Source organism: Hirsutella rhossiliensis, assembly GCF_020360975.1.
Source record: "Hirsutella rhossiliensis strain HR02 chromosome Unknown scaffold00025, whole genome shotgun sequence".
In the NCBI taxonomy this organism is placed as follows: domain Eukaryota; kingdom Fungi; phylum Ascomycota; class Sordariomycetes; order Hypocreales; family Ophiocordycipitaceae; genus Hirsutella; species Hirsutella rhossiliensis.
The window spans coordinates 1-69,622 of NW_025408691.1; the positions used below are offsets into that span (position 1 = coordinate 1).

Genomic DNA, 69,622 nt, shown 5'->3' on the forward strand with positions numbered 1-69,622 from the left:
GCCTTGAGGAACGAAAGGACTTCGTGCGCGGAAAAAGGCCCCAGACTGCTTCACCCCACATCCTCCGCCTCTGATTGGCTGATTTATTTCCTCTTTCGGAATAAAAGATCCGTGTGATTGGTCGCCGACCCTTCCGTCCCTCCCTCATCATTGGTCGCTGCCGCCTTCTCTTGCCCCTCTCATGCCTTGCCCTGTTTCCCCCCCGTTTATACTCCTGTTTACCCCCTTGCCAATGCCAATGCCAACCTTTCCTTTCGTCCGCCGGTTTTCTTATTGTGTCTAAAACTTGCGTCTTTTGTCTTTGCCCTTTTCGTTCATGCCTCTGCGGGTTCTTCCTTCAAGTCTAAAGTCGCCCCTCGTTGATCGCTGCTGCCCAGTGCCCTTGTCTTCTTGCCCGCCGGCGCCCTCATCGTCTTCTCCCCTCGTCTCACCTGACAACTCTCCTTGACTCTTCAGCGTCGCCATCCGACCGACGCAAAGCTTCCTCGACAGTCCTCTCGCTTAGCACCTCCAGCCTGGCCTGCGCGGCGGTCATCTCTTCGGGGACTCGGTTGCCCAAAGTCTCTCTCCGCACCTTGGACACGAGCGTGATGCCGTCTGGCGTTCGACAGCGCGATAGCTGCACATATAAGCTGTACGGGTCGCATTGCGAGGCACGGCCCTTCCATCGACTTTCGTCGTCCGTGTCCCCCAGGCTCCAGGGCCACGCGCTCTGGCGTTCTGCCCTGCACCTTGTAGTCCGTGCAGGCCAGGCTGCTGCGCACGGCAATCCCTTCCGGCTGACGTCGTTCTGCTGCCACGGCCGCTTTCGTTGGCAGTGTATCCTGACGCTCATCGGCGTTAACAAGATCGTGCCCGGCGGCATCCCGACGAAGTGGAGGTCCTTTGTCGTCGCCGATTCCAGTAATATCCGCCGGCGGCCTGAAGTGGATCGTCATGTCGGACGAGATTCGATGCCCTGGGGACGCCTTGTCGACAATGACCTCCACCGCCGAGTAGCCGGCGCCGTTCACCAGCTTCAGCCCCTGATGGGTGTTGTGGTTCACGACGACCGGCATCCCGGCCACGAACATGAAGACGGCCGGCACGGGGATCGCGCTATCGTCGCCTTGATTGAGTACCATGATCGCTTCTTCCTCGGTCGGCAGCTCCTCATTCCACTTGTGCTCGAGATGAAGATGCGCATCGTCGACCGCTGCTGGACCCGGAACGCCAAGCTTGCCTCCATGTTTAGGTTCCACCGATTCCTGTTCAGCGGCGTCACCACGGTGATGCCAGTCTCCCAAGGATCCGCCTGCCCTCGCGGTAGCACCTGAGTTGAGGAGGTCCAGATCCGTGCGGTCCTGCACCCTGCCGGATCCGCTTCAGCAGCCCCTGCAATTCCGGATCACCGGCGGCGCGCATTTGCTCGTTCAACATGACGACCGTCGAATCTTCCACAGCGCGTGCGCTTTGTCGTGCTGGTGCCGCTGCTCGGCCTTGAACGAGTTGTCTACGTCCCACGAGATGGCCGCGCTCGGCAGGACGATCGACCTCTCTGGACCGGCGGAACTGCTGAAAGTCTCCGCAGAAGAGGACGATGGGGATCCCCCGAAATCTTTCTGCGATCCGCGAAGCCGACAGAGTCGCTCGTTTATGGCGTGCAGCGTCCGCGCTCGAGCATGCTCACCTCGTCGATGACAAGCACGTCCTTCTCCTGCCAGTCCATCCGAGACTGGCCGTGGATGAACCGCTCCGCCCGTTTTGTCAGCCGCACCCCGTCAAGGTCCTTGGCTGTGTTCGCGCCGCCCGCCCCTTGGTCTTTAGTGAACCCGCAGGCGGAGGATCGTGATGCCGTTGATCTGCGCCGCGGCAGTCCCTGACGTCGCCGTGATCAGCAGACGATTCGAAAGGCTCTTCCCACTGAACAGCTCGACGAGTGCCCCAATGATCCGCGACTTGCCGGTGCCCCTCGCCGCCGACGAACTGGCAGAGCTGGCCGGCATCGCCCCTATTCGTTTGTCGCATCAAATCGAGCTGGCGGCATATTATTAGGAAAGCGATCGACTGCCTCTTGTTCAGCGTTAGCCGTGTTGACAACTCCTTGCCCGCCGCGAAGAAGGAGGTCGATGGGCCAAGCTGGACGCGCATTCCCGCTTCTGCGTCGCTAGCCGTCTCGTCGGAGTCGGCTGTCGTCATTTCGACGTCGTCCTCCCGAAGCCGGTCATCACCCTCCGCAACGCAGCTCGGCGATCGCTTTCCCGGACTGCGACTGTGGTTTGTACGCCTTGGATCATTCTCTCCTTTCCCTCGACGCACTTATCTGCTGCGACTTGATAGCCTTGACCTGATCCTGCGGCGGTAGTGCGGCCCCGGAAAATACCCGCCCTGGCATGCTTATGCACCTCAACCCTTGTTCGGGAATCGCGATGGCCTCGAGCTCGGCCGTTGAGCAGAGCGCCGATTGCTGGAATCGACAGAGCTGCCGCATCATTGCCATGAGCTCCGGCGACTTGGCCGTCACCTGATTCGTGCCCACTGCGCCTCGGACGACGTCGATCAGGCGCGTTGCGTCTCCGATGTTGTTGGACCGATACGTCGCTGCAAATTCTGCGCCCGCCTCGCCTGTCTCGCCCTCCTCGACGTGGGCGACCGTGGAATCGCCATCGCCGGATGAGGCCGCCCATTGCTTGGCGTCGCGCTTTGCGTCTTCGGCTGATCGTCGAAGCAGCTGCACGTTGTCGACGAGACATGATATTCTCGGGCCAGCGCCTCTCGCGCCCGCTCCCAGATGCTATTGATCTCACCTGTTTCTTCGCACAGAAAGGACTCCCGGCACAAATAGCGCAAGATGCTGCACGGCTGCCCTTTAAGGGGAGGGGAGGTTAGCCACTCTGATGATGCCTGCCGGCAGGGCGGTTGCTATACACCTCCGGTGGCACTCATCGTCGTCGTTGTGGCCGAAGTCCTTGCTCAGGTAGCCATCGAGGCAGACGGTAGCATGCTTGCCCGGCCGCCTGAGCACCTGGACCCAGCGTCTCCTGGCGCCCATCCATCCTCGAAGGGCACTCCCCAGGCCGCACAGCTCTCATCCTTACTGGTGCGTTTTAGTCTAACGACCGATATGTAGTCGTATAAGCATAGCCTCGCAGGAGCTCTCCCGGTGCTGGTACGCCTCAACGTGGGAGATCCTCAGGCCTGCTTCTTCGACAACGACCGACTCATCCAGAGTATCATCTATGGCCGCCGCGCCACTTGCTCGTCGGAGATACGGCCACCGTCGAAAGACTTCCAGTACAGCAGAGATGTGTTCAGGTACGCCCAGGCGCTGCTGTTGGTGAACTCGGCCGGATATCCAAGAAGATGAGCGACGACCTCGACCTGAGATAGCGGACGCTCCGTGAACACACGATTCGCCACCCTCATCAAGAACTGTCGCGTCCTGTTCCCCTGGCGGCGTCATCGCCAACAGCACCTCCACCGTCGTCCTGTCCTCCGTTGGCCGTGCCGTCACCCGTTGAGGCGGCCAGGAGATCGGCCGCGGCCGCCACACGCTTCCACACCGGGTCCTCCACCTTCGTCGCGTAGTTCGTGACATAATACATAAGGGCCATGGTCTTGCGCTGCGTCGCAATGAAGGAAATGTCGTGGTTGTGCCGGAGCCCAACAGCGATAGCCTTGTTCCATCGATTGACCATGCTGTGAGTCCTCCGGATCTGCAACACCCGTCTGCCGTGATGGCGGTCTTGTCGACCAACCTCCATGGAGACTTAAACCGGCATAGATTCCCTTTCCGCGCTCCTTTGCCCAAGGAATACTTGACACAGGTCGGGCTATGCGTGAACCTGTGTAGCGCCGGCACAGAAGTTGGCCTCCTCGTCAAATGCGGCCGAAAACTGCTCGGTGTTGTCCAGCAGGGAGGAAATATCGGACGTCACAGATCGCTCCGCTTGCACGGCGCAGAACCCTTCCTGATCCAGATCCTATCTTGCACGTCAGCCTGGCCCCGTTTGTCCATCGGACGAGCAATTCAGGTTCTCAGTGACACGTCTTAGCTATTCTTACCTCGGAGAAGACACTATCGACGTATCGTATGATTCGCTCGCGATACGCCGCCTGATCCTCCCGTGGATGTCGGCAAGCATCGAGCTGAGATGCGCGTTTCCGTGCAACCAGAGCAAGCCGTGAACATGAAGCGCCCTCGTTCGTTGGTCTCCACAGCGCCATAGTACTTGCCGATGCGCCTGAATACCGACTCTTCTCCGACCTTCACGTAATGATCGAAGAACAGCTTCATCTCCCGGTGGAAGAATACGGCGGCGCTCATCGGATCGGACATGGCCAGCCTTGTCCGCTTGTACGCACTCCCAAGGCCTTCTAGGAACTCCTCGGCCGCGCCGGGATCGCGTGTCCGATATGCCGCCAGTCGCAGCTTCACCGGGTTCGTAATGTCGTTTGGGTTGATGGTGAACCAGATGGCCGGAACGCCGTAGCCAACGATGAGCGACTGGATTTTCCGCCGCATATTGAGCCGAACCTCTCGACATGGGTTGCCGGTGGCCGTACAGCGATAGGCTCCTGAGAAGCTCCTTCACGCCCTCATCGGTCGTCTTGCCCGAGCTCTCCAACTCGACCTCGCCGCCGCTAACCTTTGCGCGGTCATCGAGCGGGCAACGCGCTCGACCTTGCCGAAGTCCTTCCTCGCCACACTCAGCATGCTGACGCGGCGGTTCCTCGACCGCACCCCATGTTGAAGACGAGAAATGCAAATATGTGTGCAACGCAAACCGGCCACCATGGCGCCGGAGCACGATGTCGGCCCAAATCGGAGGTTCAAGCTTCGGGATACGATGTCTCCGCTGCCGCCCCTGCCTCAGCAGCTCTACCGGTGCCTCGCGTTGGTAAGGGCCTTCCTGCCTCGGCTATGGCCTCTTCGGCCAGCCTTGGTCCCCAACGCCAAATGGGAACAGGGTCGGGAACGTTCTGGCGAAGAAGGACGTCTCAAAGGAGTCGGCAAACTCATCCCCGCGAGACTCGAATGTATGGCTCACTGCCATCGTCGCCACGCCCTCGACCCCACCGAGGATCCGACCCACGTTCCCGGCGCGCGGCCGTCGTCGGCACCTGCGCCAACAGCGTCACAGGCAAACCGCAGCTTCTCGACATCCGCCACGTCTGGCGGTCCGTCCAGCCCAAACATGCCGGAAGACGTCACCTCGTTGATTGGTCGAACGTTCTGATCGGGGCTAGCACCAACTCCATCACGACCCGCGCCTTCTTCGTTGGGCCCGTGCCCTTCAGCCTCGCCTCCCGTTTCCTGCCTTTGGTTGAGCAGAGCGAAGAGTTCCTCGATCTCCACCGACCCTCGTCGTCCATGGCGCGCTCCGTGGGCGGCACAACGCGCCGTCCGCGTTTTCTCCCATGCGGACGGCTCGTTCCGCTCCATGCGATCATACACCAAGGCCGGCACCCTGTCTATCGGGTCTCCCCAACTCTCCATCTCCGCCACGTCGATCTCGATCTCGGCGTAGTGGGGGTTGCTCCTCTTCAGCCAAACAAGAGCCCTCTCGACGACCCGCCGCCTCACCGACAAGAGACTCGACAGGTCGCTCGGTGCCGGCTTCTCCACGCCCTGCCACGAAACGTGGATCTCGTCCAGTGCTTGCAAAGGGTGCGGGAGCACCTGGTCGCCAGCTCCTGCACGTTGTTGGGAACACTGTGATGTGGCCCTTGACGTGCCTCGATACCTCACGGCCTGCCTCTGCCCGCCCGGAATGCTATATCTCGTGACAAACCCATAGCAGGAGTTGAGCGAGACGAGCTCTTCGACCAGCGTGAGTCCCTTGAGCTCGTCAGGAACATGTGCTCACAGCCAAGGCGAGTGTGAAGATGGACCGCCGGCGACAGACTCCGCGCGCCAGGCATCGGGCACACTCCGCACACACCGACACGGGCTCGCCTTCGGGAAAGCAGCTCCGGCATGAAAATGGTGAGCGGCCGCCCTCTGGCACGCAGCTTGACAGCCATTGATCCCATCTGATCTCCTCAGCTCTTTTCTCGTACGCTTGCGGTAGCACATCATGCAGGTCCGTATCGGCAACGTGCTCGCATCGTGGAACGCCTGATAAAAATCCGCACCGTCGACACCTTCCTGTCGTGCGGTATTGGCGTACACCACGTCTGATCGTTAGACAGCCTCCTTCATGGCGAAGTCTTCTCCAAAAACGCAGCACACTCGCCAGGTCTTCGGCCCGCAGCTCCTGACTCCTCTGCCTTCCGATTCCACCGAATCTGTTTTCTCGGGCGCTCGTCCGACCAGGAAGACGTTTTCTCTCTCCCGCCTCCGCCGCCTCCGGGGCCGCCTCCGATCCATGATTTCTTCTCTCCGTGGCTGATTCGCTTCTTCGCAAGCCGTCGGATGCGGCAGCTTTGGCGACGACTGCCCGACTACGTGCGCATCCCCGACACGCCATCCGGCCCTTTGCACTGACAGGCACCGGGCCGTGCTGGCGAACGTTTTCCACGCCGAACCTTGACCTCAGTCCTTGCCCTTTCCAGCACTCTCCTCGTTCTTGCTGCCGATCAAACTGCACGGGCTCCCAGCCGCCACCCGCGATGAGCCGCCCACCTCCTTTGCTGCAGCCTCCGCCCGCTCAGCGAAGCGTCCGCTGGCTCTGCCGCGGCGTCGCCCACCCCACAGGAGACGGCCCCGGATGCTGCGCCGTACCTGCTGCGTTGAGACACCCCTGCGGCCTGGTACTCCCTTTACCCGCCAACTCCGTCCCCGACGGCGCTTGGGCAAACCAGACGCAATCGCTGCTGCTAATTGCCCGTTTTCTTGTTGTCGAATACCGGTTCCTAGGCTGGATGGATCGAAGCTTCGGTACCTCCTTCGAATGAACACTGGGACATCGCCCGCCGCCGCCGTAACACGTTGCTCCTCATCTTCAGGATCTCCTCCTGAGGCAGAAAGTGCCGATGAGGAGCGGACGATCAGAGTCCGCTACCCCATATCTCCACGTTCCCTAGGCAACAGGGGCCTCGGAAGCTGACCCGGTGACTGATGTTGCGCGGAACTTCCGCTGCTAACCATATTATGGAACTTCCGTGCTCTGTTTGACCGCAAACCGCCTCGCGGCGGTCTTCTCGGCAACGACCTCGCAATTGCTTCTGCGTGCTGTCTCCATGCGGTGTCTTCAACCACAGGTTTCTAGGCTGAATCGGCCGGAACGTTGATGCCGCATTCGCCCGTGATTCGTATCTTCGTAACCGTCCCAGGCTCTCCCCGTGCTCTGCGGCCCTCTCAGAAGCTGCCACCACATCTACACCGGCTCCTGTCGCACCATCTCCGAGCCCCGAACCCGACCCGCTCACGTTCTCACCCTCTTCTCCATCCCCGACTGACAACGAACAGGCTTCAGGGTGAGCAACCGCCTCGCTTAACTTCACTGCAGGACTGTCCGCCATGCTGCTGCCTCTCGACGTCGACTGCCGTAAATTGGCAACAGGCTATAAAGCTTTGGCTCGGAGCACCTCCACTTGGACAGTCTCGCTTGTTGACGACGCTATCTCCCGAATGGGAAGCTCCCTAACCATCACTTCCTCATGGCCGTGGCGTTTCTTCCTTATAGCTTCCTATAAAATGCTTCCCTATGGTACCGAGGCGATGCAATACTACCCTCTATATTCCCGTTACCATGCCTATCTATGTGCGTCCACCGTCCCGGCCTCGCCTGGTCTCCACGTGCGACCTGCTACCCGGCTTTGCCAAAAGCGACCCTTCCATCGCCGTGCTCTCTTTGCGCACTCCAGCGAATCCCTGGCCACTGCCGACCTCCGGCACATGGAGATGGCCGCGACAACCGCCTGCCGCACACTTCAAACCATACTCTTCAGCCCTTCCAACACCATCCTACCAACCTTGCGCATCAGTTCACCATCAATACCCGCCAATCCGCCTCGTCGAGCAACAGCCACAAGGCTGCCGGCGATAACATGTCCATGACGTCCTCATGCAGCCGGACTACCTTCTAGATTTGCTCCTCGCCAGCACCAATGTCGCATCAACGGCCTTAATGCTAAAGCGATAGCCAGGACCCCCTGCCTGTCCTCTTGTAGTCGCTAGCCACCGGAGTCTCGACTTGCAAACCCTCTTGAAAGTTCTCGTGACCAACTCGCATCCTCCTCCTCAGGTCGACCCATATATCCGACTTCACCGTGTCCCAATAGTAGACTCGACACGGTCGGCACCCGCCTCGCTCAGCCGCACGCAATGCCCATCCAACTACCGACGACCGTCAAAAGGGAGTCCTGCAATACTACCATAACCTCTTTCTTTCCTTCACTCTCATTCGTTATTGCCCCCTTTGCTATCTACTCCATGCAACGATGACACCGAAGGGGACTACTGGACTTTCTTTCTCCGCAGTCTTACCCACACTAACCTTACCGTTCGCCGACCTCCAACTTCTCGCAACATAGCCATCACCCCTACTCAACTTCCAACCCCGGCTCCTACTTCACTCACGACCACAGAACCAGATGGTCGAGACTGCTCGAGAACCTCGCCAGCTCATTCCCGCATACCCCCGCTTCTGATCTATCACCTAGGTAGCATTCACTGACTCTCAAGTCTCCCCGACCCGAGCCACGAGCTCTTTCGAGCAGCAAGAAAACCTGCTTTATAGGATGCCTACCTCTCTCTGCCTAACCCCTCCTTTACACTTCCACGGTGACCACATCTGCCATGTTCTCACGATGTCGGCCTCCCAGCTCAACGTCGATACCTCGTCCTCCCGCGGCAACCTCTGACAGCCAGAAAATGCTGGCGCCGACATGTCCATGATGGCCTTTGTCCAGCCCGGCTGCCCGTCTAGGTTCGCCTACCAGAATGAGCATCGTGTCAAAGGGCTCAACGCAGAAACCCTAGCGAGGGTCTTCCTTCCAACGCCCTCATGGCTGTCGACTCCAGAGTATGCAGCAATCCGGTCAGATCCTGACAATCCATCGACCTGCATCTTCTTGAGCCTTAATATTTCCATATACAACCAACAGATAATCCCTCGGAATGGACCGAGCAGTGGTTCTTATGGTCGGCCGTGTTCATCCCTTTGCCCTGACGGGAAATCGAGCGACGTGATAGCTTGAGTCGGAGGATGACAACATTACAGAATACACCATCCCGGCTCTCATCGTCCGCGACCACAGCTACCAGCCGTAGGTGTATGCTCCAGACCTCCGTCACCACTACCATCTCTGACGATGGCCACAGAGTCATCCTCGCACCTCGGCTCGGCGGATGCCTTCCCAGCGATACAACCCATTGTCTCCTTCACGGGACCTGTCATCGGTTCCGGCCGCGACCTTCTGCATGGAAACTCGGCTGCGGCCCTTGACGACACCCAGCTGAGCTGTTGCGGCTTTGTCCAGCTCTCGACCTTTATCTGTCCTGGGATTCCGGGCAAAACACCCTTCAAGGGCTTTCATCCCTTTCAACTTTTCGTCATCTTCCCCATTCACGCCAATCCTTGAACCTCCCTATGCAAGAAGATGACCGAGAGGCGCGATAGCCAGTTCCAGCCGAACGCTCTCTCACCTGCACGGGCAAAATCGCCGGCTTACTGATCACCAGATCATGACACATGCCCCGGCCTTCGAGCAAGACTATATCTTCATCGTCGTCCCCGATACATGGACTTTCCTTGACAGGGCCATGTCCAACCAGGCTTCTGCGACACAGCTACTGCCGACGACACCCAAGGGCTCAGTCGGCAACCCTCGGACTATAGCGATGCGTTGGCCAGGTTTACCTCTACCAAAAACGCAATGCCGCCCCAAGCGGCGCCTCCCACGCCGCCTGCATCTAGGTCAGTCGATCCCCTTATGATGACATCAAAGCGGTCATTGCCCGATCCCGACCAAACCCCAACCAAGAGACCGCGACTTTCTCCAGAAATTTCCACCATAGTCGCCGCCTGTGATAGTCGAGGCCCCGCCAAATCCGACACTTCCTCCCTTCTGTCCCACGAAGACCCCGGAGACTCAGAGACGGACACCGAGCCAGTCAATCACCCAGCCACATCCGCCTCTGGCCCTATCAGACCTCCGGCGTCAATCTCTTCCCGACCCCACCGCGCCCGACATCCGCCCAAGAATATTCTGTAAAGCAACGAACGAAACAACACAACATGACAAGGAACATGTTTCATCATCCTCAAACTCAAGTGCGAAAGGCCCTAATGGGATATTTCCTTCTCCTCTTGCTCTCCTTTTCACAAAGACAATCCAGTCAAAACTTCTCCAATATACTCCTTATTCTGTTTATATCCACCACTTATAGCACCTGTAAATCCTCAGAGCCTTCCACTCGCCCACACATGCATTACCCACCCAACTCTCTTCACCCCTGCCGCCTCTCCACGCCCTTTGCGCCTTTGCAAAGCAAAATCTCCCTTGCAGCCTAGGCTGCCTCTCTGACGCTCTGTCTCGATTTCACTCACGATAATGCTCTACGTCTCTCGCCGGATCTCCATCTCATATCTCTTATCTCACTCTTCTTCCTGTCTTCCTCTCACTTCCCTGTCTCCTATCTCCTGTCGCCAACTCTCTCCTCTCCTGACTTTCTCCTGTCGCCATCGCCAACTTTCGTTCCGAAAGGCCTCTTTGCGCGAGCCGCGGCTGAGCCTTCCCTCGTACATTAATCAGAATAAGTGCCTTGAGGAACGAAAGGCCTTCTAACGTGCCCCGCTGACCCCGCCTCTCCCCAAAAGTTCTCCGCCCCTTGATTGGTCCCTTGTGATTGGTCCTCCTTGCCTCCCTCCTCGTTGGTCGCTGCCCTTCCCCGGCTTCTGTTGCCTTTTCGCGTGCCTTATCCCACCACTAGGCGCCTCCCACCCTGTCTGCCGCCTGCCGACTCTTCCCGCCTGCCGAACTCTTCATCGCGTCACCCAGCGCGGCCGCCTTCACTCTTCAGCATCACCGTCCAGCCAGCGCAACGCCTCCTCAACGGTCCTCTCGCTCAGTACCGAGCCTGGCCTGTGCGGCAGTCATCTCCTCGGGGACCCGGTTGCCCACCAAGTCTGTCCCACCTTGGACACGAGCATGATGCCGTCTAGAGTTCGGCAGCGCGATAGCTGCACGTACAGGCCGTACGGGTCGCACTGCGAGGGCACCACCGTTCCATCCATTCGTCGTCCGTGTCCTCGCAGCTCGAGGGCCACGCGCTCCAGCGTTTTGCCCTGCACCTTGTAGTCCGTGCACGCGAACGCTGCTGCGCACGGCAAACCTTCGGCTGACGTCGTTGCGTTGCCACGGCCTTTTCGCTGGCACTGTATCTTAACGGTCATGGTGTCAACAAGATCGTGCCCGGCGGCATCCCGACGAAGTGGAGATATCTCGTCGTCTCCGATTCGAGAATGATCCCGCCGGCGGCCGAAGTGGATCGTCATATCGGCCGAGATCCGATGCCCCGGGTACGCCTTGTCGACAATGACCTCCAGGAGGACACGCAGAGAACCGAGGCTTCATTGGTACCCAAGATCACCTTTGCAAATACCAAGAAAACGGCCAGCTAGGCATTGAGGGGCCTCATCATGGAGACGCCGGCTGAGGCCGTGATCATGGTGGGGCGAAGCGCGTCGCCTGCGTCGACACCCGCGAAAAGATCGACACGCGTCGTGAGGCTGCACCGTTCGAGAAGCCGCGCGACAGCCCGACGATCTGGCGGAGAAGACAACACGCGCAACTAGGCTTGCAACGCGCATTGCCTCGGACGATGTCGCCATCAGTGACGCGACTGAGCGGCGCAGTTGCCAGCAGCAGTGGCGCGAACGAAGGCCGAGCCATGCCCAGAAAGTTCTCGAACTCTTGAGCGAGTCACGTCAAGAAACGCAAAGCTCAGCCGAGCGATAGATGCGCAAAACGAGATCATATCCAAGCAACAGCAGATGATCCAGGAAATGGATCAACGGAAAGAGATGAGAGATGAGCTTCGTCACATCCGAGCGCAGTTAGAGACCCTGGCTACGCCTGCATCTTCTCTGCAGAGCAGTCCGCAGATGTCGTATGCGAGCGCTGCAGGGTCATCGCCGACGATCCAGACAATGAACCGGGGCACCGTACCAGCAGCTAAATCGGCACGAACAGCCGTCAGCGATAGTCTCTACTGTACGGTGGACATCACGAGTCGAAGAAGCGGTGCCAGACGCAGATCGGCAACATCCGAAAGGCCAGAGAGCGACATGAGAAAGAGTCAGAGGCAGGAGACTTGGAATGCGCAGCGGTCGTGACAGACGCTGAAACCCCGACCGGATCAAAATTTTGCAGAGACCAAACCGAGTTGAAGCAGGTCAAGAAGCAGCGCAGAAGACGGTAACTTCGGGAGCCAGGGTACTGAGAGATCAGCTTTACCCTGTCAAAGTCGACAACACCAAGCGTACTGCAGTGCTGACGCCGAAGGCAACGTTCTGCCGGGCGCAGCTGAGGCGCTCGGAGCCGAGAATTACGTCACGATTGCCAAGATCACCTGGCTTAGCAACAGAGAGAAAGCCAGCGTACGGGTCATGGTGATCTATGTCACTAAAGAGAGTGACGCGCAAAGACTTCTGGACGGCGTGTGGTTCGATGTTGCGGAGAGTCCGCCTGCACCAATGTTTTTGAACGCCGCGTAGGACCGATTCAGTGCTTCAACTGTCAAGAGATGGGACACAAGGCGTTTTCATGCAAGAAGCCGCAAAGATGTGGCAGATGCGCGAAAGCAGAACATCACCACAGAGAATGCAAGGAGACAGTGCCAAAGCGTGCCCTGCGGTGGACCACACGAATCGTACAGCCGGAACTGTCGGGCGCGGAACCCTGGGGATGAGACGCAGGCAGCGTCTGGCCCTTCGGACTAAGCAGCGGAAGTGAGAATCCACTTAGGATCGATTATGGCACTAACCTTCAACAATACTAACACACAGGTATTCGACTTCGATTTCGACAGACCGCGCTTCAGCTGCTGAAGGTAGGACGCTGAACACTTGAGAAATTGGCCTTCAAGCAGCCTGTCACGGAGAGAGTAGCGGCGAGGTTGGTGTAGCGTATGCTGACCCGTGGGGCTTAAGGTGTTACGCATTAATGTATTGAAATGTCAGTAGCTTTTACGTCTAGGCCCTATAGGAAATCTCCGGTGAAATACACATACATACATACAATGACCTCCACCGCCGAGTAGCTCGCGCCGTTCACTAGCTTCAGCCCTGGTGGGTGTTGTGGTTCACGACGATGGGCATCCCGGCCACGAACATGAAGACGGCCGGCACCGGGATCGCGCTATCGTCGCCCTGGTTGAGTATCATGATCGCCTCTTCCTCCGTCGGCAGCTCCTCCTTCCACTTGTGCTCGGAGATGAAAATGCGCATCGTCGACCGCTGCTGGACCCGGAACGCCAGGCTCGCCTCCATGTTCAGGTTCCACCGATTCCTATTGAGCGGCGTCACCACGGTGATGCCCGTCTCCCAAGGATCCGCCTTCCTCCCGGTAGCACCTTGAGTTGAGGAGGTTTAGATCCGTCCGATCCTGCACGCCTAGACGGATCCGCTTCAGCAGCCTCTGCAGCTCCGGGTCGCCGGCGGCGCGCATCTGCTCGTCCAGCATGACGACCGTCGTGAACCTCTTCCACAGTGCGTGCGCTTTGTCGTGCTGGTGACGCTGCTCGGCCTTGAACGAGTTGTCTACGTCCCACGAGATGGCCGCGCTAGGCAGGACGATCGACCTCTTGACCGGCCGGAACTGCTGAAAATCTCCGCAGAAGAGGACGATGGGGATCCCCCCGAAATCTTGCCGCGATCCGCGAAGCCGGCGAAGCCGCTCGTTCACGGCGTGCAGCGTCCGCGCCCCGAGCATGCTCACCTCGTCGATGACGAGCACATCCTTCTCCTGCCAATCCATTCGAGACTGGCCGTGGATGAACCGCTCCGCCTGTTTCGGCAGCCGCACCCCGTCAAGGTCTTTGACCATGTTCGCGCCCCGCCCCTTGGTCTTTAGTGAACCCGCAGGCGGAGTGGATCGTGATGCCGTTGATCCGCGCCGCCGCAGTCCCCGACGTCGCCGTGATCAGCAGACGATTCGAAAGGCTCTTTTACTGAACAGCTCGACGAGTGCCTCGATGATTCGCGACTTGCCGGTACCGCCTCGCCACCAACGAACTGGCGCAGCTGGCAGGCATCGCCCCGTCGGTCTGCTGCATCAAATCGAGCTGGCGGCATATTATCAGAAAAGCGATGGACTGCCTCTTGTTCAGCGTCAGCCGTGTTGCCAACACCTTGCCCGCCGCGAGGGAGGAGGTTGATGGGCCAAACTGAACGTCCATTCCCGCCCCTGCGTCGATAGCGGTCTCGTCGGAGTCGGCCATCGTCATTTCGACCTCGTCCTCCCGAAACCGGTCATCACCTTCGCAACGCTGCGCGGCGATCGCTTTCCCAGGCGGCGGGCGTGCTTTGTATCCCTTGGATCATCCTCTCCTCTCCTTCGAGGCACTTACCTGCTGCGACTTGATAGCCTTGACCTGATCCTGCGGCGGTAGTGCGGCCCCGGAAAATACCCGCCCTGGCATGCTTAACCGCCTCTCCTCGTTCGATCAGCGCCGTGGCCTCGAGCTCGGCCGTCGAGCGCAGCGCCGATTGCTGAAACCGACAGAGCTGCTGTATCATTGCCATGAGCTCCGGCGACTTGGCCGTCACCTGATTCGCTCCCACTGCACCTCGGACGACGTCGATGAGCCGCGTTGCGTCTCCGATGCTGTTGGGCTGATATGTCGCTGCAGACTCCGCGCCCGCCTCGCCTGCTCCACCCTCCTCGACGTGTGCGACCGTCGGGTCGCCATCGCCGGACGAGGCTGCCCATTGCTTGGCGTCGCGTTTTGCGTCTTCGGCGGATCGTCGAAGCAGCTGCACGTTGTCGACGAGACGTGATATTCTCGGGGCCATAGCGTCTCGAGCCCGCGCCCAGATGCTGTTGATCTCACCTGTTCCTTCGCCCAGGAAGGACTCCACGGCACGAACAGCGCAAGATGCTGCACGGCTGCCCTTCAGGGGTGGGTTAGCCTCCGATAATGCCCGCTGACAGAGCAGTTGCCATACACACCTCCGGTAGCACGACTCGTCATCGTAGGTGAAGTCCTTGCTCAGGTAGCCGTCGAGGCAGGCGGTAGCGTGCTTGCCCGGCCGCCTGAGCACCTGAACCCAGCGTCGTCCCGGCGCCCATCCATCCTCGAAAGACATCTCCCTGCCGCCCAGCTCTCGTCGTTGCCGATGCGTTTCAGTCTGACGATCGATATGTAGTCATACAGGCATAGGCCTTTCAGCAGCTCTCCCGGTGCTGGTACGCCTCGACGGGAGATTCTCAGGCCTTCTTCTTCGACGACGACCGACTCATCCAAGGTGTCATCCGTAGCCGCAGCGCCACTGGCTTCTCGGAGATGCCGCCATCGCCGAAAGACTTCCCAGTACAGCAGAGAACAGTTCAGGTACGCCCACGCGCTGCTGTCGGTGAACTCGGCCGGATATCCGAGAAGGTGAGCGACGACTCGACCTGTGATAGCGGACGCTCCGTGAACACGCGGTTCGCCACTCTCATCAGGAACTGTCGCGTCCTGTTCCCTTGACAGGGTCATCGGTGGCAGCGTTCCGCCACCGTCCCGCCCTCCGTTGGCCGTGCCATCACCTGTTGAGGCGGCCAGGAGCTCGGCCGCGGCCGCCACACGCTTCCACACCGGGTCCTCCACCTTGGTCGCGTAGTTCGTGACATAATAGATGAGGGCCATTGTCTTGCGCTGCGTCGCAATGAAGGAAATATCATGGTTGTGCCGGAGCCCGACAGCAATAGCCTCGTTCCATCGATTGACCATGCTGTGTGTCCTCCGGATCTGCAGCACCCCGTCTGCCGTGAGGGCGGTCTTGTCGACTAACCTCCATGGCGCCTTGAACCGGCAGAGGTCCCCTTCCGCCCTCCTTGCCCAAGGAGTACTTCACACAGGTCGGGCTATGCGTGTGCACCTGCGTCGCGCCGGCACAGAAGTTGGCCTCCTCGATAAACGCGGCCGAGAACTGCGCGGCGTTGTCCAGCAGGGAACCAATACCGCCCGTCACAGATCTCCCGCTTGCACGGCGCAAAACTTTCCTGGTCCAGATCCTGCCTTGCACGTCAACCCGGCCCCACTTGGCCATCAGAAGAGTACTTCAGGCTCCCGGTGGCACATCTTAGGTAGGCATTCTTACCTCTGAGAAGACGCTATCGATGTATCGGACGATTCGCTCGCGATACGCCGCCTGATCCTCCCCGTGGATGTCGGCAAGCATCGAGCTGAGATGCGCGTTCCCGTGCAGCCAGAGCAAGCCGTGAACATGAAGCGCCCTCGTTCGTTCGTCTCCACGGCGCCATAGTACTTGCCGATGCGCCCGAATACCGACTCTTCACCGACCTTCACGTAATGATCGAAGAACAGCTTCATCTCGCGGTGGAAGAACACGGCCGAGCTCATGGGATCCGATATCGCCAGCCGTGCCCGCTTATACGCATCCCCAAGGCCTTCTAAGAACTCCTCGGCCGCGTCGGGATCGCGTGTGCGGTATGCCGCCAGTCGCAGCTTCACCGGGTTCGTAATGTCGTTCGGGTTGATGGTGAACCAGATGGCCGGCACGCCATATCCGACGATGAGCGACTGGATTTTCCGCCGCATATTGAGACGGACCTCTCTCGACATGGGCTGCCGGTGGCCGTAAAGCGAGAGGCTCCTGAGAAGCTCCTTCACGTCACCATCGGTCGTCTTACCCGAGCTCTCCAACTCGACCTTGTCCGCCGCTAGCCTTTCTGTGGTCATCGAACGCACGATGCGCTCTACCTTGCGGAAGTTCTTCCTCCCACACTCAACATGCTGACCCGGCGGTTCCTCGACCGCACCCCATGTTGAAGACGAGAAATGCGAAGATGTGGTGCAGTGCAAATCGACCACCATGGCGCCGGAGCACGATCTCGGCCCACGCCTGAAGGTTCAAGCTTCGAGACGATACGGTCTCCGCGGCCGCCTCTGCCTCGACAGCCCTGCCTCGCAAGTTGGCCGTGACCTTCCCGCGTCGACCATGGTCTCTTCAACCAGCCTTGGTCCCCAACGCCAAATGGGAACAGGGTCGGGAACGTCCTGGCAAAGAAGGACGCCTCAAAGGAATCGGTAAACTCACCCCGCGAAACCCGGATGTATGGCTCACAACCACCGTCGCCACGCCCCCGAACCCCGGCTAGGGACCCGACCCACGCCTGGGCCCGCACGGCCGTCGTCGGCACCTTCACCAACAGCGTCACAGGCAAACTGCAGCTTCTCCACGTCCGCGACGTCTGGCGGTCCGTCGAGCGCGAACATGCCAGAAGACGTCACCTCGTTGATCGCTGGAACGTTCTGGTCGGGGCAGGCGTCACTTCCATCGCGAACCGCGCCTTCTCCGTTGGGCCCGTGACCTTCACCCTGGCCGCCGGCTTCTTGTCCTTGGTTGAGCAGGGCGAAGAGCCTCGATCTCCACCGGCCCTCCTCGTCCATGGCGCGTTCCGTGGGCGGCACAACGTGCGCCGTCCGCGCTTTCTCCCACCCAGACGGCTCGTTCCGCTCCATACGATCGCACACCGACGACGGTACCCCGTGTATCGAGTCTCCCAGCTCTCCATCTCCGCCGCGTCGATCTCGATCTCGGCGTAGTGGGGTTGTTCCGCTTCAGCCAGACAAGGGCCTCTCGACCACCCGCCGCCTCACCGACAAGAGACTCGACAGGTCGCTCGGTGCCGGCTTCTCCGCGCCCTGCCACGAGATGTGGATCTCGTCCAGTGCTTGCAAAAGGGTGCGGGAGCACTTTGTGGCCAGCTCCTGCACATTGTTCGGAAACACCGTGATGTGGCCCTGACATGCCTCGGATACTTCACGCTCTGCCTCTGCCCGCCCGGAATGCTATATCTCGTGTCAAGACCGTAACATGAGTTCAGCGAGATGAGCTTCTCTTCGACCGGCGTCAGTCCCTTGAGCTCATCGGGGAACATGTGCTCGCAGCCAAGGCGACTGTGAAGGTGGATCGCCGGCGACAGGCTCCTGCGCGCCAGGCATCGGCCACACTCGGCGCACACCGACACGGACTCCCCTCAGGAAAGCAACTCCGGCATGAAAATGGTGAGCGGCCGCCCTTTGGTACGCAACTTGACAGTCAATGATCCCATGTAATCTCCCTCAACTCTCCTCTCGTACACTTGCGGTAGCACACCATGCAGGTCCGTATCGGCAACGTGCTCGCATCGTGGAACGCCTGATAGAAGTCTCGCACCGTCGACACCTTCCTCTCGAGCGGTATTGGCGTGCACCACGTCTGATCGTTAGACAATCTCTCCTTCAAGGCAAAGTCTTCCTCCAAAAAGCGCAGCACACTCGCCAGGTCTTCGGCCTGCAGCTCCCGTCTCCTATGCCTTCCGATTCCACTTCGGACCTGTTTTATCGGGCGCCCATCCCGGCTAGGAAGACGGGCTCTCTTCTCCCGCCTCCGGGACTGCCTCTGTCCGCGCAGCGAGCCGTCCGCTGCCTCTGCTGCGCCATCGTCCACACCCACCTGTGTGTGCCCTTGGCCGCCGAACCGGTCCCCGACGGAGCTTGGGCAAACCCCATGCAATCGATGCTGCAAATTGCGCCGTTCGTCTTAGGTCTTGGAAAGTCGTATCCTTGGGCTGGATAGGTCGGAGCGTCGGTCCCTTTTCGAACGAACACCCGGGACACCGCCGGTCGCCGCCTTATCTCCCTGCCCGTCACCTTCAGGACCCTCTCCTGGGGCAAAACGGCCGATGAAGGGGTGGACTGTTAGAGCCCACTGCCCCCTGGTCTCCACGTTCTGTAGGCAACACGAACCTCGGAAGCGGACTCGGTGACTGACGTTGCGCGGAATTTCCGCTGCTGACCAAATTACGGGACTTCCGTGCTCTGCTTGACCGCAAACCGCCTCGCGGCGGTCTTCTCGGCAGTGACTTTGCGATCGCCTCTGCATGCTTTCTCCATGCGGTTTCTTCGACCGCAGACTGCTTAGGCTGAATCAGCCGGAACGTTAATGCTTCATTCGCCACTGATCTGTATCTCCCGAACCGCCCCAACCTTGTCTCCCGTGCTCCGTGCCCTTCTCGGAGTTGCCCTGTATCATCTCCGCACCCCGAAACAGGCACTCCCCGTTCCTACCCTCTTCTCCATCCTCGACTGACAACGAACAGGCTCCACGGTGAGCGGCCGCCTCGCCTAGCTTCCTGCAGGACTGTCCGCCATGCTACTGCCTCCTCGACGTCGACTAGCGTGGATTGGCAACAAGCTAGAAAGTTTTGGCCCGGAGCACTTCCACTTGATAATCTCGCTTCTTGGCGTACACTATTTCTTTCCGAGTGGGCTTCCTAACGATCACTACTCATGGCCGTGGCGTTTCTTCCTTATAATGCTTGCCTATGGTACCGAGGCGATGCAATACTACTACCCTTTGTAATCCCCATTTACCCTCCCTATGTGCGTCCACCGTCCCGGCCCTCGGCTGGTCTCCACGTGCGACCTGCTACCCCAGCTTTGCCAAAGGCGGCCCTTCCATCGCCGTACTCTCTTTGCGCACTCCAGCGAATCCTGGCTACCGCCGACCTCCGGCACATGGGGTGGCCGCGCCGACCGCCCGCCGCACACTTCCAACCATACTCTCCGGCCCTTCCAACGCCGTCCCACCCACCTTGCGCATCAGTTGCTCCATCAATATCTGCCACTCCACCTCGTCGAGCAACAGCCAAAAGGCTGCCGGCGATAACATGTCCACGGTGTCCTCGTGCAACCGGACTACCCGGCTAGGTTTGCTCCTCGCCACCACCAACGTCGCATCAACGGCCTTCATGCTAAAGCGACAGCCAGGATCCCCCTGCCTGTCCTCTTGTAGTCGCTAGCCACCGGAGTTTCGACTTGCAAACCCTCCTGGAGAGTTCTCGTGACCAACTCGCATCCTCCTCCTCAGGTCGTCCCCTATATCCGACTTCACCGTGTCCCAATAGTGGACTCGACCCGGTCGGCCCCCGCCTCGCTCAGCCGCACGCAATGCCCATCCAACTACCGACGACCGTCAAAAAGGACCCTGCAATACTACCATAACCTCTTTCTTTCCTTCACTCTCATTCGTTATTGTCGCCTTTGCTATCTACTCCATGCAACGATGACACCGAAGGGTACTGCTGGACTTTCTTTCTCCGCAGACTTACCCACACTAACCTTACTGTTCGCCGACCTCCAACTTCTCGCGACATAGTCATCACCCCTACTCAACTTCCAACCCCCGGCTCCCTACTTCACTCACGACCATAGAACCAGATGGTCGAGACTGTTCAAGAACCTCGCCAGCTCATTCCCGCATACCCCCGCTTCTGATCTATCACCTAGGTAGCATTCTCTGACTCTTAAGTCTCCCGACCCTAGCCGCGAGCCCTCTTTCGAGCAGCAAGAAAACCTGCTTTATAGGATGCCCACCTCCACTCTGCGTAACCCCTCATTTACACTTCCACGGTGACTACATCTGCCATGTTCTCACGATGTCGGCCTCCCAGCTCAACGTCGATACCTCGTCCTCCCGCGGCAACCTCTTGACAGCGAGAAAATGCTGGCGCCGACATGTCCATGATGGCCTTTGTCCAGCCCGGCTGCCCGGCTAGGTTCGCCTACCAGAATGAGCATCGTGTCAAAGGGCTCAACGCAGAAACCCTAGCGAGGGTCTTCCTTCCCACGCCCTCATGGCTGTCGACTCCGGAGTATGCAGCAATCCGGTCAGATACTGGCAATCCATCGACCTGCATCTTCTTCAGCCTTAATATTTCCATATACAACCAACAGATAATCTCCTCGGAATGGACCGAACAATGGTTCTTCATGGTCGGCCGTGTTCATCCTTTGCCCTGACGTGGGAAATCGAGCGACGTGATGGCTTGGAGTCGGACGATGATAACATCACAGAATACACCGTCCCCGCGCTTATAGTCCGCGATCACAGCTACCAACCGTGAGTCTATGCTCCAAATCTCTCTGTCGCCACTGCCCTCCCTGACGATATCCATAGAATTGTCACTCGCACCTCAGCTCGGTGGATACTTTCCCAACGATACAACCCATTGTCTCCTTCACGGGACCTGTCATCGGCTCCGGCCGCGACCTCCTGCATGGAAACTCGGCTGCGGCCCTTGACGACACCCAGCTGAGCTGCTGCGGCTTTGTCCAGCTCTCCACCTTTATTTGTCCTGGGATTCCCGGCAAACCCCTTCAAGGGCTTTCACCCTTCCAAGTTTTCGTCATCTTCCCCATTCACGCTAATCCTTGACCTCCCTATGCAAGAAGATGACCGAGAGGCGCGACAGCCAGTTCCAGTCGAACACTCTCTTCACCTGTACGGGCAAAATCGCCGGCTTACTGGATCACCAGATCATGAAACATGCCCCGGCTTTCGACCAAGACTATATCTTCATCGTCGTCCCCGACACGTGGACTTTCCACGACAAGGCCATGTCCGACCAGGCTTCTGCAACACAACTACTGCCGACGACACCCAAGAGCGCGGTCGGCAATCCTCGGACTATAGCGTTGCGTTGGCCAGGTTTACCTCTACGAAGAAACCCAAGGCCGCCCAAAGCCCCGCCTCCCCCACGCCGCATGCTTCTGGCCCAGTCGATCCCCTTATGCTGGCATCAAGTCGGTCATTGCCCGATCCCTACCAAACCCCAACCAAGAGACCGCGACTTTCTCCCGAAACTTCCACCATAATCACCGACTGTGACGGTCAAGACTCCCAAATCCGATACCTCCTCCTTTCTGTCCCCGGAAGACCCGCAGAGTCAGAGACGGACACCGAACAGGTCAATCACCAAGACACATCCGCCTCTGGCTCTATCAGACCTCCCGCGTCGATATCTTCCTGACCACTGCGCGCCCGACGTCCGCCCAAGAATATTCTCTAAACTTTAAAGCATCAAACGAAACAATACAACATGACAACATGTCTCATCATCCTCAAAATCAACTGCCAAAGGCTCGAATAGCACATTCTCTTCTCTTCTTGTTCTCCTTTTCATGAAGACGATCAAGTCAAAACTTCCCAATATACTCCTTATTCTGTTTATACCTACGACTTATACCGGTAGCACATGTAAATTTTCCGAGCCTTCCACTCGCCCAGACATGCATTACCCACTCACATCTCTCTTCAACCCTGCCGTCTCTCCACGCCCTTTGAGTTTGCGCCTTTTAAACAAAATCTCCTCCAGCGGCCTAGCCTGCCTCCCTGACGCTCTGTCTCGGTTTCACTCACGATAATGCTCTACGTCTCTCGCCGTGTCTCGTATCTCGACCTCACTCTTCTTCCTGTCTCCAATCTACTGTCGCCAACTCTCTCTCTCTGTAGCCAACTCTTCTCCGGTTCTCTTGTCGCCAAATTTCGTTCCGAAAGGCTTCTTTGCGCGAGCCGCGGCTGGCGAGCCTTCCTCTCGTGCCTTGAGGAACGAAAGGACTTATGCCCCGCGCCGCCTCCCGACCTTTTTGGCCCCCCGGAATCCCCGCCTCTGATTGGCCGGCTTTCCCCTCCCCCCCGTATCCCGGCTTCTGGTTGGTCCACCTTGGCGCGTCCTGCCCCATTAGTCGACAATTTGCCTCTTCCGTCTTTTGGCCTCCTCGCCCTCCTCGTTCGACCGTTCCCGCCCCGACCTTGACGACCTCAAATCTTGTGTCTGCGGAAGGCTTCCCCTTCCTCCGCGGCCTCGACCTCGTCGCCGAGCCAGCGCAGCGCCTCCCGGACGGTCCTGTCGCTTAGCCCTCCAGCCTCGCCTGTGCTGCGGTCATCTCCCGGGGACCCGGTTTCCCACCAGGTCCCTCTCCGCACCTTCGACACGAGCATGATGCCGTCCAGCGTCGGGCACCGCGATAGCTGCACGTACAGGCTGTACGGGTCGCACTGCGACGGGACGGCGCGTCCGCCGACGTTGGTCGTCCTCGTGCCCCGCAACTCGAGCGCCACGCGCTCCAGCGTTCCCCTGCACCTTGTAGTCCGTGCACGCGAAGGCGGCGGCGCACGGCAGGCCCTGCGGCTGACGTCGTTCTGCTGCCACGGTCGCTTCCGCTGACGCTGGATCCTGACGCTCGCGGGCGTCAGCAGGATCGTGCCGGGCGGCATTCCGACGAAGTGGAAGTCCTTGGTCGTCTCCGACCCCAGTATGATTGCCGCCGGCGGCCCGAAGTGGATCGCCATGCCGGCCGAGATGCGATGCCCGGGTGCGCCTTGTCGACGATGACCTCCGCCGCCGTGTAGCTGGCGCCGTTCACCAGCTTCAGGCCCTGGTGGGTGTTGCGGTTCACGACGACCGGCATCCCCGGCACGAACATGAAGACGGCCGGCACCGGGATCGCGCTGTCGTCGCCCTGGTTCAGCATCATGATGGCCTCTTCCTCGGTCGGCAGGCCGTCCTTCCACTTGTGCTCGGAGAGGAAGATGCGCAGCGTCGACCGCCGCTGGGTCTGGAACGTCAGGCTCGCCTCCATGTTGAGGTTCTCCGCTGGAACCATCTTGCTCGGATCAACTGGCGGCTTCGGTTGAAGCGCCTTTTCTATGTCTGCCAAGCTGATCGCTTGTATCGAGAACGCGTCGCACGTCTGGCGTCTCTTTGCACGCCGGCACTCTGCCGTGAACACGGCTGCCGACACAAGTCTTGCGCTTCGAATTGCGCGTACTTTGGCGGGCTCTTCCTGCCCCACGAGGCGTATCGTCACGCCTGCTCTTCCGTGGTACACTTGCCGCTTAGCAGCGTCGTACACGACCTGGTTCCTCTCCATCCAAGGCCGGCCAAGGAACATATCCTGGCCGAGGCTTGGGACGACGTACGCAAAGGTGCGTTCGTCAAAACCGGCGGTCTCCACAACGACAGCCACAACTCCCGGCGACGTGACACTTTCTGAGGACTCGAGAATCCCCGATCTCTCGAGGCTTCGAATCAACGAGAGGGATCCGAAACTTCCGGACGACCGCTTCGTCAATCACGGCATAGCAGTCACATCCACTATCGACTAGGACGCGTATCGGATTGCCTCTGTTGAGCCGTGCGTTAACGAGCACGGGTCGACTATTCATACGCGGCTTGAACGCCTCCCAGTCTTGGACATCTGCCTTCGAAGGCCCCGGCGCCCGCTTTCGCACCGGGGCTAGTCTTTTCCCATCGGCTCGTCATCCCCATTGGATGTTGCGGCCGACTCCGAATCATCGCTAGCATCCGGCTGCTTCACCCGGGCGGCTCCTGACCGTTTTTTCTTCGCTTCGCCAGGAAAGACCAAATGAGCTGGGCATTCCGCGACGAGATGACCCTTCCGGCCGCATCGGTAACAGCGGCGCTCGTTCTTGGGCGCCGCATCTGCGTTGCGACGTTTCTTCGGCTCGTGACTTGTACGGCTGACATCTGCCATCTTGGTATCTCCGTCTGCGTCGCGGCCTCGACTATCATGGGTTGCACCACCGCTTCGAAGGGCGTTCCTTTCTCTACATTCTAGACCTGAGGACAGCCTTTGAAGAGATTGGACCCATTCCGAGTACGTGGAGCGAGTGGGCGCCGCGTAGACAGTTGCCAGTCGCAACCCGGACTCAGGGCGCCCTCCAGGTAGCTGATTTTGACTTCTTCCGCCAGGTGGCGCCGCCGGAATCAGCGAGTTCTTTCTCGAAGCGAGGGAGCAGTGTCGCAAAGCTTTCCTTGTCTCTTTGCCTCAAGGATCGCAATTTGTCCAGCGCGCGAGTCCTGGCGTTCGGGTCCCCGTAGCACTCTTCCAAATATTGGAGGTACTGGTCCGGATCTGAGTCTCCACCCTTCCTCCGGCTTCTACATACGCGATCGTCATTTGCTGAGGGGCACCCCTAGTCGCGCGTAAATGTAGGCGAACTGGTCCGCCTTATTCCCAATTACCCTTCCGTCTACACGAAGCTTGTTCTTCATCTCGCTCAGCCAAGCGCGAAACTTGATCGAACGCCCTCGAATCGCGGTGGGTCTGGGAGAGTCGGCCTAGTCTTCCGCAATGGTGTGTCGACCAAACGATTCAGTTCATGCAGAGGTTCCGCTCTGCTCTCCGACTCGGTCCCCAAGAGCGTTGGTCTCGAGGTCGTCAGACTGTCTTGCAGCAGTTGAATCTGCTCGCGCGTGGCGTCGCGATCGGCATCGCGGTCGGCACGCAAACCTTGCATCTGTTCAGCCATCTGGCTCATCATCTGCATGACGAGCTGGGAGGTTCGCCCGGGAGCTCCCGTCTGCAAGGGTTGAGTCCATCGGTAGTGAGCTCTAGATATGTAAGAGGCTGGCCCGGAGTTTACTCAACAAGCAGGTGCCTATGTGTTGTCTATCTAGAGCTAAAGAGGAAAGGAAGCTGAACTCGAGGCGAAGCCTCGAGTCCGAGCTTATATCGCCTCTTATAGAATGTTCTCGCACCTGGGCCCGCGAAGCGGGGCCGGTGTTTCCATCCGAGCATGATCCACCGGACCCGGTACAACCGGGTCCACCTGCCGGGCACAGCCCGTGACAAGTGGCGATGTTACTCGTAACGCCGCTGTTGCCTGCTAGGCAACCGATACTGCGTAATCACGCGACGGACCTTTCATTTGTGTATAAAGAGCTGCACAACCCCGTGCGTTCGTTCGTTCACTTCTTGTTCTTCAGATAATTCTCATTCAATTGCCTGATGCCATCTCTGACCCATGTGGAGCCAAAATGTCTGACACCCCGCATGTCTAAAATAAGCGTCGATGCTAGTACCTTGTAAGACAGGCAGCAAGAGCACCTAGCCGAGCAGAGTCTCCGCACGTTGGCTTCGGCTTCGCATTCACGCGCAAGGTTATCCACCTGGCAGTTGCCACTAACCGCTAAGTGCCGGCTCGCAAGGCGCCGGTAACGACCACGCCGTTGCCAGTAATCGCTCGGTTGCGAGTTCCTGTCAACCAGGGGCTGCCAGTAACCTATGGGCGTCGGTTGTCGGTACCTCAAAGGGACCGGTAACCTCCGGGCGCTTAGCCATACGCTGCTAGTAACACCCATGAGAGGTGCCAGTAACCATTGTGGAGCAGAGTTCGGTCACCAGTACCATGCCCCACCCCTTTCGGTAACACCCACCTTCGGTAGCGCATTAGAAAATATCCCCACCAAAACCATCAATTTCACTTACACCGATTCCAGCCAGCTTTGAAGATATTCACAAGCCGTCACTTGGAGTAGATAGAGGATTGATTGAATTCTACTTTTCGATGGTTGAATGTTTGTACAAGGGTCTGTGGCCTGTGCGTACCTTGCACGCGAAATTACCATCCAACCAGGCTTTCTAATCATACGCGTATGGTTTATATAAACCATATATTGCCCATATATTGCCAGTAAACCTATACCATACGAGATCAGTCGTATGACCATATATGGCCATACGCGGGGAAAGTTCCTCCGAGGTTACAATTTCGGCGAAGAAAGATCATTCGGCGATTGATGGTTGCATGCCAACATCTCCCGAGAAATATATCGGAACTACAGCAACATACTCTGTTGTTCTATTGACGTTCGGGGAAGATTCCACAATGAAAAAGACCGAAATGACTAACTGCTCTGTGTGTATTCATCGTTACGGTAGAAATGAGTAAAGATCGCGCGACATTACAGATCATGCCTCTAATCTCGCCGAAGAAGAACAAAAATCTCAGATCAGTATCGCTCAAGCGGTTCTAGGGTAACCGACGTCACATTGGACGTCACCTCCCAGAATCCCGCATAGGCAGATCGGAATAAATTGAGCTACTAAAGACCTTGAGATATCCAGTTAGCACCTAACATTCTTCGTCACTCAGGGTTTCATGCCATTATTCATCCGGCTTTGTGCCGTTTGCGACTCTGATGACGAGTCCACCCATCTTCCGCGGGCCAGCTGACGATGACAGTTTCGTATCCGCCACAGCCATAGAGGCCTCTGGGATCCAAGACGCACAAGGCTTAGCATCGTTCGAACCTAGTACCGCGACAACTTCCAAGCGCAAAAGAATGACCACAGCGGATGCCACTTGGCAACACACACGGAAACCTCAGGATCCGAGCCTGAGCGTTGTGGGCCAAAACGGGATTTGGTGTTCTACTGCAAGTATTGCAATAACCCGTCCTATTCGACTTACGTCTCTACCACATTTCGCAACCATCTGCTGAAGATACACACGATAGACGTCGCTGGTCTTGAGTCAACCCTGGCCAAGAAAACATGTCATAACCTTCTGAAAGACGCTTTCAACAAAGCCGGAGAGGTTGATCTTGTCAAGTTTCAGGAAAGAGAAGAGCAGGTTTTGCGAAAGGCAATCAATCCGAAGGCCGCAATGGAAGCTTTGGTTCAGCTTGTCACCGTGCGAAACCTCCCATATAACTGCAATACCTGGCCTGAGTTGCATGCTTTGCTCATGGCAGCGAATTCCACTGCGGAAGGGCTGATCAGCACCTCACATGGCCACATTCAAAAGCTTTGCATGAACTCCTATGCAATCCATAAAGATATCTTACGAAAACGGCTTCAATCTTCGCCCTCCAAGCTTCACCTCTCTGCCGACGTATGGAGCGCGCCGAATCACAAAGGTTTCTCGGAATATGTGTCCAGTTCATGCAGGACGACCAAAGAAACCCTTCTCAAGCATTGCTGGCTTTACCTGAGCTTCCTGGCATCGATGGTCCCGGTAGTCACGGTGGAGGTGAACAATGGAAGCTGCTTCAACCAGTCATTGAGGACTACGGCATATCAAGTCTGCTAGGTACTTCACAGGAGACAACCACGGTTCCAATGATGTGCTTTGCCGCCTGATGAGCAGCTTTCTAGAGAGTCAAGGCATCGCATGGAATGCAAAGCATCGACGGATCCGCTGCCATGGCCATGTGGTCAATCTTTGCGTCCAGGCTTTTCTTTCATGGACAACAAAGAGGCCGTACTCGAGGCATGTAGACAGATTGAGGAGATGGATGAAGCGCCGTGCGACTTGGACATGATGCAAGGGTGGAAGAAGCGGAAGGAACGTGGCTGGAGCCAACTTGGTCCGCTCGGCAAGGTGCATAATATTGCGGTTCATATCAGAGCCAACGATTACAGGTACAACACTTTCCGTCAGCGCGCAGGGAAGGTTCTCGGCTCGACAACGACACACGCTGGAACTCTTGGTTCCTCCTACTGGATACTGCTCTGAAAAGGAGGAACACGTCAAGTGGTATTAAGACAAACACTACGAGACACTTGTCAATGACTATCTGGCACCTCGAGACTGGCAAGCCCTTCGAGATATAAGAAACTTCTTGCAGCCATTCTGGAGAATAACACTTACTGAGGGCTATCGCTCAACACTAGACCGCACGCTCTTCACGATGGATGTCCTTCATAAACACTACCAGCAAGCTAAGAAAGACAAGCTCAATCAACAACTTCTCGGCCCGGTGCTGACCAGCTGGCACGTTTTCGACAAATATTATCGGCTTTCTGACGAGACCCCGGCATACGGTGCAGCCCTGATTCTTCATCCGTCTCGAGGAAAGGCTCATATTGAGAAAAACTGGCCCAAGTCATGGCATAAAAGAACCTTCGACGCAGTGAGAAAGCTCTGGGAAGAAGAGTACATGGATCTGCCGACAATTTCTGTCACGCCTTCCAAGGTTTCAGTACTGCAACAGGACGAGTACGACTTACTCGCACAGGAACTCGATGTCATAGGCAAGGGACCAGACGCAGACGAGTACGAAGCCTTCACATCGCAGTCGCCTATTCAGATTGACGGTTCACCACTTTCCTGGTGGCATCGTGATGAACACCGTGAACGTTTCCCGGTTGTCCAAGATGGCGATAGACATACTCTCAATACCCGCCATGTCTGCGGACCCAGAGCGCACATTCTCAGGCGCAAGGCGCACTATCTCTTGGGATCGAATGCTTCTCGGAGCATCGACAGTCGAGAGAGGAGAGTGCCTGAAAAGCTGGATCCGCAGCGGCATCACGGCAGGGTTACGAATAGAGGAGGTTGAGCAATACGGGTCCGAGTCGGCCGAAGAGTGCAGTAATAACACCCTTGGGCACGGGAAGTATGACCCAATGACGTCATTTCTTGTATGGGCAATATATGGTTTAGTTCACCATATGAAAATAAATCATACACCATAAACCATACAGGTCCATATGACGTATGGCGTATGGTTAGAAAGCCTGCATCCAACCCCCTAATCTCCTTCCGCCTCCTGACGATGATTCTTCTCGTTATTCCTCCACCACATGACCAAAATTACCTTAAAGCGGCCTCGGAGTATTTATACGGAGGATATTATGCCTAATGCGATAATTGGTGTCACAGGTCCCGGGGCCGGCTGACCGGTCATCCGGTAATCGGATTACCGCCCCGCCCCACGCAAAACCATGTCGTTTTCGAAGGCCCGGCCCTGCGGGGCTGGCGTTTTCTTAGTCGGATTACCGCCATCGGACGGCAAAATCGAAGGTCCACGCCCGCGGGCCCTGCGCGAGACCTTCGATTTCGGTCTCGCTCACGCGCGTTGCGCTCCACCTCCTCCCACCTCCTCCACCACCTCCTCCATTGCCACCGTCGCGACGGCGACCGCCTGCACCATGTCGAACGCGATAGAGGATCCCCGGGTCAGGGCGGCCATTGAGCACTACCTGTTAGATCTGGAGAACACCCAGCCGAAGAATACGAAGCGAAATTATCGTCCCAAGCAGGAAGAATGGAAGGCAAGCCCGCATGCGCGCCCTGCAATCTTCATGTAGATCCATGCATTGACTGCCTCACAGGAGTGGTGTCAAGCCAACTGGCCTGCGATCCCGGACGTTTGGCCGGCCTCGGTACCACAGGGCCAACAGCTACCGGGAGACCTGGTCGATGAAGGAAAGCTCTTGCTCTTCATGAAGGAGGTAGTGGCATCACGTCCTCCAAAGAAAGGAAAGAGGGTCGCCGATGAAAGAAAACGACACCTCGAGGCTCAGGAAGCCAAGAGGGCCGTGAAAGACGCAGAGCACCATCAGGTAACAGATGTTGATCACGGGATGTGGTCGTCGGACTGAGCCAGCCCATCATACTAACACCCAGCTTCCCCAGCAGATACCATCGTTGTAGGCGGCGGAGGTAGCGAATACGAGTCAGACTCCGACTTGGAGTTGTATGAGTCCACGCTCAAACTACAGTATAATACTGTACGGGGCTACGTCTCGGCCATACAGAAGCTTTACGACGAGCAGAAGAGCCGGGAGTCAATCCTGCGGCCCGGCCACAGGAGTGGCACTGAAGGCGCTCAAACGCAGCATTCTTGCAACGACTTGGAGCCGGAAGAGGAAGGAATACATGGACAGGGAGTTGGAACTCTGAGAGATGTGTATGCGCCGGCGCAGATACCCGACCACACCAACGTGGCATGGTCCGAGAGAGAGATCGCCTGCGCCCTGAGGACGCAGGTGGACTTTCTGCTCGGGAACCACATGCTGCTGCGGTCCGGCAACCGCCTGCCGATGGAGTTGGCAGACTGCTTTCCCTGGACTTACCCAACGAGGGCTTCAAGGCCCAGGGGTATACCACGAAGGCGCTGGTTGTCGTGATGAACTGTGGAAGACCAACCAGCACGGCCGCATGGAGTATGGATCTGCTTTGCGGCATCGAGATCCGCGATCTTGTCTCATCGGCGCCCTCGCGTTCTGGCTTTTCTGGCGCTGGCAGGTAGAAAAGGCGGAAAGGTTTCCGTCTTCCAAAGAAGCGAAGACTGGTATGAAACGAAGGTGCTCCGCCGATCGGCGAAGGAGCCTCAAGGTAAGCGTGATGGCATTCACCGGAATCCCATAACTCAGAGGGTGCATCGACCCTTTCACTCACCGAATATACAGCTCCGTTGTCGGGCCAGACTGCCCGAGAATGGACGTCCAGGTTCTACAAGAAGGCCGGCATCAAGGTCTCCAAGGTCAGCCACGCGCCTAGAGTGGCCGCGACGCAAAACGCCGACATGGCCGGAGTGGATGAAGGCCAGGCATGTCATCTGCCCTAGGCAAGCCGCCAACCCCTGGCCTGGGCTGACCTGAACTATACAGATCCGCCGAGCCGGTCGTTGGAATAACGGAGACCAAATGACCGGCTGCTATCTGACTTCCTGCCTTTCGAATTCATGAGGGCCGTGGCCGACTTTGACCCTGAATGGTCGGGGTCTTATTTCGTGCCCGGGCCACCGTGAGGCCGCCTGTGGTGCTACTCGTGCAGGTCTGGCCTCAACTCGACAAATGGAAAGAGGCCCACAGTAGCCCTTTCTCAGATCTCGGGTGGAGCAGAACATGGCCGCCGGCGCCTTCTTGGAACTCCTGGAGTGGCTTCGAGAGGTGCTCCTGCAGGACGCTGTCTTCCTTCGCGAGTCCTACCCCGACCATCCTATCTTTCAGGATCCGGTCTTCTTGCCCTGAGTTTGAAGCGTTCGCCAGCAAAGTTCAAGACACATGCACACGGGACCACGAAGACAGCCATACCACGGTCATTCAAAAGCGATCCCGGTGGTTGCGGAGAAGCTGCGCACAGTACTGACTCAACAGGTCGCAGCCGAGCAGTTAGCTGAGCGAAGACATCTAGACCTTTGGGGCTTCTTACGAACTATGCACAAAGTTGGATGAGTTTGCGCAGGCCACCTACACCGTCACCTTCAGCCCCGGCCAAGGTGCTGCAGGTCAACATGCGGAGATCGCGGAGCTCATCAACAGAGGCGCCGCGCTCCACGAGAGACGGTCCTCAGGTCCGAGATAGGCCCTTCGCAAGCGGGCGGTCCGACATACGCTCCGCTCTCTAGAGCAGCAGCAGGGAATGGTGCAAGCGGGCCAGGGCAAGCCCCCAGGAAGAGCGCATGGCGAGCCGCCTGGGCCGCGCGAACCTCCGAGCTTCAAGCTCCCCGTTCTGTCAAATCTGTACAGGAGCTGCTGCGTCTCTGGCGGCAGGGCTGGGGCGAAATGCCTTCTGTGGATTCTCTGAGCGAGACTGGGGTGCTCGATGGCGGCCATCTGCAGAGAAGAATTACCTTTCCACGCGCAAGATCATCGTCGATGAGGTTCGGAGGCGGGCCCAGTCGGACGGCTTAACTGAAGATATCGTGGCGAGGCAAATGGACGAAGAACGTGGACCCAGCTCTTGGATAAGTTGTTCAAGGCCATCCGAAAGGACAGGCAAGGCGAAAAAGGGACACAAACGTGCGTCGGGGCAATTCAACGTCGGTGGTAGCGAAAAGTCGATGGCGCAGTGATTTTGAACACCCGTCTGATAGAATGACGAGGACCTTGGCGGCGAAAGTGCCCCAGGCCGTCAGGGCTGCGTCGCTACAGTCAGCGGTAGTGGCCTGTAGACAGGGTATGCATCCGCTAAGCGCCGCTGTAGCTCCAGTGCGTCAAGGCTAGAAAATGCTTCAAATCACCGCAACCTCGCAACCGACAGGATGTAGGACCTTAGACAGGGTGCATTCTGATCGCACAAACGCAGGCTATCCAGTCGAACTGGTTTTCTCGTCGTCGGTCCCGGCTTTCGCGCTTTATGGCGCTCCGAAGATGACATCAACCCGTCAGAGGTGATGTCAAGGGCAAGCGGTAATCGGCGGTAATCTGCGGGTAATCCGCTGACCGCCCACCAAAGCCGGACCTGTGACATCCACTTGATGTCACAAAAAACGGCTTGTCGCAGTACCGCGCCGCCCAAAAGTATGACATACCTCAGCAGTCTATTTCCGACAGACTCAAAGGCCAGGTAGCCCTGGCTGATCAGATCCAGCCTCGTCAACTCTTGAGTAAGTCTCAGGAAGCTCTTCTGGTGTTCTGGATCCTCCGTCAAGAGTCTCTCGGCTATGCTCCATCCCACAGTCAGATCCGCGCATGTGTGAGGCTCTTATGAAGCAACTGAACAACGAGCGGACAGTGGGGCGCAACTGGGTCTCTAAATTCATCAATCGCCATCCGGACATCAAGAACAAGCGTGGGAGACGTCAGGAAGCTAACCGATTTAATGCTTTTACGCCTCGGGCGGTTCACTGGTTCTTCGATATCAGGGAAAAGGAGTATGGATGGATTAAACCAGAAAATACCGTGAATGTTGACGAAGGCGGTATTATGTCTGGCTTTGGTGAGTATTTGGCTTGTCTTTCATTACTTTTACTAACCAGACTCTTTTGCCAGGTTTGGATAGTCTTGTGGTTGGGAGTGCAGACCCAAAACGGAAGGCCCTTCTGAAAGGGCCACAGTCCCGCAACTGGACCTCATTTATTGAAGCTATCACCGCGGACGGCCGTGTCCTTACCCCTGGCATTATCTTTAAGGGCAAAGAACTTCAGAAACAGTGGTTCTTGACGGAATTCGGCAAAATAGCCGACTGGCATTACATAACGTCGCCCAACGGATGGACGGACAACCATATCGCTATTGAGTGGCTTGAGAGGGTCTATTTGCCCCAGACGCGACCAGCCGATGCCTCAGATGCTAGACTGATCATATTAGATGGACATGGAAGTCATGCAACGGTGCATTTCTTTATCCACCTCTGTAGGAATTACCGTTAACCGGGACCAGGATGCATGGATGGCCACATGCTTTTTGAACAACGTTTATTGCTGTTACCTTCCTGCCCACTGCTCTCATGGCCTCCAGCCGTTAGATAACGGTGTATTCAATGCCTCCAAGGCAGCTTACCGGAAAGAACTTCAGAAATTGACCTGTTTGACCGATTCTGCGCCTGTTCATAAGGTCAATTTTATACGGGCATATGCTAAAGCGCGCGAGGTTGGAATGACGGCAAAGAATATATTGTCCGGCTGGAGGGTCACTGGGAATTGGCCGATCTCACGATCCAAGGCATTGCGGCATCCAGAAATTCACGCAGACATTGTAGAGACGTCTCCAAAGTCCGCGCCATTTTGGGTTCTGATGATACGCCAAGAAACAGCCGCCAGATTCGCGATTTCGGAAAGAACAAGACTCCTGGCACCCGGAGACGATACGCCGTGATAGCTAGAGGCTTTGAAGCCAAGAACAGACGCTTGCCGAGCACAGCAACAGAATCGCGAAGCTAGAGGAAGAAGTGGCCCGGCTGCAGAGAGGCAAGAAGAGGAGAGCAATTCCGAACCCGAACAGACGGTTCATGACTCTCAGTGAAGCTTTGGTGGCTGAGGAAGCCATTCCCAAATTAAAAGCCAAGAGATAGCCGTTGTGCTGAATTCTGACACAGAGGAGGAGGCGGTCTCAGAGGTGGAGACAGCTTCAGTGATCGAAGTCAAGGTGGCACCTGAAGCCCTTCCAGTCACCACCAGATCCGGGCGAATGGTAAAAAGCGCCGGTACATATAAGAGCGTCCATTTCTCTACGGAATGATATTTTTTGTGTTTATAATGTTAAGTTCTGATCATATTTCATGTAGTTCAAATGGTAGACTTTTGGTGGAGAATTTTTCAATTGCGCTACCGAAAGGTGGGTGTTACCGAAAGGGGGCATGGTAACCAGTGTGACGTTGGGCGCCTGGGATTACTGGTTACCCAAGGTCAGCAATCTACAGGCGCCAGTCACCTTTAGGCTCTTGTTCCTGGTCGCTAGGTGCTGCTGGTAACCGCCCAGCCACAGTGCCAGCAACCATTCATGCGTTGTTGCTGGAATCTCGTAGTGGCCAGTAACCGTGCGTTCGCAGTTATCGCTCGCCTGTAGTGAAGGCTGTTTAGCAGCATGTGAACAGAAGCCGAGCCAACGAACACCGGAGTCCCAGCCCGGTTGCTTGCAATCATGATCACCAGGGCGGTTGCGAAAGCTCTGGTCAGATTCATGCCCCATTCAATGTATGCGCTAGGGTCAAGCGGTCCGATTGAGGGAAAAATTAGAGTGTCTTGTTTGCCTGAAACTTCACGTCCCGCCTGTTGGAAGCAGTAGGGCTTGAGCAGCAGGAACGGAAAAGATACGAAAGGCTATTCCACAACTTGCAAATGATCTCGTAGCAAGCCGCGTTTCTGCTACGAGCTCCAAACCCGTCTCTCTGCCGCTTCCTCTTATCCCGGATAACTGGAATAGCTGCTTGTGTTTGGGAGCTGGAAGGAGGTCGGCGCGGTCGAAGTCAACAAGCATGACGCGGCGGCGCTCGTCGTTCCAGAGCAGGTGCACCGCCGGTCGTCAACAGGGCAACGTTACACAAAGTCAGTCTACTTCGCACAGCTGTCGTAAATGGTGTTTCACCATCTGGGCTCATTTTCGGCCAGAATTGCAAGACTGTTAGCCGCGAGAGGTTGAATGCTGAAGCTAGATGTCGGCAGCCATATCCCGCCTCAGATGCATGACGTAGATAGAGCAGTGGTCGGGAAACCGGCTGCAAGTCAACCTCATCGCCCTCAAATTGTCCGCGGCATCACATCAGCTATCCACCAATGAAATCACCCTTATCGGTGCTCTCTGAGAACCGATGCAAGTGATAGGTTATCATTCCCAAGGCCATCGGCGTCCACACCTGGACGACCTCAAGCTTGCGCCTGCTCGTCTTGCAAGGTCCTGTCACGGGTGTTTGTATTTCATTGCCAGCTGCCCGTCATTTCCAGCCAAATCCTACATTGTTCGACAAATATCCCAAGATGACCTTACCTCCCAATGCAACTTGGCCAGGAAAGGCTGTCGAAGGCTTGAGTCGATTCTCACTCTATTTTCGATCTGTGGCGCTCTTCTCATTTCCGCTGCAAGCAGGCTGCAAGCGGGTCGGCAACCCGCCACAAGGCTCAAACGCGCTTTTTCGCAATTTAAATGACTCTCCTATAGCGCCCGTATCTCGAACATCTCATCCAACTTACCGATGGCCTCATCATAGGCGGCTATAATGGGCCTGTAAAGTTGGTCTGGGTCTCCTGCAGGTTCCAAAGCTCATCCTTTCGTCTTCGTCCAAGGAAAGAGAATCTTCCTGATCCTCAAACAGAGAGGCTTGACAATATCAAGCCGCTCTGGAAACTCGCCCATAATCCTTTCGAGACCATTCATAGTCATGTCACCCTCCTTTGCTTTCGCAATGTCCCTGAAGCTTCCAATTTCCCAATTGCGTAAGTCGCTCTCTCGGGCGGCTTCTCTTCACCACCAAACCCATTGCTCCATGAGTATCGCGCACACATCCAAAGCAAAACATAGAAAACGACTCAAGATCATGCCGGTAGGTGTGATCGGCCTTGCGCAGCACCTCGACCGCCATAAACTGCATCGTGCCAGTCTGGTGCCGCGCCCGCTCGGGCCACTGTCTCTAACTTTGGCCAGGTCAAGGTCGATGAGCATTCCTTTGAAGTCCCCTGGCTTCTTTGCGTCTGCGATGATAACGTTGTTTGACGAGATGTCGCGGTGGAGAATGTTGCCAGTGACGTAGAGAGACTGGTGTGCCCTGATAGCGTCTCGGAGCGACTCCAGCAGTTCCCTGATCGATTTGAAGTCGCTGATGACACGGCCGGCTGGTGAGACGACGAGGCAAGAATAGATCCTGTTGTCAAACGGATCCTCGCCCCTAGAAGTATACAAGCTTGGTTTGGTCTTGCCGATCGACAGCTGCTCGTTAAAATCCTTGGCCAGCTTTAACTTCTGTCTGTTGGACCGCCGCCTCTTGGATCCAGAAATGTTTTCAGACGTGTTGTCAGAGGATGATTTGCGCTTGTGACTTGCTGTGCCCGTGCTTCCTACGGCCGATGGTAGATCTCTGAAGTGGACATCTTCATCCCGGAACCCGTGAGGTTTTGGAAACTCCAGTCCCTTCCGCATGTCTGCAATGGTGGTGATTTGACGGTGCGCCACCACTCGCCACCCCTCCACGCCCTTCTCTCCTGCCAGCTTGAGATGGTCCACCTCAGGTTTCCGCTTATCCGATGCCCAGGAGAACTTAGCAACATGCCCGTTTCGGGTGCGGTAGCAAGTAGTCCCGCGACACACGATAGCGCGCTGCCTGACTATCAGCCCTCCAGCCTGACTCTTGTTTCGTTGCCGCTTGCGTCCTCCAGAGTGGCACAGCGATGGCCCCCTCTCGTTCAATGAATGTGTCTAGGCCCATCGCTTCGTCACTCATCGTAGCGTATCCAACAAGAGCTCGCACGAACTTGTCCGGCTCGTCGTGTATCGAATGACCCCGAGCTAAACGGCCCAGACCGATCGAAGACCCAGAGCTCCATCTTGGAAGCGCAGAGGAGAACGCGTGGACGAATCGGCGCGTCGGCTGGTCGGCGAAGACACCTCGCACATACCGCGTGAGCTGGAGGAGAGTCGCCTTGAACTTGTCCTCCGATTTCTTTTGCTCTCCAACAACGAGAACGTCCTTGTAGGTAAATGTGCTGTTGGCTTTCCTGGCTGGCTTCTGAAAGAAGAGATCCATCTGGCCCTTCCGTTCCTTGAACTGGTTGGCGGTTCGGGTGGTGTATAACTTGTGGGGTGCATCAGTCAAGAAGCGTTCTTCAAGCGCACGGAGCCATGTCCAGACCGCTTTTTCATCGGAGGTGGACGGGAAGTCCGTCCATTTCTTTCCGTCGTGCGCCACCATCATCCTCTTCAGCATTACTTTCTGTTCTTTGCGCCAGCTCTTGAGTCGAAGAACTTGTCGCAGAATCCTCCCACATTGCGAAAGGTGCAGTCTTTTATCTCGAAGAAGAGCTCCCTTTCGACAATGTCGCGCGTTTCGCCATCGGCAAGTCTGCTCGAGCTGGTCTTGACAGGTGTTCCCTTGTAGGTTGGGACGATGCTGGACGGAGGGGGAGTGAGGGCGCTGAGGGTGTCGATGAGACCGAAGACGGCATCCCAAATGACGACATCAGGAGCATTGTTGACAACAGAGCGAATAAGAGGACGGAAATGGTCGAGCTTCACCTTACCTCCTCGAACGAGTCGTTGTACAGAAAAGAGCTTCACCGCCAAATCGCCGCTTCCATCTGGAGCAGGGAGGTTAAACGCCGCGGTAGAACCCACCAAAGCTGACAGAAGACTGGCGATCTCATCCCGCAATGCTTGGTCGGTTTCGTCGCAACCGCTTAGCTTGACCTGGGAACGGTCTAACGTATCATTAAGCGGGTTCTTGGAGATGAGGCTGATCTGTTGCTCTGTAAGGGTCATTTTTGAGTTGGATAGAGCATGGGTGATTGTTTGGGAAGTAAAATGTGAAAGCGAGGCAGAGGTAAACAAGTGGAATCTAAAGACGCGACTGGTCACGTGCGCGTCGCGGGGCTTCCCTGGGACCATGTATCTCTACTACGTAGCAGGTTAGGCGTCATGATACCCCGTACACACACACACCCTCGCCACGTAGCCCCTCAGGAGATTTCACCAATGAACGTTGGTGCTTGTCGGTTTCATTGCATTAGTTCGGTCATGGTAATCGGCTGAGTTGCCAGCTGCAATTCTCGCCTGCAATTTTCCACGCCTGCAATTCTTAACACGAACAACTCTCCCACCTGCAGTTCTCCACGTCTGCGATTCTCCTCGCCTGCGATTCTCCACGCCAACAACTCTCCTCACCTGCCATTCCCTACGTCTTCAAGCTCCAACGCCTCAATTCTCTACGATTGGAATCGACATCCAAAATGTGCGCTATCAACGATTCGTCAATCTGCCGAAGTGGCGCAAGAGGCGTATTTAGAGACCCAGTGCACCGGCGGCAGCGCTACGACACGAATTGCCGTTACATTGCTGAACATCGGGATACCGAGTTCCAGAACTTCTCCATCGCGGAGATGATTCCTTTGGCGTTTTACACGCTTTCGACCGATCTAGAGAAGTGCCAGGATATTCAACGTGCAGGTCAAATTGCTGCTGAACGATACGAGTCTGACAATTGCGACATATTTGGTGATTGGTCTTTTCTTGCTTTTTCTCCCTGCTTTCGCTACAAAAAGGGCGCTAATCGTCGCTCGGTTTACTTGCCTTCTTGCATGCATAAAACTACCCGTTGGTCAAAGGCAGGCGCGGCTGACCAACTTAACTGCCGTTAAGTTGGCCCAAAAAATCCGGGACAGCACAAAAACCCCCGGGACAATCCTGGGGCCTAGTAATTTACTAGAAAAAGTGTTAGGAAGTTAGTACTTCTTCGAAAATACGCTAAAATCTAAGGTACTTAATTCTTAACAGTTGTATTTGTCGGGAGGTCTGTACTGCAGTAACGCAATGGGTTGTATTCAAGATGTCTTGCTAGGAAGGAGGAAAGGGAATGAGGGGCACACTACGTGCCCTTTATACACGGATCCCGAGGTCCATACACGTGACGCTAAGGGTCACGTGTGCGTGTGCGCACCTCCCTTACAATCCTACTATAGCTATATGCTGGCAAGCAGCAGTGCGGGAGCGTAGCAGCAACCGCAAGGGTGCGAAAAGAGTGACGGTTCGAGCGGCAGCTAGCGGGAGGGCGTTCGACTGATCCTTCTATCCTAATCGTAAGGCTATTCGTATCGACGAGGCGTTCGAGGGCGCGGTTAGGCGATGCCTTTGTCATAGCATCTGCTGGGTTGTCTGCGCCGTTGATCCAGCGGATTTCTGTGATCTCACGCCTTCGTAGGATTGACGTAGGCCATGATATCTATCATCAATCGCTTCTCCTTCGTTGTGCCTAGCTTAACGAGGCACTCGTAGAGGAAAAGAGTCGGTGCAAACGATTAGGGGGATAGGGGGAAGATTGAGGCGGTCTGTGATCTTCCGTATCGTCGTTGCTAGTGATATCCCAATATCGAATCCGTTGACCATGCCGTAGATCTCTGATGCTAGCACGCTTCGGGTGACCCTCTTACACTTCGTTGAGCTCCAATGGAGGACATTGCCCTTGATCCCGAATTGGTCTTTGGTACGTGCGGTCTCGGTCTCATTGACTAGGGCAATGACGAAGCCTAGCTGTGACGATAGGTCCTTATTGTTCGCAAAGGAACCGTCGGTAAAGACGATAAGCTTGGCATTGGCGAGGTCAATAGGGATATACGTTAGGCCTCGCTGCTGGTGGTCTTTCTGCCATTGAAGCCGCTTGTTGAGGGTCGTGCAATCCTCTTCCGTAGGGGTTTGGACCTGGGCAGCAATAGAGATGTCGAATGAGGCCTCTGGTTGACAGATTGAAGCCACATACGCGCCACGGGCACGCTGTTCCACGTACTGTTGGGCTCGATCGTATGCCTTGATGTCGATGGGTTCGATCTTGGCTGCTTGACCCTTTTGTTGAAGCAGTAGAGCGTTGTGGAAAGTGGTGTCTTGGAGGGTTATCTTTGCACCGTTGAAGTCAATGCTAGTACCCGGGGTCATCGTTGTCTTCGGCTTTGCCCGAAATTGTGCCTTTACGAGTTCCGCTTCCTCTAGCGCGGAAAAACGTTGTGTGCCAAGCATAAGGGTATCGTCAGTCTGCATTCCCACAATCCCAAAGTTATCAGGTCCCTTATTCGTAATTAGGAAGCATAGGTCGTAGGTTGATGTGGACATGTCGAGGTTATCGACATGATGCCCGTGATAGGTTCGAAACCAATGGACTCCGGCCTCCGCAATTCCGTATAGGGCTTAATAACGCGAATGATTGTTCCTTCCGGTATCTTCCTTGTAATTCGGCGGGAAGATGCGTGAGAATGGTGCGGAATAGTTCGGTCTGCGCCTGGGGATACGCTTGTGTGATGTTACGAAGGGAGAGGTCATGCCGTGAGAAAGGAGGTCTGGGAGATAGCAGAAATAAGCCGTTGACTGACGCGTTGAATTGTCGGGGATTGCGTCAATAGGGTGGTTTTCTCTTGGTCGTTGTGCCCTTGGACCACGAGCCTTGACTTCTCGTATGGTTTGGTTTCTTTGCCTTTAACCTCGCGGACCATGCGGGAGCGGAAGATATGATGGTTCCCGTGCTTTGCTTCATTGTAGCGTTCGAAGCTAAACACCTCGTACCAATAGATCATCGATCTCCGTGCTATCGGATTCCTCAAAGGGTGCCTGGCGTTGTGATAATGCCTTCGTCCCGTAGCTTGATGGCTAGTTGGTAGGCATCTTCTTCCTTCTTGACTAGGAACGTCGTCTTTGGCTTGTTCTTCGAACCAGGGGGGCGGCCTCGCTTGCGCGGCGCCGGGGGATTAGGAGCAGGAACAGGGGCAGGGGCAGGGGCAGAAACAGGAACAGAATCGCTCGCAGGATCAGAAACAGGAATGTCAGAATCATCCGCAGCAGCAGCAGCGGGGCAGGGATCGTCGTCTCGTCGCGGAAATAAGGCTGCACAAGGGTGGAACGGAAGGTCTGGGGTCCGTTGATAGTATCAATTGTGACATTGGAGCCATCAATTGCACTAATCTTAAAAGGGCCTTGCCAGCCGAGCTTTCTCTCCACACTCGGACCTCGCTTTGCAGTGGGAGCGATAGTATAACGCCTGTTGATGATGGTCCGTTCTTTGTGTGTAAGGCGCCCTGCACTTGCCGCTCTGCTGAGAGCTGACGAAGCATTTTCATCGCTTTCTGGGCTGCGGCAGCCCTTTCAGGGTCGTAGCAGAAGGGGCGAATCTAACGCCATTCGAGGGTAGGCGCCAAAGACTAGGAGCGTAGGGACAATGCCATTTGGCCCTGTTGTGTCGTTGATGGCTTTGATAGCCATTTGAAGGATCGATTCGGGGATGTGAAGGTCCTGATTTCTGCGTGGAGGATCTCAAACGCACGGCGGAGAGGGGCATGATATCTTTCAACCTTTCCAACGGACCAATGTGCTTCCACAGGACTTGCTTGCAGGTTATCCCCATAAGCTTTGCCTCGTTACGGAACTCTAGGAGGCAAAATTGGTCCCTGCGTCGTGCTTGATAGTATCAGGGGGTCCGAGATATGTGTCTATCCAGAGGGCTCGGAGGGCTTCCCACGTATCCTTTGCTGACATCGATAGGAGGAACCTGGCTGCTTGGAACGCTGTTGCTGTATCTACCACGTGCAAGACGGGGCGTTGAGGGGTTCCAAGGTAGAGCACATCAGCGACGATTTCGTAGTTGAATTCCTGGTCATCCTTTAGGTGAATTTGAAGCGTCTTGGAGCTTGAGAGTGCATTTGACAGTGATGACAGAATCTCGAGATGTTCTCTAGGATATCTATCGTCACATCGTTGTGGCCAGCTTGCCGTAGGAGGTTGTGAAGTCTTGGGACCGCTGGGTGCCCGAATCGACGATGAAGAGTGCGGATCTCGCTCTCCGTGAGGAATGCGATAGCGGCCTCGTTGGTCTTAGGTAGGAGGAACCAAGGATGTCCCCATTTGCGGATAACCGGGAGGGTTGTTCGTCCGACAATAGTGTCTGTAAGGTTGTTGAAATAGATGCCTAGGCGATCCATATCAGCGAGAGAGAGGAGGAAGGGTAGGGGTCTTGAGGATATGGAATGTGATCCTTCCGAGAGGTGTTTTAAGGGCGATAGAGCCGAGGGATAGAATGGCTTCGCCGTTGCCGAATTTGATAGAAGCTTGGCCTGCTGTAGTCTTATCGAGCGTTATAGCAGGGTCTGCTCGTTGTAGAGCGATGCATTGGTCGTAGCCAGCTGTGGAAACCTTCGCGGCGCCTGTGTCAATTATGATGCCCTGGAATCGGAGTCTTGAGTAGCGCTCCTCTATCATGAATTGGGAAGCAGGTGTAGCGTTGTTTTGAGAGGTGCTATACACGTCTTCCCCTGTGATCAGATGGTTGAAGGCTTGCTGGCAGAGCATTTGGCTTGTGTGCCACTGTTCTGGGTTGTTGTCATTATCTTCATTGTCGTCCTCGTCCCAGGGTCGTTAGCATCATCGTGGGCATCCATCTCGTGACCTTCAAAGTCAAGAACGTAGGCTGTAAGGTCCTGGGAGGGTAATCCCTATGAAGTGACAGTGGGCGACGTATTGGTCTCAGGATCTTTGACGTTCCTCGGCAGTGTGCTTTGTAGACCAACATCCTTCCTTATTGCAGACGAAGCACTTCTTATTCCACGGGTGGTTGTGGCCGTAACGGCCTTGTGGGCGGTTAAAGCGTTGACTATTGAAGATTCCCCGTGGAGCGTTGTAGCTGCCTCGTTGAGCGTTGCCTCTATACCTTCTATACCCTTCTGACCAAATCTTCCGCGATTGTTGTTGTATCTTCGATCGAGATAGTAGTGGTCATTGGGATCCATATGATCAGATGGTTCCTCGAGGTCTTGATGGTATTGAGGGCCTCCTTGAAGATAACGAGGCGCTATTCCGCGTGCAAGATGGGTCTCAACGGAAGAGCGAAGATCTGCAAAAAGGGGCTCGATTCCTTCGGCGGGCTTGAATAAAGCGTATTCAAGTTCAGGAACACCGCGGCATGCATTAATAAGCGTTGTACGCAGTGGAACGTTTCCTGCATACGCGTTGCCAAGAGCTCGTTGGCATAACTGTAGCTTATCAAGGAGTAGCTGAAGAACCTCGTGTAGGGATTTCGTAGCATTATCGGCACGGAGCTTGTTAAAGGAAATAGTCGTCCATTCAGTATAGTAGTGAACGTGGTTAACTTCCGTATCGAAATGTTGCTTGATGCTATCGTATGCCTTGCGGAACGTTGAGGTCCAGTTAACGTGGTCAATGTAGTACGTTTGGGCTCGGCCAGTAAGGATTCGAGGAAAAGAGCGTGGAATTGGTCCGGCTTGACCTGAATGTTATAACAGATACTCATAAAGATGCGTAGCTTATCATCGAGAAGGTCATAGGGTTCCCCGTAGTTCTTCTCTTTGTCCCAGATCTTGGTGAATTTCTGTTGTGTGTCGGCATCGACGATGCCGTTCGGGATGTCGGCCGGGGGAAGCGTTGTGTACGCTTCGAGGGATGTGGGAGAAGAGGGTTCTGCTAGAACGATGCTCTGTTGCTGGAACTGATAGCTTGTAGGATGTATTGTTCGTTGGGGAAGCGTAGCAGTCGTTGTGGGCGGTTCCGCAATTGTCGTAGCGGGAGGAGCAGGGAGCGTCGGAATAGGGGCTAACGGCGTGGATGGCTCCGCCGTGTTGGAGGTGGGAGGGTTCTGCGTTAGTCGTCTCTCTTTTCTTGTATAGGCCTCCGTTCCTTTATCGAATTGGGTTACCATGAATTCGTTGTCGGGCCAGGCTGGTGGGTTATCGATCGTCTGTAGGAAGACGAGCTGTGGGATGATGTGGTCACCCTTTTCTCCTGTATAGATACCACGTCTCTTTAAAAGGTAACGTAGCTCCTTCGAAATTCCTTTGGCATCTTTCTCCACGTTGCCTCGGTCCACTGTTGGAAGTGATCCTGGAAGAATTCAAGGATATTAGTGCCATGAAGGTGTACGTTCTCCTCGCATTCTGACATAAATCGTGCGGTATATGTCATAACAGCTATTCTATCTTCCTCTTGTGTGATCTCATCCTCCCATCGGGTCGGATCGATATCCTGATATTGGGTCTTTGGGATCGTGAGATTTTGGACCAATTCCTTACTTGGTCGAGGAAGGCGTCGTTCCTCGTAGAGGCGGGGTTCGGGGTTGGGGTCGTGCTTGTCATTGTGAGGGTTGTCACGTAGTTGTCGAATCGTGAGGGCTGTCACGTAGTTGTCGAATCGGCGTTGTGGACGCACTTACACTTAATGTAACCGTTAAGTGAAGTTGGAAGGATCTATCAATGGCCTACCGGGAGCTAGTTGGTTGCCGGGTCCGGGTAATCGTAGAGTCCTTGATCTTAGCATAGAAACCTCCTCTAGGTCCAACCAGGGCAATATCGCTAGGAATATGGTAGTTGGGCTTTCGAAGGTTGCGTTCTATCTCTTCTTCCTTGCCAATCTGTGATCGACCAAATCGATCACTGATCAGTGTCGGGAGGTCTGTACTGCAGTAACGCAATGGGTTGTATTCAAGATGTCTTGCTAGGAAGGGAGGAAAGGGAATGAGGGGGCACACTACGTGCCCTTTATACACGGATCCCCGAGGTCCATACACGTGACGCTAAGGGTCACGTGTGCGTGTGTGCGCACCTCCCTTACAATCCTACTATAGCTATATGCTACATTCCCACAGTATTAGTAATTTCCACTATTCTAAGATTGTCCCGGGGGTTTTTGTGCTGTCCCGGATTTTTTGGGCCAACTTAACGGCAGTTAAGTTGGTCAGCCGCGCCTGCCTTTGACCAACGGGTACTACGGGCGACTGTAGGCCAGACTGTCTCAAAACGCATTTGGGAAGAAAATTTGTCATTACGTATACCCTACTGTGACCATAGAGGGTTATGGCCCATTTTTAAATATTCGGCTTAGCAGAAGCAGGGTTAATTGCATATACGACGAAGTTATAGCAGATCTTTACAGTCACGTTTCTTTCTTCCCCCTACTTTATTTTGCGTGGACGAATATTAAAAATGCAAGCTATCACGATTGACAGTATTCTCCTCCCATCAATTCCTCCTACTGCACAACAACCAATAACTAGCATTGAACTTACATCATGGGCGTTGTCTAAGGTGTATCAAGTCCGTTCGTCCAAGGTCGAGATTGCTAGCATCTACAGCCCCTAAACGCTTTATATGTCTCAATACGAAGGCGAGGCAAGGTATATCACATTCGCATCGACTTGCTTACACGAAGCCAACATCTCGATGCCGCCTTGATATTTATATTCGGTGATCAGCCGAAAGCTCCTGTGTCCAGTGTATAAAAGGGAATGGGGTGTTTCAAGGCTGTTACACTCTGGAAATGCTAGGGTCAGGTGCATGCGCGAATTGCACGTACTCATCTCGTGGGTCGCTATGCAAACTACACTGTAACACTCTAGTTCTACCTATAAAAAGAAAAGGGAAAAGATTCAACTAATAATCGTCTTAGGTCATCATCAAACAGAGGAGAACTATAGCTATTCCCAGAAAGCGAGGACCTACAGTTCAATTACTCCTCGGCAGTGGCAGATAATTGGGAGAAAATTCCAGGAATGGGTTGAGATAATGGTACACAACTCATATAATGATGACTAAATAAACTCCACTCCTTATCTGCATTTATGCTCTACACACTTTGAAACTAAAAGTATTCCATTAAGATTACGAAGAAAAATTCGTTTACTTCGCACATCTACCACCTCTTCGTCATTAACTTATTAAGAGGCAATGGCTGATGATACTTAGTTGGCGACGGGATACTCCCATCGGGCAGTATCCTTAGCCAACCATTATGGACAGTCTGTCTTTATTGCGGAAATCTCCTTACCCGACAGTCTCGACAAGTTCCCGTCCGGACGAATATACAAAGCTCGAGATCCAACGACCATGACGCGCAGACGATCGATCTCACTTCCGACGATAGTCAAACAGAACGACAGATAGCTCCTGCGATGACAGTCCCAGCTATAAAGTCTACAAATGGATTACGTCAACTCGTTACGGCCACGAACGAGGGCAACACCCATCGCTCTGAGAGTGCGCAGGCAACAAGAAAGCGATCAATGCTCCAGCCCTTCGATCTAACGGTGAACTTTTATTGTGCGTCCTTTAGAATCATCGATAATAAAGGATTGCCTGTAAAGAAGTATCACGTAGGATATCCTAGTCTTGTACGGAAGGTTACACTGTTTCTTTTCCGAACCAGCCAAGCAATTCCCGTCACATTCCGACATGATTCAACAGATTATTCGCAGAGCCATTAACGACGAGACTTTAATCGATCGCGACTGGAAGCTCCTATCAGCTTGCTTAGCAAACAATCCAGGCTCGATCTCGTATTATCCATCACAAGCATACGAGACGACATCCCTGCTTGACCTTTTTCGCTCGATTTCCCCTGTCACACATAGGATATCAGCCTCCAACAGTCTGACCCCCTATTCGCACAGTCCGTTTCCACATTTCCCCAGAAACTTCTAGGAGGCATCATCAACGCATCAGTGGCTTCCAGATGATCCGATCAGATGCTTCCATTCACTACCATTCCCTTCCATTCTCATATTCAGGCAGTCTATAAAGATCTCGCCTCTTTCCCACCTTAGATAGCAGAATCAAGAGTCTTCCAGTCCCTGATCTTTATGCCCACTTGCTCATCCTCCGTGCGATAGTTATGAGCCCGGTCTGCCACTGACTGGGTATCTTATTCTTGTTCACTCCGCTGCGCAGAATAGCTTCCACAATGAGCTCAGCTCTAGATCTTGATGGCTCTTCCAAGGGCACCGTGCTCAACGGCCCTTGCGACTGGAAACAATGGATTTCTATCATCAAGAAATTCGCCACGTCCCACAGTCTTTGGGACTTTCTGGACCCTGCCGTCAAGGAGGGTAAGCCGGTTCTTCAGCAGCCAGTTGAACCAACATTCCGACAAATCAACCACGAAGCATCTGATCTCGTGGATCTGACCTCGGAGGAATTTCGCCGTCTCGAATTCCTCCACACCCAATACCGCTCGAAGCTTCAAGGGTATAGGGATCAAGTGAAGGCACTCGCCAGCCTTCAACAACACATCGTCAAGACCATCGGCAACTACTACAGCACCATTGCCGAGGAACACGACGTTGCAAAGCAACTTGCCTTGCTTCAGGCTCGTGTGGCCCCAACCGACTGGGCACTCGAGAGGAAGTTGTTCAGCGTTATCGTTCCACCCTTCAGTCGCCAAACAGGACCAAGATCGAAGCTTGGGTCACCCAATGGCAGAAAGTCCTCACTGAGGCAAAGCAATTAGGGCTTCCTGATGTCCAGGACCTTCGCCCTACCCAAGATTTCCTACAGGCTGTTTCGTCCATCAACGCCCCATTCACAGACTATTGGGTCAACAAAATGGAAGACGAGGCCGTATTCGGCAAGCCTGATTGGAAGACGGACTTCCCGGACGGCATTAAGATCAGTGAGATCTTTGAACGAGCTCACCGAATCAAGGCCGCCAACAACAGCAAAGGATCATTCGGAGCTGCCTTCCAAGGCAAGGGAGAGAAATCGGAGAGAAGAGGACAAGCCTAAGTGGTCTTCAAGCAAGAACGCTGATGGTGTTCCTATGTGTGTCTGCGGAGAATATCACCGCTTCGTAGATTGCTTCTATCTCATCAAATCAGCTCGGCCTGATGGCTGGACTCCTGATCAGAAGGTTGAGAAGAAGATCAAGGAAATCCTCGACTCAATCCATGGGCAAAGAAGATGACGGAGAAAGCACAAGACTTCAAGAAGAAGGAAATGGAGAAATCGTCCGACTCCTCCGTTAAAGGCACAGCGTTTGCCGGTCTTCTACCAGCTCCTGACAACACACCGCCTCCTCAACACCTCCATCAACCAGTTTCTCGACGGGAAGGCAGTCTACCCGCTGTATGACTCCTTTATCCTTGATTCCGGATCAGACACACACATTTGCAACAACCGATCCCGTTTTCTTGACTACACCGCCCTTGCAGAGCCAAAAGAGCTCTTTGCAGGCGATAGTCAACTTCAGATCCTTGGCTACGGCACAGTCCGTATGAAGCTTGAAGAAGGAGGACTTTTTCAGCTCAACGAAGTTGCCTTCGTGCCAAATTCCACACCAACATCGCATCCCTCGACCGCTTTCTTGCGAAGGGATACAACTGGAATCCACTATCTGGACGCGTCTCTAAAGACGATCAGATTATATTTCATACGAAACGCCGCTTTCGTCAACCGGTCATCGAGTTCAACCCGATTAAGGAGGACTCTCGCCTCCAATTTCACATCTTCATCTGCACCTCGCACAGTGAAAACAGCAGATGCTACGCTTTGGCATAAGCGCCTAGGTCACTTGAACGCTCAAGCCCTAGAGCATCTTGTTGAGAACACGACGGGTTCGAAGATCAAAGGCCCAGTTACCATCGATTGCACCGCGTGTTCCCTTGGGAAGGGAAAGAAGGTCGTCTCTCGCCGAACCTCAAAACCGAGCCCCAGACCATTCTGGAGAATCTACGTTGATATCTTCAGTATGAACACCTCATTCAACGGCAAGGAAGCTGTTCTTCTTATCAAAGATGAATTTACAAGCATGATCTTCATCTACCTTCTGAATGACGCGACACAAGGGTCCGTTATGACTGCTTTGAGAAACCACGAGGCAATGGTTCAACGCCAATGGAATCTCAACATTTGCATTATCCACCGTGATAACGATCGTTCTCTTCAGAGTGCGTATGAGAGCTGGATCGAGGAAAAGGATTCAAGATGAACCTTCTGCCCCTTACACTCCCGCTCAAAACGGTTCTGCAGAGCGATCTGGGGGGGTAATATCTGCCCAGGCCAGAACAATGGGAATTGATGCCAATTTACCATCTGATCTTTGGCCAGAGACTTGGAAAGCAGCAGTGTTTTTGCACAACAGATCGCCCATGCAGAACCACAGCTTCCGAACGCCTTTCCAGCTGCTTCATCAGTGGCTGCGAGACAACAACAGAGACATAGGCTACCAGCAAGACCAGCCTGACATCACGTTTCTCAAGGCATACGGCTGCAGAGCCTATCCTTGACACCCCAGGCCCTTCAGAACAGACAGAAGAAGGACCTAAAGACCGACCCTCACACAGAAATCGGTTATCTCGTTGGATATGATTCCACGAACATTTTCAGGATCTGGATTCCGTCCACATCAGAAGTCCGAAGGGTCCGAGATGTGACCTTCAATGAAAGCATCTTCTATGACGGAAATGATCAGCCACCAGAACCTATCCCACAGCGCGTGGAAGTACAGCTTCCAGCCCACATCGAGGACGAGTCGGATTACGAGGAAATCCCCACTCAAATCGATGAACCTGAACCTGACCCCGTTGAGCAATCTCCTCAACCTCAGACCAAGGAGACGCCACCACGATTGTGGTACAACCCGAACCATCTGATCATGAGGACTCGGATGATCAGGATGAGTTTCATGACATTCAGCACCCATATCCGACACCGGACCCCGGTCCGAGTGACTCAGCCACGGCGCTCAGCCCGCTCACCAAAGCTCTGCCAGGCCAGAAATTTGCTACTTTCGTCAAACAACTCGGTCTCGTCGATATCTCTACGTTGCTAGGGATCTAGTTTCTTTCTTCAGTTTGCACTGCCCACTAGCCAGCACAACCTGGGGGGGTATGTCACACATAGGATATCAGCCTCCAACAGTCTGACCCCCTATTCGCACAGTCCGTTTCCACATTTCCCACAGAAACTTCTAGGAGGCATCATCAACGCATCAGTGGCTTCCAGATGATCCGATCAGATGCTTCCATTCACTACCATTCCCTTCCATTCTCATATTCAGGCAGTCTATAAAGATCTCGCCTCTTTCCCACCTTAGATAGCAGAATCAAGAGTCTTCCAGTCCCTGATCTTTATGCCCACTTGCTCATCCTCCGTGCGATATCCCCAAACAAGGCGATTGCATCACCTTTAAGTACTCTTTAATCTTTTGTTCTCTTACGAGAGCGACAACAACCCAGACGACCTCTTCGAACCCGCACATATTCTTAGCGCCAAGAACGAACCTTTAGTTAAAAAGAGAGTGCGTCTCCGAAGAAACGCAAGCAACTCCCAAGACTAAACCGACGCCGAAGAATACAAGCAAGAAGTTTAAGGTAGAGGCTATCAAGGAGGAGGCCGAGAATAAATCTACGATACAAGTAGCATCTGAGGCGGATTTTGACTTTTCACAGGACTTTAAGTCAGATTTAGGGAGCCCAGGTCAGGTCTTAGAGGATATCAAGGAAGGCGAGACTCAAGAAGATGGTATCTCTAACGCGGACGGGACTATAGGGAGCAAATGGTTACACGTCGTCAAGCTCATGTAAAATCGCAATCTTAACCGTTCACTTGCTTTTTTCTTTAATTACCATCGTCACTCCTAAAACTCAACTGTTCAAGATCGTCTAGGCTAATATTAGACTGTGATAAGACTTGTTGTAGTCGGTCCCGACCATTTTCTGGGCGACTAAGTAACGTGACTTCCGGTTGCTTCTGATCAGTAATATACTGATGCAGATGTGTCCGGAGCGAGTTGTACTCGTCAAGCCATGGATATTCCGGGTTCGGAGGACTTGAAGATATAGTTCCAATGCTTAATTGAACCAAATAATCGCATATCTCTTTAGTTTTAAGCGGTAGGTAGTCGTCTAGGTTCGTGGTATCCTCATCGAAAAGCTCGGTGCATATGCGAAGCCGATCCGGTGGGATCTCCTCGGCATAATTCTGTTCACCAGCAGAATCAAGCTGATGATATAAGACCGTAGGTTGCCCGCTTCGAACGTGTGGACGATTTGGCTGATGTCGAATAGTATGACTGTTCCACATATGAACGAATTGGACTAGCTCTTGACGGATAGTATCCATATAGATATAGAGAATTGCCACTCGATCCGCCCTTGAGCTACTGTCAAATAAGCCATGTTCGGTGAGCCATTGAAAGTATTGCTAATGGAGAGTTAGTATAACTAGGGTAGATGATGGATAAAATTATACTTACTCGCCAGAACCCAGCACGATTACTGCCTAACCGATGCCACCAGCTCTCAATCCGGGTGTTATGAATGCTTCGGCCAAAGTACCAGCAGTCTCCAAATGCAATTGGGACGAGATCAGAGCCCTGTTCCTTCGTTCGCATGCCGGATAGGTAATAATGTATCCCGCATAAGAGGGATGTCTCATTACCATGGTCCGATCGCAAGATACGAGGCATAGCGTGCCGCTGGTTTAGTACGTGGAGGTACTGTTTTGCAACGTTCCAGCTCGTACTGGACGAAAACCCACAGTAAAACCACGTAATATACCGTGAGTACGCGTCAATACCAGCATAGATCTCAAAACCCCAATTCTTAAGTTTGTCGTAGCCATCAATAGACCAGACCCAGTCTGGGCCATGGATAGAGAAGTCGTCGTGTGTAACGTGTTCGTCCCCATCGTTCCCTAACGTTCTCAGGCGTGAAGTCTCGATACTCTGCGTATAGGGCATCACGACTAATAATATGATGTTGCTGGCGCATATACGTATAGAGATAGTTCCGGCCATGTCCTTGTAGCGTTGTAGAGATCTGTGCCTGGCTGTTAAAAAGGACCGGGCGCGTTCCCTTGCGACTTGGAGCGCTTCAGGGGATTGGCGGCGGTAGAGCCCTCTTCAAGCCGAATTCTTTCAAGACGGAACTTTGAGATCGTAAACCCCTCGTCTCTAAGTCGTTTAAGCATGAAATCATCCTTAAGACATTCATCAAAGAATAGCGACCTAATTCGGTCCCGTAAGGTATCTGAAGTGATCGTACGTGCTTGACGAAGAAGTCCCAGTCTTTGATCGATCGATAGAGACTGGCGCGGCTTACTTGAAGCTGATGATGCTCGAGAAGATGCGTACGGATTGTATTAATAGAGGATCCATCTCGATGCAAGCCGGTGATTTCCTCCTGAACTGTGGAAAGATCAATTTGTGGTCGAGGCATATTTGTTTAACTGAGTAAAGCGCTATTCGGGCTCAATGATATCGTAGAAGGAGAAAAGCACTGAAAATGTGTACCAATGCGCAGAGCGAACGCTTACTTTCATTTCTTTCAATGCCCTATGCTAATAGAAGAGTATCGGTATATACAAGTTACCCAGTTGCACTTAGACCCGATCGGGTAATCTAACCCCGGGGTGCCCACAGCCCAAAATGCGTTTTGAGACAGTCTGGCCTACAGTCGCCCGTAGGTACCTACTTTCCCTGCCGTTCTGTTATCCCGTTCTTTTTATCCGACCTTTATCTTCGTTCCTCAAAGCTTTTTTGCGCAACCCAGGGGGTTGCCATACCCATACCCGTGACGATCTATCGAATACCTAGCCAGACAGGGGGCCGACTGCATTGACAGTGGAAGACGTGCCGGCCCGCTCACTGGCAGGAAGCTCAGATGATTGGTCAAATAATCGTATCTGCACTGGTGGTGGGCAGCCTGCCGACCCTGACGCGTGCATGCGGCTGATGCGAAGAGCCTGCAGCCACGCCGCCGAGCGATCTTCAAATGCATCCCATATTGAGCAGCAAAGCTGTGGTACTTTATGAGTGCCTGTTAATTAGGACATAGCGGCATTCTATGTCCCGCTACAGTACCCATCGGCCTTGTTTGAGGGTGTAACAAAGCCTGGTCCTAAGCCCGAAATGATCATCCGGTGTGGGTGATTGCGGTAGCTACTACCTAGCTCTCTGCAGCAGCCGTACGTCTTGCTTGATTGACCTTGTAACGGCCCTGCACTTGGCATGCACGCCGCAGGTGACACGGCCAACGACAAAGCGTAGTAATGAGACTAAGTTTCGTGACAGCTTCTATACCTCGCCTTCTCAATGTAAGCGTAAGGAGATTGGTAAAAGCTGTAGAGCTGAACTTCTGACCTATAAAGTATCCCATGGCGCATACATGGACACGGTCATTACCATAACAAGTCTTCCGCAACAGCTACCTGCAATAAAACGATGGCATCACATATTGTCACCCAAGGCTCGATGAATTGCGGTCACCTCAACGATGTTGATCAGAAGAAGTGCAGCCATGACGAGCCGTGCCGACTTGGAGTCCAACCCTTTCAGATCATCACTGAAACTTGTCAGTGTATGCAGGACAAACACTCCGCGATAGTTTCCACGACCTCAAAGATAAATCGTCTCTACTCCGTTACTGGAACTATCGAAAGCTCAGTGAGGGTAGAAAGGCTTGGGGCCTTTCAAGTTCGGTGTGGGAGGGGCGGTTTTCAAGAGCATTAGCGCCGAAATGGAAAGAAGTATGCGCGAAATATGGCAGGAAGAGTCCAGAAGATTTGTCAAATTAGCGAGTTGCGGTGCGAGCGCTATTTTCATGGAAGGTCAAGGATGGTATTCGGTTGATGAGTTAGACCGCGATAAGGGCAGAGCACTTTTGAAAAGAGCGATGGAGAAGATTCTTGAGGAGACAGAACAAACCGGAGGAATCGCCTAAGTAACAGCATATCTCTTCGATCTCAGTAATCTATCCTGTGTTCCCTCCTTCCCTCCCGACAGTCCTGCCTTTCCTTAATGTTCACGACCAACAGCCCCAACGAGGCCGAGATCCAGGACGACCAGGTGAGAGACAGGTTCCCGAGCCAGTACGAAGCCCATCCTGCGGAGTTGTCACAGCTGAGAGTCACGCTTTCCTAGATCTGCGCTGTTATGTCACAACCCCAATGTGGAATGGATCAATGACGCCTTCTGCTCATGTTTTGACCTCACTTCCTTGGTCCAGGGAGCTCATGGTGTTGTCACGTCCATGTTCATTTTGACTGCAGACCCAGGCAAGTTGCCTCTGCACAGGCCCATGGCGTTCCGACCTCCCTAATCAAGGTGAACTTAGACGCATGCAAGCCAAAGTGCATGAACCAGGATGAATACACGGCTGGTGATGCCGATCTACTGGATGGCCTCGTAACCGGGGGCCAAACGCATTGACTGGTTGAAGACATGCCGTTCCGCCAACCCTACTCTGACCAGGCCGTTTCGACATGGAGGAAGCTCACCCGCCTCATGTATGTAAATCATCATATCGACTACGGTATAGCCCAGTCTCAAGACAATGATGGTGTAACCGTACTATGCACAAAGCACCCCATCACCACCTTACTCTAGGTATGTCTTCCCGTTGTAAGGCGACTGGACAATGTACTGTAGCCCTCTTCATCTGAGCGTTACTTGCTATATACCAATATTCGCTGTTATGACTTAAACGTCTATATAAAGCACTTTGTTCCGGTAAGCCCGGTGCTCATATTCTCATTACTCCAAGTCAGAATTCCGCTCTCTCCATCGTTCAATGTTGCTGCATTTCGACATGCAGGACGAGATTACCATCAGGAGGTCACCGAGGCCGGTGTCGTGTTTGCCGTGACCACGGTCTTTCTGGGGCCTTACCTGTACTGGATGATCAGAGTCAAGCCACGAGAAGCTTCACGTAGGCGAACTTGGTCGTTGATTCCCACAGCATGTCTCTTCTTGGGTACCGGATTAATATTCGCCGCTTTGTTCAGCAGTGCGAGAAATGCACTCCTACCTGCTGTCCTTGCCTACCCCTTCTTCACAGCCTGGAAAGGGGCCACCATGTTATGCGTCGACATCATCGAGGTACTCCCCATTCAGGCCGTCTAGTTATCCCCACGATATACTCATGGTTTACAGCTTATTCAAGTTGTCGATCCCTTGATTTATGCCTATTTTTCTCGCGTCGTCGAGCCTGGCCCCTGCATTAAGGCGAGAATCATTATTTTTGGACTAGCATTAGTCTTTCACCTTCCCTTTATTGGGGCGACAGTCTGGCAAATCGGGCTATCTGGCGTCGAATACTGGTGGGCTGCTCCAATGGCGTCTCACTTGACTACCGTTATTATGGTTATTGCGATATGGAAGAAGACACAACGTTTTCGTCGTGTTGACCGGCGCTCTAACCAGCCTCAGCCAGAGCAACCGACGTCAAACCAGGGGGTACCGTGGCTTGGAGCAGTAAGCGGAATGGTATTCCTAGCATCATCTGTGCTCCTAGTATGTTCTATGACTGGTTGGGTGAGGCACCAGTTTGGAGGTCAGTGTGGACTTTGCCTGGCGATTTTATTTATGCCAGCAGTACCCCCTGGACAGTATGATAAGAGAGCACCAGAGGAAACGGGTAGATGGAGAGGTGGAGATGCAACTGTCCGTAGCGACTAAATCCGGTACTGAACGGTCGACGGAGCACTTGGTATCGCTCTGAGGGCACTGAATTCGAGCGACGGTAATTTACGTCGCTGTCCACTTTCTCTGCCTACGGCTACCTCCGTTAATATAAAACAATCAATGCCCACTTGCATGCTCTCTTCGTGAGAGTACTCATACTTGACAAAACCGCCAGTCCCTACACGCCTGATAGGGGTGGCAGAGCATCTTAAAGATCTCATCGTAACCGATAAGGAGATTCATTTCCCTCAGCATATCCTGCCCTTCGAAGGCTTCGGTCTCGTCATTCCATTGCAGCGTTATGGTGGCTGCCGCCGTTAATCTCGACTTCAAGAAAAGAACGTCCGTCATCAGCGCAAAATGTACTCCTTCCAGCGTGGTATCGGCCCCGATTGTTTCAGACCTCCAGAGCCCTCCGACCCTCCACCATGCTCTCTTGGGCCTTTCAACATGTACTCATGACGGTCACTCCCTTGGTTATTTCAAGCCAGACCCGTGAGAGCTTGACTTTGTTTACTGTTTTCGCGGCTCCGCTCGCCCTCTGGGCAGGTTTTCCGATGCCTTCCCCGCTTCGGCGACGCGCGTGGTTCGTCATCCAGCGCCTGCTCTGCGGGCCCATGAGGTGGCTGGTCTCGCTGCTGCTGCGGGTCCTGTTTGGCATGCCGTTTGCGATCCTTGGTGCTGTGGCACCCTGACAGACGGGTTTGGTATTGGCAAGTTGAGCTTCTAAGGCGCCGAGACGAGAGCTGATGTCGGCCAGCTGATTTCGAATTTCGCAGTGCTCGTTGTAGCAAAGGTCTCTGATCTTGCGGTCCGTCGCAGCAAAGAGGCTGCCACATGTACAAGTAGTGCTCGACTTTCGCAAGCACGGCCGCCATGCCCCGTGACGGGTGAGTCGTCTTGGTAGGGAAGCAGAATCTGCCCGCGAGGCTTAGGGATGTACATGTATATATATATACCCATGCACTTGACCATGTACATAACAATCATTCGCGCCGGCTTGATCGTATCTTGACCCATATGTGCGACTTGTCTCCGCACTCGAGATACCGACGTGCCAGTCACGACACCCTCCCCATCCCCAACTAGGCAAGCTAGTCACGCGGATATCGAAAGGACATGCATGCGGCGATGGATTGATGCTGTGCACATCTAGCTCTATAGACGTCTAGTCTCTAGAAACCCAAGCCTCTTCGTTGTGCTGCTCGCGACGCGTACATACGTTCGTCTAAAGCCACATTCTCATCAGACCCATGGACGTCCACTCGGCTCCCTGCCATATCCCATGTATACTAGGAAAATTCGCCCTCCGCCGCTTTCTCGTGCCTCGTCGGGGACATATGCATGATCCCCAAGCCCGGTAGCAAAGACAGAGCAAGGAGAAGAGACCTTCGCAGCAACTGGGGCAAGGCGCCGTGCGTTTCCACGCTAGTCCCTCGTGTTGAAAAGGAACTTGAGTTCGTTGACATTCAGGCGACCAATCTTCATGCTCTCGGTCTCGTCCAGTGCCGCCTCAACAATCGCCTTTTGCGCTCTTGCAGCGCGATGATGTGGTCCTCGACCGTCTCCTCGGTGAGGATGCGGTAGACTTTCACCTCCAGTTTCTGGCCGATACGGTACGCACGGTCCACAGCCTGCATCTCGATGTATGGATTCCAAAGGGTCCATGATGATGACATTGTTGGCAGACGCGAGGTTCAAGCCCGCATTCCCGGCTCGGAGAGACACCAGCATGACCTTGACGTTGTCCCTGTCCCGGAAGTCTCTGGCAGCCCGGGCACGATCCTCGCCCGACATGCTGCCATCGTACCGCTCCGGCTTGTCCTTGAACTTGTCATGCCACATGGCCACCTGTAGTAAATCCAGAAGTAGGGTCCACTGAGAAAAGACAATGGTCTTCTCCGTTTCTTGAATCTTCTTGAGAAGGTTCATGCACTCGGTGACTTTGGCCGCTGGCATCCACGTCTTTCGCAGGTAGCGCATATATCGCTTGTACGCCTCCCGATTCTTGATTGCCTCTAGCCGCAAGCTCTTCAGCATGGATGGCTTGACGTCGGCCGGCTTTTTCTTGCCCTTTTTGTTCTTCTTGGGAGTCTTGTCAGCCTTGTTGGCTTGCGACTTGGCGTGGTCCACGTGGTCCGAGTCGTCATCCTCCACGACGAAACCTCGCAAGTTCCCCTTGGCGTTAACCTCCTCCGTGTCAACCTCAGACTCCGACTTGGAATCGTCGTCGCTGGATGAGTCCTCGACGCCAGGCTCTGATTGCTTGACCATAGTTTCGGGCATGTGAACGCTCCGAAACGCTTCGTACGTGAAGCACTTCTTGCCGTCAAAAGTGCCACGACACAGGGCACTTAGCCTTGTCGCTTTCATCTCCAGCTTGCAGGTTGGCGGCCGCAGAGTTGTCGACTAAGCGCGTGACACAATCCTTGCAGCCGTCGTGGCCACATGGGATAAAGAACGATGGAGACTGGACAGCGTCGAAACATATCGGGCATTCAAAAGCCTCAATCGCCTTGATCCTTTCCACAGTGGCCTTGCTGAGCCTCTTGATCGGTTGCACCATTTTCTCGTCCACTTTCTCTTTGCCAAACTGGGTGGCATCGTCCACGTCCAGGTTGAGGTGCGGATGACAGCAAGCCTGCCGCATGCGGAGGAGGAGAACGAGAATGTTGGAATAATTCTTGCCGATAGAGCCTTCGCGTAGGTACTTGCTGAATAGAACCTGGGACTTCTGCTCAAGCTGCTTGTAGAATCCTCTCGTCGGGAGAAAGCTTAGCATACACTATGCTTTCGTCTTTCGAAGGAAGATTGAGAATGGGTTTCCCATTCAGCTGCGAGTCCTTCTTTCGCAGCATGATAGCCTTGAGAAGAGCTCGAAGCCTGCTCATGGCGACGCTCTTGCATCGCCCTTGAGACCGCAAAGGATGCCAAACGCCTGCGGGCCGTCAGTATGTTATTCAATCAAGCACAAACCAAGTCGTCCTGGACTAACCTGTCGAAAATTCTCCCACACGCAGTAAGGCTTGATGTGGAGGAACTGAACAAGAGAGAAGAGTTCGAGGACCCCATTCATCATCGGGGTACCAGTGAGGCACCACCGATATGTGGATTTGAGCGCGTGGCAGGCTTTCGCCGTCTTGGTCTTCCTGTTCTTAATGCACTGTGCCTCGTCGAGCACGACTCTATGAAAGACAGCTTTGGTCGGGTGCAGCAAGGGAAATTTGAGAGCGTTGGCCCTGTCGTTTAAGTCAATGTTCCGATCGGCGTTGTCCTCCATGAACTTCTCCAGCCGCTTTAGTTCTTGAGCGATTGTGCCGTACGTCGTTAGGACAACGTCGTATCTGAGCAAGTCATCCGTCATCGCCTTGGTGTTGTGATATACGAAGACGGACATGCGATGCGAGAGCTTAGTCTTCTTCGAAATCTCTTCCTCCCACTGGCGTACTAGCGAGAGCGGCCCGATAATCAAGTTCGTCTACTTGGTGTCAGCGGAACCAAGCTCGTTCACGGTGCCCCCCAGACATCCCCGACTTACCTTGGGTCGCCCTACGGCAGGTCTTGCCAACATGAGAGCCAGGGTGGATATCGTCTTGCCGAGACCCATGTCGTCGGCCAAGATGCCGCCTTTGTTGGTACCCTCCTCCATTTTCTTCATCCAAGACAAGGCGAGTTCCTGGTGGTGGTAGAGTGACTGCTTAAGTCCTGCCGGCGTCCCGTCCGATGCTTATCCGGGATGTCCATGTCCGGGCGAATGTTTTGCAGCAGCTCGTCCAACTCCTTTTCGCTCACATTGGGATCATGGTACGCGTGGTCAAGAAAGCTGGATAACCTGTCGGCAAAGGGATTTCCTTCAGCGTCGAGCTGGTTGGCATAGTCGAGCATGCTGGGTTTGTCAATGGCATCAAGCAGGCTCACGCTGCCGGAGCTCGGCAAGGCTGGAGTCCTGGGGGCCATACATGCTCGAAGCCGGTGCGAAACCGACTGCTCCCGGCCGTCCTGCTTGATAGGGATGCGCAAAGGGGCTCCCGTACGAAGGAAGCCCGTTGACACCAGGTGACTGATTCAGAGCACCTGGGCTGAAGCTTGTACTGGTCGGCAGTGGCTTGTGAGGAAATGCCTGTGGAGTCGTCGTAAAGGGCTCTGACCCGGGCACCAAAAGCCGTCGATGGCATAGAGTTGTACGAATTGGGCCCGTAAGGCTCATCCCAGCGGGCATCATATGCGCCAGGCATGGGTAGTGTCTGTGGCGGGCGAGAGCTGGGTCTTCGCGCTTAACGAATTGCCCGTGCGAGTTGGGCATTTGCGAAGCCATTATCTTTGAAAAGGCGTCTGAGTGGCCCGAACCTGGAGCCGGAGTAGACGGGACGACTGGAGCAGGATCTCCTTGGCTCGAAAGCTGCTGAGCCAGACTCCTGTCTCATCTCCTGCTCGTGTCTTCTCTTCTTTGATATGTTGAGCGATGCATGTCGCATCGTAATCGACGTCATCCCTGGCCACTGGTTAGTGCTTGACATTGCTTACGAGGGGGGATGGAGCTGGCGTGCCCAGTAAGGTCGATAATGTCTATGACACTGCTGGCGCTGTCTTGCGGTGTGGCGAATCCATTACTTTGAGGCGTCGGGGTGATGCGTCGAGCCTTGGCCGTTCCTCTAGCGATGCCCAGGAGCGGCGATTCACACTCGCTTGCGACTCGGCAGAGAGCGGGCACCTGGGCTTCTCCAGATGTCATTGTCCATCCTGAGCGTGCGAGTCGAAAATGCCGCCGAGCTACGGCGCGAACTGGCTGGTTCCACGCTGGCGGATAGTCGCGCTGGAGGGGCAGCTGTCAGCAAGGCGGATGAAACAAGGCGCAAGCGCGGAATCGAGAGGAAATCAAGGAGCCCAAAATGTCATGCCAAGGAATGGGTGTGCGGTGTTTGAGTGCGGCAAAGCTTTGCTAAGGGAAATGCGCCACAATGACGAGTGAGGTGTTCTTTGACCTGGCAGGCGCCAATATGGCGGCAAAGGGTTGAAAGATGCACACAAACTAAGCAGGTGGTCGTCAGAGCTTAGATGCTGAATAGCAACTAGGATGATTCCACTGGGTAGAGGATGCGGTTGGAGTTCAGAAAGGGGAAAGAGGAGGAGTAAAGAACAGAATGCAGCGAAAGGGAAAACGAAGTGGCGATGGACAGGGAAGCACAGACAGGCGAGGTTGGGCGAGGGAAAAGCAGAGCTTACCTGTTGGGGTTGTCGAGGTGGGCAGAGAATGGCGGCTCTGGGCTTGGGCATCGTCACGGCCGTCTATCCTCACCGAGTCAGCGCCGAATTCCGGAGGCTGAACAGAGGAGAGCGAGGGAGGATACTGACCTCCATCGCAGCTCGAGTCCCTGTTGGGGGTTTGAGCAGGTCCCGGCGGCTGACTGAGAAGGGCCCTCAACCTGGCAATCTCGCGCCTCGCCTCCTGGCGCTCCTGTTCGGCCCCATCGAAGTGTTCGCCCTGGAGGGAGTCGAGAATGACTTCCTGGACGACCAACTCGTCGGCCAGCGCATCATGATACAGGGGTTCTGCCATCAGCCGCGATCGAGCTTCAGCCCGGCGACAGGCGGCCAGGGCGCGCGCATTCGTCCTCGATCCTGTCTATTCCGACTGTTTGGCTAAGGCCAACGAGGTTCGTTGAGATGGTGAGGCAACGGCGAAGCTCGTAGGGGAAACGGGCGCTTGGGCTTCGTCTGACGTCGGCCTGTTGCCTGAGCGAGCGAACGAGGCGGAAAAGATGGGCCCTTTGGGCAAGCAAAAGCAAAAGAGAGGGATGATTGACGGTTTGCCTTGTGCGACAGGCAGTCGTCGTTACCGTGCCACGCCCCACTTTTCTGGATTCCGGTTCACCTTCACCAGCCAAGCTAAGGTGGGCTTTCAGTCACCCGGCTCTGACCGAAGACTGACTAATATTACGGCTTTACTGCCGTGCCGGAACCCGCTGACGGGGAAGGGACCACGGGCGACTGTAGGCCAGACTGTCTCAAAACGCATTTGGGAAGAAAATTTGTCATTACGTATACCCTACTGTGACCATAGAGGTTATGGCCCATTTTAAATATCGGCTTAGCAGAAGCAGGGTTAATTGCATATATGACGAAGTTATAGCAGATCTTTACAGTCACGTTTCTTTCTTCCCCTACTTTATTTTGCGTGGACGAATATTAAAAATGCAAGCTATCACGATTGACAGTATTCTCCTCCCATCAATTCCTCCTACTGCACAACAACCAATAACTAGCATTGAACTTACATCATGGGCGTTGTCTAAGGTGTATCAAGTCCGTTCGTCCAAGGTCGAGAGATTGCTATCTACAGCCCCTAAACGCTTTATATGTCTCAATACGAAGGCGAGGCAAGGTATATCACATTCGCATCGACTTGCTTACAGAAGCCAACATCTCGATGCCGCCTTGATATTTATATTCGGTGATCAGCCGAAAGCTCCTGTGTCCAGTGTATAAAGGGAATGGGGTGTTTCAAGGCTGTTACACTCTGAAATGCTAGGTCAGGTGCATGCGCGAATTGCACGTACTCATCTCGTGGGTCGCTATGCAAACTACACTGTAACACTCTAGTTCTACCTATAAAAAGAAAAGGGAAAAGATTCAACTAACGTACCCCACTGCGTCATGCAACGCACTAGGTCATGCAACAATTTTCAACACCTGACGCGTCTTCTTCAAATTGACGCGATATGGATCACAACCTCGTATTGCAGAGGCAATTATAGAACTGCAATCCCAAGATCGCCCTAAATATGCAGAGACCGCGAGGAGATACAATATCGACAAATCCACGCTGTGGCGCCGCTTCAAAGGCAAAACAGCCTCAAATCACGACGCGAACTCTACTCGCGACAGAAACTCACCAGCGCGCAGGAGGAGATTCTTATTGGGCGTCAATAAGCTGACCGACCGTGGTATCCCGCCTACCCCTCAGATGTTGAAGAATATCGCCGAGGAAATCGCAGGGACAGAGCTTGGTGTCAACTGGGTGAGCCGCTTCCGCAAGCGACACCATGACCGTCTTTCGAGCTTGTATTTGCGCACCATAGATCATCAGCGGAAGGCTGCTGATAATTCCAGGCATTTCCAAAACTTCTTCAATCTAGTAAGACTGCTTTTTATCGTCATTTCAAGGGGTATACTGCCGACAATACTCGGTCAAATGCCGTAAAGTCGCCATTTCTGACCGAATCCAACTAGCTCCGCGAAAAGATCGAAAAGTACAACATCAGTCCCTCAAATGTTTATAATTTTGACGAGAAGGATTCCAAATTGGTCTCTCTCGCTCCACCAAGCGAGTTGTCCCCCGAGAAGCCCTCAGGCGCGGAAAACTGGTCGGGGCAAGCCAAGACGGGAACCGGGAGTTCATCACGCTGATCGCTGCCATATGTGCAGATTATTCGTACCTGCCACCGGCCCTCATTTACAAAGGGGAGTCAAAAGACTTTCAAGATACTTGGCTTGAGGATTTTGACCATTCCAGCGAAGTAGCCTTCTTCGCCAGTACGGAAAACGGCTGGAGCTGTGATGCACTGGGTTTACACTGGCTTCAGCGCATATTTGACTGCCATACGAAGCAAAAGGCTGGTCGTGCCTACCGTCTCTTAATTTTAGACGGTCACAATAGTCACATTAACCTGAAATTCATTGACTATGCCGATCGGAATCGAATTCTCATTGCTGTGTTGCCATCGCACTCAACTCATCGGCTTCAACCACTCGATGTTGGCCTGTTTTCCGCACTCTCCACCTATTATGCTCAAGGTTCCGACCAGCTGATGTCCATTGGATGGGGTTAATTCGCCTACCAAACGGAATTTTGGCCACTCTTTCGTGATGCGGGAACCAGGCATTTACGGCCAAAAATATCGAGGCTGGTTGGCGGGCCACAGAATCCATCCACTGACCCCGGCAAAGTATTGTCCAAGATTAGCCACAGCAGTGATGTGACACCCCACAAACTGCATCTGAGGAAAGGGCGATGAAGACTCCAGGCTCTCTTCGGGCTATTCGGCGCATTACCCGCCGTCTCCGCAAGGAAGGGCTGATGGACTCCTGAGTCACAGCGCTCTCCGAGCATCAGAGAAACTGGCGACACAATATGAGCTCGTACAACACGAAAATCGAGATCTACAGGAAGCGCTCAAACTTGCACATAAAAAAGGGAAACGCAGAAAGGCCTTGGGCCTTTTCAATCTGGAAGAAAGTGGTGGCCAGCCGGTCTTTTTCAGTCCAGCCAAGGTGGAACTGGCGCGGCGACGTCAGACGGACAAGGCACAGGCCGACGAGCAGCGCAAGCAAGCCATTGAAGATCGTCGACTCCAGGTAGCCATATCACGTGAAGAAAAGGCTCGAGAATCTGCCGAGAAGAAAAACAGCGGGCTGCAATGCGTCAGGCCTTGCGAGAGCAGCGTTCTGAGAGAAGACAGAGCGTGCTGCGAGAGCGAGGCAAAGCGAGCTGAGAAACGGGAGGCCGCAGCAAAATTAAAAGCAGAGAGGTCTGCACGCGAGGCTGAACGCCAGGCTATTCGGGAAGTCAAGTTTGAGGTAGCTGCTACGTCAAAGCCTGGTGTAAGAGGCACAAAAGACATGGTAGCGGTGAGAAAACGAGGGCGTTGGAAGCGGGTTTGCGCGACGGGCATTCAACCACGCAACAACTCGGAGGAAGAAAGGGTAAAGATTGGTTCTGAAGCTTGTGGCTCGAGACCACAGTCCCGGAGCTTTAGGGGTAAAGACATACCTCCCGTTCGACGGAAGCGCAGGGAAGTATGGAGGCCGGTTTCTCAGTCTCTCAGGTCTGGGCGGACCACAAGACCGCCTGCTCATATTTCCTAAGAAAACCATCATATAGATAGACTCTGTATGAAGTGTTTCACATATTGTAATGTTTAATAGTATTTTAAATGGTTGTGTCGGTTGCAGGATTAATTTTCGCTCTGGCTTGCCGGTCGGGCAATTTGTTGCATGACGTGGTGCGTTGCATGACTCAGTGAGGTACGTTAATAATCGTCTTAGGTCATCATCAAACAGAGGAGAACTATAGCTATTCTCCAAGAAAGCGAGGACCTACAGTCAATTACTCCTCGGCAGTGGCAGATAATTGGGAGAAAATTCCAGGAATGGGTTGAGATAATGGTACACAACTCATATAATGATGACTAAATAAACTCCACTCCTTATCTGCATTTATGCTCTACACACTTTGAAACTAAAAGTATTCCATTAAGATTACGAAGAAAATTCGTTTACTTCGCATCTACCACCTCTTCGTCATTAACTTATTAAGAGGCAATGGCTGATGATACTTAGATGGCGACGGATACTCCCATCGGGCAGTATCCCTTAGTCAACCATTATGGACAGTCTGTCTTATTGCGGAAATCTCCTTACCCGACAGTCTCGACAAGTTCCCGTCCGGACGAATATACAAAGCTCGAGATCCAACGACCATGACGCGCAGACGATCGATCTCACTTCCGACGATAGTCAAACAGAACGACAGATAGCTCCTGCGATGACAGTCCCAGCTATAAAGTCTACAAATGGATTACGTCAACTCGTTACGGCCACGAACGAGGGCAACACCCATCGCTCTGAGAGTGCGCAGGCAACAAGAAAGCGATCAATGCTCCAGCCCTTCGATCTAACGGTGAACTTTTATTGTGCGTCCTTTAGAATCATCGATAATAAAGGATTGCCTGTAAAGAAGTATCACGTAGGATATCCTAGTCTTGTACGGAAGGTTACACATGTTTCTTTTCCGAACCAGCCAAGCAATTCCCGTCACATTCCGACATGATTCAACAGATTATTCGCAGAGCCATTAACGACGAGACTTTAATCGATCGCGACTGGAAGCTCCTATCAGCTTGCTTAGCAAACAATCCAGGCTCGATCTCGTATTATCCATCACAAGCATACGAGACGACATCCCTGCTTGACCTTTTCGCTCGATTTCCCCACACATAGGATATCAGCCTCCAACAGTCTGACCCCTATTCGCACAGTCCGTTTCCACATTTCCCCACAGAAACTTCTAGGGCATCATCAACGCATCAGTGGCTTCAGATGATCCGATCAGATGCTTCCATTCACTACCATTCCTTCCATTCTCATATTCAGGCAGTCTATAAAGATCTCGCCTCTTTCCCACCTTAGATAGCAGAATCAAGAGTCTTCCAGTCCCTGATCTTTATGCCCACTTGCTCATCCTCCATGCGATATCTCCAAACAAGGCGATTGCATCACCTTAAGTACTCTTTAATCTTTTGTTCTCTTACGAGCGACAACAACCCAGACGACCTCTTCGAACCGCACATATTCTTAGCGCCAAGAACGAACCTTTAGTTAAAAAAGAGAGTGCGTCTCCGAAGAAACGCAAGCAACTCCCTAAGACTAAACCGACGCCGAAGAATACAAGCAAGAAGTTTAAGGTAGAGGCTATCAAGGAGGAGGCCGAGAATAAATCTACGATACAAGTAGCATCTGAGGCGGATTTTGACTTTTCACAGGACTTTAAGTCAGATTTAGGGAGCCCAGGTCAGGTCTTAGAGGATATCAAGGAAGGCGAGACTCAAGAAGATGGTATCTCTAACGCGGACGGGACTACCCGTTGATCTTGGTCTACAGCAGCCCAACTAAGTGTCTTCGCCACTTAGTTGGCCCAAAAAATCCGGCACAGCCCAAAAAATCCGGCACAGCAGCCCACCTCCAAAACGTCAACCCTATGCATCTCAACCGCGTTTTCTCGCGCAACTTGACTTTATTTACGTATCTTTTTGCCGGAATACATTATGACAGATAACATGGCTACCCTGGAGGCAGCAAAGCCGTTCTGGCGTCTCGTCGCGACCCCAGAGCCGATGTTCGTCGCTCAACAACACCAAAAGAACGCTCTTTCCGTGCGAGATGCGGCCATCCGTTACAATGTGAAGAGCTCATCCGTACAGAGAGCCATTAATTTCATAAGAAACCCCTTTTCCCGTGCTCCAGGGCGTCCATTGGCGCTGACGGAGGACGAAGACGACGCCCTGGTTGCGTATGTACAGTGGATGGAACGCACCGGCATGCCCGCCACGAGAGAGCAACTTGAAGCTGTTGCAAATGCAATAAGAATGCGTCGAGATCCCAATGCCCGCCCGGTCTCGCCGGTTGGCTTGACAATTGGCGTGGAAGTCATCCTGCGATCGCGAAGACGTATCTCAAAGCAGTTGAACGAGCCCGGAAGTCCTTTGAAGCCCACGGGTAGAAGAAGTCGAATTTTTCTACCAAAGCTTCGAGAAATCATCACCAGCTACCGTATTGGCAGTTCAGAGATCTGGAATGAAGACGAGGCCGGAATACGCATTGGGTGCCTGCGAGAACGCATCCAAGTTCTCATCACGCGCACCACTAGAGTCAAGAGCACCCGGCCCCGAGTTTTAGACCCAGCAAACCGAGAATCCTGCACGGTAATTGCCTCAGTTAACGCAGTGGGGGACTCTCTTCCACCCTGGCTTGTTTTCCAACATTACCCTACCACCAACTGGGCCGGCATCGACATCATGACAGGCGTACGGTTTGCCCAGTCGCCAACTGGCTTTTCCAACGCAGAGATACACCTTGAGTGGGCAAGGCATTTCAACCGCTGGTCTTGGGCATCGTCAGCGCAAGCAAAACAGTCAGGAAATTCGCTGGAAGAGTGGTTCGGCTGTGACGAGCATCTTCGGCGCCCCAACATGGGGATGAGTCGGAGGCGCCGCCAAACCAACGGCCTGACGACGAGAAGATCTACCGATTGCTTGTTGTGGATGGCTTTACAGGCATACCACCCTTGACTTTGCTGAGTATTGCATCAAGTTTGATATCATCATTGCTATTTTCCTCCACATTCCACCCACCATGCAGCCGCTTGATGTTGGGGTATTCCAGCCACTAAAGTCAGCACATCAGAAAGCGCTTCGAAGTCGCTCGCAGAAGGCAACATATCATTTTCGCGGGTCAACTTCTCACAGCTTTTCAGGACGTATATGAGGCTGGCTTCACGCGGCATAACATTATGGCGGCATTTGAAAAACAGGCCTCTTTCCTGTCGACCCAGCGCCGGTGATCACCAAGATCCTCCACGAGCAGCTACGACAACAGCAGCCGATCAATCCTGCATACGCCTCGCTCCTACCCTCGGAGACGCGTTTCAAGTCGCCGCGGATGCCCTCAATGATATCCGGCAACGGTATGGGCCTCATGAGCTCGCCATCACGAGAAAACTTGCGGGTTCTGCGAAAGTGAACACCGAGTCTATCGCGATGGCGTCACATTCCCAGGCATAGTCAGCGATAAGAATAGCCGAACCCAGGCGTATGCGAATCGAATGAAGAGAGGCAAGATTGTCAGGCCGCGCGGAGAGTTTATCACGAGCTCCAGCATGGCCGACATCACCCGGGAGTATGAGGAGCTCCAGGCAAAGCAAACCCGGCTTCAAACGCGCCAGGAGATAAGGATGCATCTTAAACGAGTTCGTGGAGAGATGCAGAAGATCCGAGAAGACTATAAAGTCGGGAAGAAGCAGTTAGTCAATGGCAGAGTCAAGACATTGAACTTTAAGCCCTGGCTAGAGTTTACGGACGAGACGTTGAGTTCTACACTCTGGAGCAAAGTTGCGATACCCTCATGCGGAGCTCAAAGAGCCATCCAAGGAATCCTTTTCTATGATACCACGAAGAGAAATAACTCCGCCAGAGATGTCAGGCGCGCGCAGCGACCGACCTCGCCCACTTACAGATATGTCGTCGTTGCCCGGCAGTGACGATACCGTCTATTTCACAGGCCTCGATCTTGACAAACATAGTGAGGATGGCGCCGACGATGAAGACGAGGACAATTTACTCGACACGCAAGAGAATATACCCTCATCGCCGCCGTTAGCAGCGGTTGAAGCGGTAGTCGATACACCATGCCCTCGACCGCGCACCTGATCGTCCAACAAGATACAGCAGACGCTCCAGGAACACAGGTATGGATAAAATAGCTCTCAGAGACGCACAACAGGCGAAATTACTACATAATACGTCTATTTGGACTCACAAACGCGGTCTTCCTATCTCTTCGACTGGAAGGCGGCAGCTCCTAAATAGGCCCAAAGACGTGATTTTTTCACTTTTCGTTGTTACTTGCGTCTTTAGGTGATCCGCAGCTATTGATCACATGTATATTTTAGCTATTTGAAGTCGCATTGACGGCACCATGAAGCGAAGCGTAGAATTTCTTGATTTTGCACCCCAAATTGAGGACCCTGCTGTGCCGGATTTTTTGGGCTGTGCCGGATTTTTTGGGCCAACTAAGTGGCGAAGACACTTAGTTGGGCTGCTGTGGCCCCACACCAAGATCAACGGGTAGCCACTTTTTCACACCTTCTACATTTCAGCCAGAACACCACCACCAAAATGCGTCGCGAAGAGGCCAGGCTTCTGGAGGCTCGTGTGCAAAAGGCCAAGAAGTATCTTGATCAAAATCCCACTGCAAAGGTGACCACGGTTGCTCGTCAATTCGAAGTGCCGCGTGGCCGACTCGAAGCCGCCTGGACGGCCGAACCAGCTTGACTGACCGCCAACCAACAAATACGAAATTGAGCAAGCCAGAAGAAGATGCACTATGCCGCTACATCGATCGCCTTGACGCTGTGAATTTAGCCGTACGCAGAGAGTTCATTGTGGATGCTGCAAACCGCATTCTCAAGGTGCGGTCAGGCAAGGCTAGCCAGAGCAACCCGCCCACCGTGGGCATACATTGATCGACCGCTTCGTCAAGCGTCATAAATATCTACTAATGAGCCAAAAGCAGCTGGAATCGAACCGCCAAGCCGCCGAGGATATCCCTACAGTCATTGAGTGGTACAAGAAACTCCACGCTGTAATGCAATCCGAAGGCATTGTGGAAGACGACATCTGAACATGGACGAAACAGGGTTTCGTATCGGGGTTGGGAAAGACCAATTGGTCGTCACAAAGC

General features: G+C 54.3%; 9 protein-coding genes across 9 annotated transcripts; 2 read left to right on the top strand and 7 right to left on the bottom strand.

The window, feature by feature from the left end:
- Nucleotides 1-427: 427 nt before the first annotated feature.
- Nucleotides 428-3,031, bottom strand: HRG_11874 (ATP-dependent DNA helicase PIF1; the record flags this gene model as incomplete). Its single annotated transcript, XM_044870344.1, has 9 exons — nt 428-574; nt 639-790; nt 872-1,350; nt 1,423-1,601; nt 1,670-1,800; nt 1,956-2,168; nt 2,299-2,710; nt 2,801-2,846; nt 2,910-3,031. The coding sequence occupies 9 exons, from the start codon at nt 3,029-3,031 to the stop codon at nt 428-430; spliced, it is 1,881 nt and encodes a 626-aa protein (XP_044714554.1).
- Nucleotides 3,032-3,404: 373 nt separating this feature from the next.
- HRG_11875 (PIF1 protein) lies at nt 3,405-5,778 on the bottom strand (the record flags this gene model as incomplete). The annotated part of the gene is made up of 7 exons (XM_044870345.1): nt 3,405-3,695; nt 3,825-3,962; nt 4,045-4,128; nt 4,232-4,568; nt 4,629-4,697; nt 5,130-5,718; nt 5,775-5,778. 7 exons carry the CDS (start codon nt 5,776-5,778, stop codon nt 3,405-3,407), a joined length of 1,512 nt encoding a protein of 503 aa, XP_044714555.1.
- Nucleotides 5,779-13,211: 7,433 nt separating this feature from the next.
- On the bottom strand, nt 13,212-13,977 carry HRG_11876 (PIF1-like helicase domain-containing protein; the record flags this gene model as incomplete). The annotated part of the gene is made up of 2 exons (XM_044870346.1): nt 13,212-13,440; nt 13,505-13,977. 2 exons carry the CDS (start codon nt 13,975-13,977, stop codon nt 13,212-13,214), a joined length of 702 nt encoding a protein of 233 aa, XP_044714556.1.
- A 428-nt stretch (nt 13,978-14,405) lies between these two features.
- HRG_11877 (ATP-dependent DNA helicase PIF1) lies at nt 14,406-17,548 on the bottom strand (the record flags this gene model as incomplete). The annotated part of the gene is made up of 9 exons (XM_044870347.1): nt 14,406-14,419; nt 14,501-14,906; nt 14,984-15,044; nt 15,103-15,194; nt 15,386-15,883; nt 15,927-16,149; nt 16,236-16,827; nt 17,115-17,252; nt 17,305-17,548. The coding sequence occupies 9 exons, from the start codon at nt 17,546-17,548 to the stop codon at nt 14,406-14,408; spliced, it is 2,268 nt and encodes a 755-aa protein (XP_044714557.1).
- A 5,197-nt stretch (nt 17,549-22,745) lies between these two features.
- HRG_11878 (PIF1 protein) lies at nt 22,746-23,590 on the bottom strand (the record flags this gene model as incomplete). Its single annotated transcript, XM_044870348.1, has 3 exons — nt 22,746-23,061; nt 23,121-23,153; nt 23,208-23,590. The coding sequence occupies 3 exons, from the start codon at nt 23,588-23,590 to the stop codon at nt 22,746-22,748; spliced, it is 732 nt and encodes a 243-aa protein (XP_044714558.1).
- Nucleotides 23,591-29,668: 6,078 nt separating this feature from the next.
- Nucleotides 29,669-31,210, top strand: HRG_11879 (centromere DNA-binding protein complex CBF3 subunit; the record flags this gene model as incomplete). Its single annotated transcript, XM_044870349.1, has 7 exons — nt 29,669-29,791; nt 29,852-29,971; nt 30,022-30,082; nt 30,159-30,567; nt 30,772-30,857; nt 30,932-31,071; nt 31,133-31,210. The coding sequence occupies 7 exons, from the start codon at nt 29,669-29,671 to the stop codon at nt 31,208-31,210; spliced, it is 1,017 nt and encodes a 338-aa protein (XP_044714559.1).
- Nucleotides 31,211-33,172: 1,962 nt separating this feature from the next.
- On the top strand, nt 33,173-33,656 carry HRG_11880 (DDE superfamily endonuclease domain-containing protein; the record flags this gene model as incomplete). The annotated part of the gene is made up of 4 exons (XM_044870350.1): nt 33,173-33,185; nt 33,239-33,498; nt 33,557-33,579; nt 33,629-33,656. 4 exons carry the CDS (start codon nt 33,173-33,175, stop codon nt 33,654-33,656), a joined length of 324 nt encoding a protein of 107 aa, XP_044714560.1.
- Nucleotides 33,657-57,034: 23,378 nt separating this feature from the next.
- On the bottom strand, nt 57,035-58,388 carry HRG_11881 (zinc finger, c3HC4 type (RING finger) domain-containing protein; the record flags this gene model as incomplete). The annotated part of the gene is made up of 4 exons (XM_044870351.1): nt 57,035-57,140; nt 57,231-57,624; nt 57,679-57,871; nt 57,954-58,388. The coding sequence occupies 4 exons, from the start codon at nt 58,386-58,388 to the stop codon at nt 57,035-57,037; spliced, it is 1,128 nt and encodes a 375-aa protein (XP_044714561.1).
- A 105-nt stretch (nt 58,389-58,493) lies between these two features.
- HRG_11882 (putative ATP-dependent helicase) lies at nt 58,494-61,163 on the bottom strand (the record flags this gene model as incomplete). The annotated part of the gene is made up of 9 exons (XM_044870352.1): nt 58,494-58,544; nt 58,602-59,084; nt 59,145-59,300; nt 59,399-59,605; nt 59,954-60,098; nt 60,154-60,216; nt 60,287-60,419; nt 60,830-60,892; nt 60,959-61,163. 9 exons carry the CDS (start codon nt 61,161-61,163, stop codon nt 58,494-58,496), a joined length of 1,506 nt encoding a protein of 501 aa, XP_044714562.1.
- Between the last annotated feature and the right edge of the window lie 8,459 nt (nt 61,164-69,622).